General features: G+C 31.6%; 3 protein-coding genes and 1 long non-coding RNA gene across 5 annotated transcripts; 1 reads left to right on the forward strand and 3 right to left on the reverse strand.

Annotated features, from left to right (window-relative positions):
• Window positions 1-9633: 9633 nt before the first annotated feature.
• LOC131601234 (uncharacterized) lies at window positions 9634-10867 on the reverse strand. The gene is made up of 3 exons (XR_009283596.1): window positions 10792-10867; window positions 10498-10578; window positions 9634-9727 (listed from the first exon to the last, which is right to left on the reverse strand). It is a non-coding gene; the product is annotated as an uncharacterized LOC131601234 (long non-coding RNA).
• Window positions 10868-12100: 1233 nt separating this feature from the next.
• On the reverse strand, window positions 12101-41409 carry LOC131601232 (uncharacterized). Of its 2 annotated transcripts, XM_058873007.1 has the most exons (22): window positions 41275-41409; window positions 39954-40023; window positions 25561-28416; window positions 24818-25294; window positions 23768-24446; window positions 22078-22271; window positions 21911-21994; window positions 21639-21725; window positions 21337-21429; window positions 20903-20995; window positions 20584-20676; window positions 20289-20375; window positions 19577-19669; window positions 18739-18824; window positions 18475-18565; window positions 17606-17691; window positions 17401-17491; window positions 16261-16353; window positions 15211-15476; window positions 14042-14134; window positions 12956-13260; window positions 12101-12186 (listed from the first exon to the last, which is right to left on the reverse strand). In XM_058873007.1, the coding sequence occupies exons 3-19, from the start codon at window positions 28414-28416 to the stop codon at window positions 15375-15377; spliced, it is 5385 nt and encodes a 1794-aa protein (XP_058728990.1). In that variant the 5' UTR covers window positions 39954-40023; window positions 41275-41409; the 3' UTR covers window positions 12101-12186; window positions 12956-13260; window positions 14042-14134; window positions 15211-15374. The 2 variants fall into 2 exon arrangements, with proteins under 2 accessions (XP_058728990.1, XP_058728991.1); XM_058873008.1 differs by lacking the exon at window positions 16261-16353.
• Window positions 41410-45786: 4377 nt separating this feature from the next.
• Window positions 45787-46242, forward strand: LOC131604091 (protein MAIN-LIKE 1-like). Its single transcript, XM_058876582.1, has one exon. The coding sequence runs from the start codon at window positions 45787-45789 to the stop codon at window positions 46240-46242; it is 456 nt and encodes a 151-aa protein (XP_058732565.1).
• Window positions 46243-55712: 9470 nt separating this feature from the next.
• Window positions 55713-57080, reverse strand: LOC131606181 (F-box/kelch-repeat protein At3g23880-like). Its single transcript, XM_058878452.1, has one exon. It carries the CDS (start codon window positions 57061-57063, stop codon window positions 55786-55788), a length of 1278 nt encoding a protein of 425 aa, XP_058734435.1. The 5' UTR covers window positions 57064-57080; the 3' UTR covers window positions 55713-55785.
• Between the last annotated feature and the right edge of the window lie 15009 nt (window positions 57081-72089).

Genomic DNA, 72089 nt, shown 5'->3' on the forward strand with positions numbered 1-72089 from the left:
TATATTTGTTTTTTTTTTTTTTTAAAGATAAAACATAAAGAAGCACATAGTGGATGTAAATGGATTGATTCAAATATGCAATGCTCATTTCATTAAAATTAACATTTTGAAACAAACAACATTAAAGGCAGCACATAGTACCAACAAGTGAATTGCAAACAGTAAGGAAACATGGCCTAGTGAAATAATCAGTGACGAGGATGATCCATCATGACTGATATATTGGCTCTTCAATTGGATAAATTCCACTCTTAGCAAATCTTGGCCTCGTTGAAGTTCTTCCTTAGTCTTCAGATTCATGCCTCCAGTTCAATGTGTTGAGGAATCAACTTGACGGTAGACAGACCACTTGAGGGTGAAGACAGATGAAATGAGTCTTTTGTTGACAACTTGAATGCATGAATGCAGATGCATGAATGCAAATGCATGAAATTTTTTATTTTTTCATGTAGGAATGATGCAATGTCATATGATATGGAATACAACACAATGCTATACATATACTAAACTAAAATGATAAATGTAAATGGATAACAGAACTTACTGAGGAAAGCTTCTTATAATAAGACAGTTCTAGGTTCTTTTACCTAAGAATCCCCTCACAAGGTTAGCTCTATAGTTTTTGGATATAACATAACCTCTACAGATGGAACGGGTTCTAAAGGTCCTTGGAGTTAGCGACGAAATCAGATTTCGGTCATGCGATGGGTGAACCATCTTATGACAAATCTCATGACTAAGTCTCCTCCAAGTGGGGTTTTCGTATTAGTCATTCAAGGTGTTCACCTTGGGGACTAGCACTACACAACCACCTCCTAACTTATGTTTTTTCTCTTGTTTTTCAAAAGCTCGGGTTGAGAGCTTCACTCAAATATCATTCCCATACCCACAATTGAGTATATACAGAAATAAAATAAAAGCAATAAAGCAAGAGTAAAGAAACATAAATAATACAAGAATAAATATAAAGAACATAAGCATTAAAAACACAAGAATAAACAAACAAAAGCAAACACTCAAGCATAAAACAAACTAAACTAGGGTTGACCCTCTTAGAATCTACAGTCCCCAGCAGAGTCGCCACTTTCTGTAGCGGTAAAAATGTGACTCGACGCGCTTTCGCGCGCTCGAAATACAGCAGAGTCGCCACCGAACTTTATTCATTCCAAGGAGGAAAGGGAAAATATCGATAAAACCCACAGATAAAAAAGAAATGGATAAGATGGTCGTTGCAACCAAATTAGGGTTCGGGAGTCGGTTAAGCAAGGGGAAGGTATTAGCACCCCTCACCTCCATCGTACTCGATGGGACCCATTTAGTTAGTTTCGTGTTTGAGTGTTAGCGTAATGTTTGTGTTCTTTAGCTTATTAATCGAGAAAAGGTAAAAGAAAAGATTTTTAGGTTTTTTATTATTGTGAGGAAAAAGAAAAGGTTTTTTATTATTATGCTCGCCAAGACGTTTGTATCTTGTGCCTACGTATTCCCTAGTGCAATGGGAAAGTCAGAGCAATCGTAGTTCGGACAAAGAACCACGAAAAGTTTGTTGATTGATTTTAGCGAGAGGTACTCGATCGCTTTCAAATGGAAATACTATGCGCACATGGATATGACATCACTACAAGAATGGATAACTAAATCAAGATAAGACATGATTTTGGCCATCATCGCATTCGAGTGGAAGATATTCGATCTTCACATGTGGAAGTATGTTCGTATTGAAATTGAATAAGTGTCTCGTTTATGAAAAGAGATTTAAAAGCCATAAGGCAAAAATGTTTGAATGAAATTGAAGTTGTGTTTTAAATGGACATTTAGCAAAGGATTGAGCATAGGTGTTCACCTAGCGCGTCTTTACCCAAGGTATTGAACAGGAGCGAGCCCCATTGTCACTTGTTGTCCTTGTAAATTAATGTATTCAAAAGATCAAGGTATTCAAGAGGTGTGCACCCCTTGTCACTTAACCTCTTGGTTTGCTTAAAGTGTTTTAATTCAAAAGATCAAGGTATTCAAGAGGTGTGCACTTCTTGTCACATGATCTTTCGATTGATTAAAAAGTTTTGATTCAAAGGATCAAGGTATTCAAGAGGTGTGCACTTCTTGTCACTTGATCACTTTGATTTGATTAATGTGTTTTAGATTCAAAAGATCAAGGTATTCAAGAGGTGTACACTTCTTGTCACTCGAACTTTCAATTTAATTAGAAGAAAAGATTTTTGAAAAGAAAAACTCGACGTTGGATCGAGAGATTATTTGAAAACGACTTGGCGTTGGACCAAGGTTTATTTACTTTTTTGGATTTTTCAATATGAAAATAAAGTCTAAAATAAATAACATATTTTTTGTATATTTAAGATATGAGCCAAAATAAAATCTAAATAAACATATAGTAATGAACAAATGAAGAAACTATATCGAAATAAAAAAAATAAAAAAACAACAAGAAGACTTCATTGGGCTTATTAGTCAACCCACGCCCAAAAAATAAACTCAGGAGGGAGTATCAGCGCCTAAACAGGGTGCACCAGGGAGAAAATTTGGATTGGGCCTTCTAATCCACTTAAGCCCATTGAAGAAAACTAAACCCTAAACAAAAGAGGAGATGAGTCCGCCTCTCTCACTTCAAATCGTCGTTCTCCCCTGCTTCACTCTGTTTCCAAAATTCTCTCTATGCTCTCAGCATTTCCGAATCGGCCCTCTCTCTATCTCTTTCCGCGCTAAATCTCTCCTCAATCTCGTTTTCCTCTCACTCGCGATTTCACTCGGTTCCACTCTCTCGAAGAACACCGCAACAACAACAACAACAATCAGAAAGCAACTTTCCTTCTTATCTCTCACACTCAGTTTCAAACTCCCTCGGCAACAACCAAATTCAATCAAATGAATAATCAAGCAAGCATTCAAATGATTCACGGATTAGAAATATTCAAGCTACAACATCTAATATTCAGGAACGTTTAAACAGCAACATCAAAATCAAACGAAATAAAATCAGCGCCATAACAAGTTAAGATAGGAGAGGTTACCGCCCGGAAGTTACCAGGGGAGGAATTCCACGAGTTGAATCAATCCCTATTCACAGTTCGTGTTTCTCCGCGTTTTGATGTTGTTGTTGATGATTTGGTGCGATGGTGTTGATTGTTGCGTTTACGGCAAGGTTATGCTGAGGTTCTCACGGAATCAAGGTCACCGAACTCATGTTGTTGTGTTGTAGTTGTGTGTGTTTTCTGTAGAATGAGGTTTTGAAGGATGTTGAGGGGATTTGCAGAGGCTATGGTTTGTCTGGTGTGTGGTATGTTAGAGTCTGTGAGTGGGTGAAGAAGTTTGAAGGAATGGTTGTGTGAAAGTTAAAATGGTTAAAGTTTTATGACTTGGAGGAAGAGTTTTGACAGAGTCGAAATTTGTGCAGAGTTTTATTACTTGCTTCCTCCCCCCTTCTGTGTATGTTTTGTTCTCATTTTATAGATGGATAGAGGTGAGATTTGGGGGGAAAATTGGTTGGAATTTTGAACTATTGTGGTATCCTGATTTGTCACTTTTTGTATGCAGATTTTGTGTTGGACAAATTGGTGTATGAGTTGGTCTTTTGTATGCAGAAGACGAGCAGAGTATTTGGAGAGAGTATTTGGAGCAGCATGGATTTTGGACTGGTTTGGACAGCTATGCAGAAGCGTGGGATAGAGAAAGATGAAGGAGGGCTTTTTTGTTTGACTATTTTTTTGTGTGAAGTGGGCCTTTTCTGTTTTTATGGACCCTTAAAGCATCCTTTGGCCTTTTCTTTTTTCTCTTTGACATGAGTGACAATAGAACAAAAATAATAATAATAACAATAATGAAAACTGAAAATAATAATAATAATAACAAAAAAATATGTTAATAATAATAATAATAATAAATAAAAATGAAATAAAAATTAACCTTATTTAAATCATAGACTAAAAAATAGAAAAAGTATCAAAACTATCTAAGCTATTTTTGTTGACTTTAGTAAAAAAGTCGATTTTCAAGTTATGCAGAAAAAATGCGATGAATGAATGCACACTAAATGCGAATGCGATAATATCAAATGAATGAAATATGCAGGTCAAAAATTGGGGTGCGACAGATTCAATTTCAAAATTAGGAGTTGTTAGCAAGGTATATAGAAGTGCTAATATCAAAATTGTAGTCGGCTTTGAATTTGCTGCAATTAATTTACTTTCTTATAATATAAGAGGTGGTGGTATGTCTTCGAAGAAGAAGAGGATTAGTTTCTTAATCCAATCGAGTAAGGTTGATTTGTGTTTTATTCAAGAAACAAAGTTAACTTGTTTTGATGAGTCTTTGGGAAGATCTCTTTGGGGTAATACGGAAGTGGAATGGAAGGCTAGAAATTCTTGTGGTACTTCGGGTGGGATGGTTATTTTGTAGGGGGAAACACTTTAATTATAGCTTCAAAGGGCCTTGTTTTGTGGGCATCAATGTTAATGTGAAAGAGGAGGTGTACAACTTTGTGAATATCTATGCACCTTATTGTCCAGTGGCTAGAAGGGTTGTGTGGAGATGTCTTATTGATAGGAAGATTAATTATCTGAATGAGGTGTGGTGTCTAGGAGGAGAGTTTAATGAGGTGTATTCTAAAGAATAAATATTGGGAGAGGGGAGAAATATTAATAGTAGAAACATGGAGGAGTTTATAGGTTTTATCGAGGATATAGATTTGGTGGATATTCCTTGTGTTGGAGGTAAATTCACTTGGTTTAAAGGTAATGGGAAGGAGATGAGTAGGCTTGATAGATTTTTATTGTCAAGTAAGTTGATTGAGGTTTGGGAGGTGATAAATCAAAGAGTGGGAAATTAGGATATCTCAGATCATAGTTCAATTTGGCTTAATTCGGGAAAGATTGATTGGGGACAAAAGCCTTTTAGATTCAATAATGCTTGGTTCCAACACGATAGCTTTAGTTCCTATGTGAACGAAGAATAATCTAAGTTAAGGGTGGATGGAGGAGGAGATTTTGTTTCGTACGAAAATTTGAAAAGTTGAAAGTATCGGCTTAAGGAGTGGAATCAAGAAGTGTTCGGGTGGATTGACTTGAAGGTTAGAGAGGAGGTGAAAAATCTAAATGATTTAGATAATTTATTGGTAGACATTTTGGGGATAATATTGAAGACCTTGTCAAAAACAGAAGTAAAGTAACAGGTGAGTTGAGGAACTTGTTAAATCTTAAAGAAAGCATGCTTAGGTTGAAGTTTGGGCAACTTTGGTTGAAGGATGTAGACAAGAACACTCGCTATTTCCACAATTCTTTAAAGGAGAGAAATAGAAGAAATGCTATCACTTCTTTGGAAGGGGAGGATGGGAGGGTGGGAGGATGGTTTATATCAAGATGGCGGTTAAGGATTATTATGAAAGGGTTTTTGAATAGAACAATTTTTGTAGACCCTTGCCGGAAGGTCTTGACTTCAAAACTTTAAGTGAGCAAGATAGATTATGGATGGAGAGACCTTTTTCGGAGGAGGAAGTAAAGGGGGCGGTGTGGTTATGTAATGGCGATAAAAGTGCGGGTCCAGATGGTTACTTTCTTGAGTTTTTTAAACAAAATTGGGAGATTCTTAAGGAGGATGTCTTTAAGTTTGTAGTGGACTTCCATAATAGGGATAAATTAACCAAGGCGTGTACTTCTTGTTCCGAAACTAAGAATCCATAATCCTTATCCGAATATAGGCCTATATATCTAGTGGGTAGCTTGCACAAGGTGCTTTATAAACTCATGGCATATAGGTTAATAAATATTTTGGGGAAGTTGGTGTTGGATAATTAATCCGCGTTTATAGCCGGTAGAAACATTTTGGATGGTGTCCTTATGGTTAATGAGGTATTAGACATGGCTAATAGAGAGAAGAGGAGTTGTATGGTCCTAAAAGTAGATTTTGAAAAAGCCTATGATTGCATTTGTTGGAACTTCTTGAGGTTCATTCTAATGAAAATAGGGTTTGGAGAAAGGTGGTTAAATTGGATGGAAGGATGTGTGTTTTCTGAAGGATAGAAAAACACTTAGAAAGGGGGGGTTTGAATAAGTGTAGTCTAAAAACTTGAATGATAAAAACAATTTGCACAGTTATTTTTATCCTGGTTCGTTGTTAACTAAACTACTCCAGTCCACCCCCTTAGAGTGATTTACCTCACCTGAGGATTTAATCCACTAATCTCAACAGATTGTAATGGTTTTCCACTTAGCCCACGACTAAGTCTTCTAGAGTATCCTGATCACAACCTGATCACTCTAGGAACAACTGCTTAGATACAAGCTAAGACTTTCTAGAGTATCCCGACCACCACGTGATCACTCTAGTTACAACTGCTTAGACACAAGCTAAGACTTCCTAGAGTATCCTGATCACACTTGATCACTCTAGTTACCTACAAATTAATGTAATCAAATTCTAAGAGTATTACAATGCTTCTGAAAATCTATAATCACAACAGTGATATTTCTCTTAAAGTTTAAGCTTAATCTCACTAATATATTACAACAGCAATGTAGTGAGCTTTGATGAAGATGAAGTTTGTGAGCTTCGATTTGAACAGCGTTTCAGCAAGTTAGTATTCACAGAATTCGTCAGAATCGGTAACCTTGCTTCTCATCAGAACTTCATATTTATAGGCACTTGAGAAGATGACCGTTGGGAGCATTTAATGCTTTGCGTATTCCGTACAGCATTGCATTTAATGTTTCACTCTTTTGTCAACTACCTCGAGCCTTGTTTACGCTGTGTCTACTGACATTGCCTTTAATAGCTTCTAACGTTCCTTTTGTCAGTCAACGTAGCCTGCCATCTTGTACTTGATTCTGATCTGATGTTTGTGTATACAACGTTTGAATATCATCAGAGTCAAACAGCTTGGTGCAGAGCATCTTCTTGTCTTCTGACCTTGAAGTGCTTCTGAGCGTGATACCATGAGAACTTCAGTGCTTCTGCTTCTGAACTCAAGTTCTTCTGATGCTTCCATAGACCCATGTTCTGATTCTGCTTTGACCATCTTCTGATGTCTTGCCAGACCATGTTCTGATGTTGCATGCTGAACCTTCTGAGTCAAAGCTTCTGAGCGCTGATTTGTGCATACTCTTTATATATTTCCTGAAAGGGAAATTGCAGTGTATTAGAGTACCACATTATCTCATACAAAATTCATATCCTTGTTATCATCAAAACTAAGAATATTGATCAGAACAAATCTTGTTCTAACATTTTCTAGTAGCGTGTCTGTCATAGTAAATGGTAGCACTACAAAGGATTTTAAGGTTGAGAGAGGCCTTCGTCAAGGAGATCCTATTTCACCCTTCTTGTTTGTTTTAGTTATGAGGAAGGCTAGGGAGATTGGTGAGTTTCGTGGATTTAAGATAAATGAAGAGGAGAAAGTGAGTATACTTCAATTTGCGGATGATACTTTAATTGTGGTGGATGGAGGAAGTGAAAGCTTGTGGAGTATGAAAGATATCCTTAGAGGTTTTGAAATGATGTTGGGCTTGAAGATAAATTTCCATAAGAGTGAGCTTTATGAAATTAATGTGGGTGATTGCCTCTTAAACGCGGCCTCAGACATTCTATCTAGCAATATAGATTCTTTACCCTTCAAGTTCCTTGGTGTCAAATTGGATGATAGTCTTAGGAAAATCTCTATGTGAACAGATTTACTAATTCTTTTGAAGAGTAGGTTAGCCGTTTGGAAAGGCAGACACCTTTCTCTAGCGGATCGAGTTACCTTGATTAATACGGTTTTGAACGCAATTCCCATTTATTCCTTATCTTTCTACAAAGCGCCCTCTAAATTTATTAGTGAGATTCGTTCCATTCAAAGCAAATTTATTTGGGGTGGTGGTTAGAATAAGAGGACTATTCATTGGGTGAGTTGGGACTCCATTTGCAAACCTCGTGATAAGGGCAGTCTTGGAGTACAAAATATGGAGGTTATGAATTTAGCATTCTTGAATAAATGGAAATGGAGGATCTTGAAAGAACACAATTGGACTTGGAGTAGGATTTTAAAAGCTCGTTATGGAGACCCGGTGGCTAAGGTTCTTATTGGCGACAATAGTGTGTTACACAAGAGGGACTCAATTTGGTGGAGAGATCTCATTTCCTCCGATAATTATGTTTTTCTAATTTGTAACCGTTTTGTAGGAGTTGTAACTTGTAGAATTGGAAACGATGAGGGCACCTCGTTTTGGCACTCATGGTGGAATAGAAAGCAACCAATGAATGAGGCCTTCCCGGAACTGTTTCAGCTGGCGGCACACCATAGCAGTTCCGTGGCAGAAGCCGGTTTCTGGTCACAAGGAGGATGGGCCTGGAATCTTGCTTCTTTTGTCGAAGATGGTCATGTTCTGCAGCCTAGTTTACAGTTCAAGTTCGAGGACCTTGTGAAGGAGTTAGTTTTGGAGGAAAATTATGTGGATAGCTATGAGTGGACGAAGGGATCTAACGGAACCTTTACGGTAAAGTTTTGCTTTGACCTCTTAAATGTAAATTCCTCTGTTTTTTCTATTTCTCTGAATGTGTAGAAAACCATAAATTATCGATGGAAAATTAATGTCCTGTCAAAATTACAAATTTTTGGATGGAGATTATTGCTCAATAGGATGCCTACTAAGGATCAATTGTTCAAGAGGGGTATTTTGTTGAATACAAACGATTTATGTTGTGTGTTTTGTTTGGCGGAGGAGGAATATTTAGCACATCTCCGTGGTCTTTGTTCGTTAACGGGGAGAATTTGGAGGAAGGTGTATACTTGGATTGGAAACTTTGAGGAAATTACTTTGGGGGACTTTGAAGGTTTTTTCTTCTCTTGCGAAAAGGTTAAAACTTTAGATAGAAGGCTAACCATTGCAGATATTTGGTTGGATACGGTGTAGAGTGTTTGGTTGAAACGCAATGCCATCATTTTCAAGAGTGAGTCTTTTAACTTCGAGGAGTGTTTGTCAGAGATAATCCTTAATGCGTGGAAGTGGTTGTGCTCCTTTTGTAAGTTAATATTCTAGTAACTCTTATGTGTGAAATACCCTACCTCTCCTTTGTTTTATTAAGTAGGGGTTTTCCAATTTGTAAACGGGCGGAGTATCCCTTATACTCCTTTTAGTGGAACAATTGCCTATTAAAATAAATAAATATGGTCTCCAAATTAATTTTGAATTTGTTGGTAACATTGCTACTGATGTTGTCTCCAATAAAGAAGAATACAAATATTGATATTATCAATATTCTGAATATTAGTATTTGTAAGATTAACCTCATTAAATATAGAGATGTAGATTCTAGTTTGGAAGATCCTAACTTTTATTACAGATAGAATAAATAACAATAAACCAATGAATCAATGTTTGAAAGCATTTAAAGTTTGATTAGCTTCTAAAAACCCACACTGACATGTTATGAAATGGCTAACTCTCTAAATGAGTTGAGGCTGTTATTCTCTGGGCACTTTTTAATGGAGTTTCTTCTTCAACACCCTGCAGAAAATTAAAACATGTTTAAGTTAATTTTATAATTAAATTCCTACATTGAAAAGAGATATGTCTTTAATTTAGGAGTTAAGTTGCTGTAAAATTTTAAGCAGTTCTTGATGTAAAATCTAAATATTTTTAGTTTTACATGCCTGAGAGGATTTGTAGGTAGTATTGATTTCTCCAAGTGATTCTTGTTGGTTTATCAAACCTTTTTGACTCGTTGGTTGTTGCTTCTCCAACTCCTGTATTAATAATCATTACTAAGTTAGACCTTAAATTATTGAATGCGTATTATGTATTAGTGATATCAAACATAGATTCCACGTGATATACAAATTACTCTTGAATTTGTTGCTAATATTTCTATTGATGTTCTCTCCAAATCAAAAGCTTAAAATGGTATTATCAATATATCAAATATTAATATTTGTAATATTAGCGTCAACATATATATATATATATATATATATATATATATATATATATATATATATATATATATATATATATATATATATATATATATATATATATATATATATGGGACGTATCAAATGAGAACTTTGGTTATTATGAGAACTGAGAACTTTTAATAACAACCGTACGATTTAAAATCAATGCCTCAGATTTCACTCAAAATTTAAAATACAATAATTAATAGATAGATTCTGATTTAAATACATATCACATAAATGCATATCTGAGCATTGATTTTAAATCGTACGGTTGTTATTAAAATTTCTCATTTTTATAATAACCAAAGTTCTCATTTGATACGTCCCCACATATATATATATATATATATATATATATATATATATATATATATATATATATATATATATATATATAAAAGCACAAGAATCAATGTTTGAAAGCTTTAAAAGTTTGACTAGATTCTATGTTTGGATGACCCTGAGTTTTATTATAGTGAGAATAAAAAACAATAAAGAAAAAGAATCTATGTTTGAATGCATTAAAAGTTTGATTAGATTCTAAAAATCAAACTCACATGTGATGAGCTGGGTAATTCTAAAAGAGTTGGTGCTGTTATTGTCTGGAAATTTGTTAATGCAGTTCCTTCTTCAACACCCTGCATAATTAAATTGGTATTATAATTCAATTCCTCCATCTAGAAAAGTAAAATAGAAATCAAGAAATTCCAGAAAGATGCCTTTAGTTTAGGAGTTAAGTTGTAGTAAATTTTTAAAGACGCGCTTGAAGTAAAATCTATATTCTTTTAGTTTTACATGCTCAATTAGGTTATAATGTAATACATTATATATCTGAGAGGTATTTGTTATACTCTTGTTTTTTTCAAGTGGATCTTGTTGGTTTATCAAACCTTGCTGATTCGTTGATCGTTCCTTCTCAAACTCCTGTATTAAGAACTAATGCATTAGTTATATGAAACTAGTAATATTAGTATCTCGAATATTAGTATTTGTATGATTAACCTCACTATATATATATATATATATATATATATATATATATATATATATATATATATATATATATATATATATATATAAAAGATTACTTTCCTGAGAGGGTTTGACGATTTCTCCAAGTGGAACTTGTTGGTTTATGAAACCTTGTTGACTCAATTCCTATATTAAAAACAAATATATTTGTGATATAAAACAAATAATAATATCATTCATTACTAAGTAATATCTTAAATTATAAAACTCAACACCGTTTTTGGCCATTTTTCATTCTTCCAACGTAGGGATGGATTTTGACCATATTTGGCTAGAAATCTCCCCTCAACATCGTTTTTTTCTTCTCTTTTTATTTAAATAAGTGGTTATCCATATAAATTTTCTTCTTTTGTGTGTTTTTAGTTTTTATCGTCTTGTGCGGTGTTTGTTGGTTTTTTCGGCTTAGTACAACGTTTGTGGGTTTTCCCGTCTTAGTACGGTGTTTCTGGTTCAGATTGACACATTCACTTCAAATCATTGTAGATCTGAGGAAGACTTGAACGTCAATGTTGCAGATCCAAAAATATGAATATTCTTGTGCCTTTTATTTTGTCATATTTGTAGGCACTTTCATGTTGCCGTTGTATGCTATTAACCTAGGTGTTGCAAGATTGTTTGCAGATTCACCTTTTTTAGTTTTTAGCAAACATGAATTTGTAATGATCTATGTATTTTTTTAATTTGAATGAATGAATATCTTTTAATAAAAAAAATAATATCTTAAATTATTTAATGAGTATCATGCATAAGAATGTTTAAGGGAATTCAACAAAAAAAAAATCAAAGAAATGCCTTTAGTTTAGGAGTTAAGTTGTAGTAAAGTTTTAAAGACGCGCTTGAAGTAAAATCTATATTCTTTTTAGTTTTACATGCTCAATTAGGCTATAATGTAATACATGATATACCTGAGAGGTTTTTGTTATACTCTTATTTTTTTCAAGTGGATCTTGTTGGTTTATCAAACCTTGTTGATTCGTTGATCGTTCCTTCTCAAACTCCTGTATTAAGAACTAATGCATTAGTTATATTTGTATGATTAACCTCACTATATATATTGATATATATATATATATATATATATATATATATATATATATATATATATATATAATCTATATTAGATTACTTTCCTGAGAGGGTTTGACGATTTCTCCAAGTGAAACTTGTTGGTTTATAAAACTTTGTTGACTCGGTGGTTTTTCTTTTTCCAATTCCTATATTAAGAACAAATATATTTGTGATATAAAACTAAAAATAATATCATTCATTACTAAGTAATATCTTAAATTATAAAACTCAACACCGTTGTTGGCAATTTTTAGGGATGGTTTTTGACTATATTTGGCTAGAAATCACCCCTCAACATCATTTTTTTCTTCTCTTATTATTTAAATAAGTCGTTATCCATATAGATTTTCTTATTCTTTTGTGGGTTTATAGTTTTTATCGTCTTGTACGGCGTTTGTTGGTTTTCCCGTCTTAGTACAACGTTTGTTGGTCTTCCCGTCTTAGTACAGTATCTCTTATTCAGATTGACACATTCACTTCAAATCAGTGTAGATCTGAGGAAGACTTGAACGTCAATGTTGAAGATCCAGAAATATGAATATTCTTGTGCCTTTTATTTTGTCATATTTGTAGGCACTTTCATGTTGCCGTTGTATGCTATAAACCTAGGTGTTGCAAGATTGTTTGCAGATTCACCTTTTTTAGTTTTTAGCAATCTTGAATTTCTAATGATCTATGTATTTTTTCAATTTGATTAATCAATATCTTTTTAATAAAAAAAGTAATATCTTAAATTATTTAATGAGTATCATGCATAAGAATGTTTAAGGGAATTCAACACAAAAAAAAATCAAAGAAATGCCTTTAGTTTAGGAGTTAAGTTGTAGTAAAGTTCTAAAGACGCGCTTGAAGTAAAATCTATATTCTTTTTAGTTTTACATGCTCAATTAGGCTATAATGTAATACATTATATACCTGAGAGTTTTTTGTTATACTCTTGTTTTTTTCTAGTGGATCTTGTTGGTTTACCAATCCTTGTTGATTCGTTGATCGTTCCTTCTCAAACTCCTGTATTAAGAACTAATGCATTAGTTATATTTGTATGATTAACCTCAGTATAAATAGTGATATATATATATATATATATATATATATATATATATATATATATATATATACTATATTAGATTATTTTCCTGAGAGGGTTTGACGATTTCTCCAAGTGGAACTTGTTGGTTTATCAAACCTTGTTGACTCGTTGGTTGTTCTTTTTCCAATTCCTATATTAAGAACAAATATATTTGTGATATAAAACTAATAATAATATCATTCATTACTAAGTAATATCTTAAATTATAAAACTCAACACCGTTTTTGGCCATTTTTCATTCTTCCATCGTAGGGATGGTTTTTGACCATATTTGGGTAGAAATCACCCCTCAACATCATTTTTTTCTTCTCTTTTTATTTAAATAAGTGGTTATCCATATAGATTTTCTTCTTCTTTTGTGTGTTTATAGTTTTTATAGTCTTGTGCGGTGTTTGTTGGTTTTTCCGTCTTAGTACAACGTTTGTTAGTTTTCCCGTCTTAGTACAGTGTTTCTGGTTCAGATTGACACATTCACTTCAAATCATTGTAGATCTGAGGAAGACTTGAACGTCAATGTTGCAGATCCAGAAATATGAATATTCTTGTGCCTTTTATTTTGTCATATTTGTAGGCACTTTCATGTTGCCGTTGTATGCTATTAACCTAGGTGTTGCAAGATGGTTTGCAGATTCACCTTTTTTAGTTTTTAGCAATCTTGAATTTGTAATGATCTATGTATTTTTTAAATTTGAATGAATGAATATCTTTTTAATAAAAAAAGTAATATCTTAAATTATTTAATGAGTATCATGCATAAGAATGTTTAAGGGAATTCAACACAAAAAAAATCAAAGAAATGCCTTTAGTTTAGGAGTTAAGTTGTAGTAAAGTTTTAAAGACGCGCTTGAAGTAAAATCTATATTATTTTTAGTTTTACATGCTCAATTAGGCTATAATGTAATATTATATACCTGAGAGGTTTTTGTTATACTCTTATTTTTTTCAAGTGGATATTTTTGGTTTATTAAACCTTGTTGATCCGTTGATCGTTCCTTCTCAAACTCCTGTATTAAGAACTAATGCATTAGTTATATTTGTATGATTAACCTCACTATAAATAATGATATATATATATATATATATATATATATATATATATATATACATATATATATATATATATATATATACATATATATATATATATATATACATATATATATATATATATATATATATATATATATATATATATATATATTAGATTACTTTCCTGAGAGGGTTTGACAATTTCTCCAAGTAGAACTTGTTGGTTTATAAAACCTTGTTGACTCGTTGGTTTTTCTTTTTCCAATTCATATATTAAGAAAAAATATATTTGTGATATAAAACTAATAATAATATCATTCATTACTAAGTAATATCTTAAATTATAAAACTCAACACCGTTGTTGGCCATTTTTCATTCTTCCATCGTAAGGATGGTTTTTGACCATATTTGGCTAGAAATCACCCCTCAACATCGTTTTTTTCTTCTCTTTTTATTTAAATAAGTGGTTATCCATATAGATTTTCTTATTCTTTTCTGTGTTTATAGTTTTTATCGTCTTGTGCGGAGATTGTTGGTTTTCCCGTCTTAGTACTACGTTTGTTGGTTTTCCCGTCTTAGTACAGTGTTTCTGGTTCAAATTGACACATTCACTTCAAATCAGTGTAGATATGAGGAAGACTTGAACGTCAATGTTGAAGATCCAGAAATATGAATATTCTTGTGCCTTTTATTTTGTCATATTTGTAGGCACTTTCATGTTGCTGTTATATGCTATTAACCTAGGTATTGCAAGATTGTTTGCAGATTCACCTTTTTTAGTTTTTAGCAATCTTGAATTTGTAATGATCTATGTATTTTTTCAATTTGAATGAATGAATATCTTTTTAATAAAAAAAGTAATATCTTAAATTATTTAATGAGTATCATGCATAAGAATGTTTAAGGGAATTCAACACAAAAAAAATCAAAGAAATGCCTTTAGTTTAGGAGTTAAGTTGTAGTAAACTTTTAAAGACGCGTTTGAAGTAAAATCTATATTCTTTTTAGTTTTACATGCTCAATTAGGCTATAATGTAATACATGATATACCTGAGAGGTTTTTGTTATACTCTTGTTTTTTTCAAGTGGATCTTGTTGGTTTATCAAACCTTGTTGATTCGTTGATCGTTCCTTCTCAAACTCCTGTATTAAGAACTAATGCATTAGTTATATTTGTATGATTAACCTCATATATATATATATATATGTATATTCTATATTAGATTACTTTCCTGAGAGGGTGTGACGACTTCTCCAAGTGGAACTTGTTGGTTTATCAAACCTTGTTGACTCGTTGGTTGTTCTTTTTCCAATTCCTATATTAAGAACAAATATATTTGTGATATAAAACTAATAATAATATCATTCATTACTAAGTAATATCTTAAATTATAAAACTCAACACCGTTTTTGGCTATTTTTCATTCTTCCATCGTAGGGATGGATTTTGACCATATTTGGCTAGAAATCACCCCTCAACATCATTTTTTTCTTCCCTTTTTATTTAAATAAGTGGTTATCCATCTAGATTTTCTTCTTCTTTTGTGTGTTTATAGTTTTTATAGTCTTGTGCGGTGTTTGTTGGTTTTCCCGTCTTAGTACAACGCTTGTTAGTTTTCCCGTCTCAATACAGTGTTTCTGGTTCAGATTGACACATTCACTTCAAATCATTGTAGATCTGAGGAAGACTTGAACGTCAATGTTGCAGATCCAGAAATATGAATATTCTTGTGCCTTTTTTTGGTCATATTTGTAGGCACTTTCATGTTGCCATTATATGCTATTAACCTAGGTGCTGCAAGTTTGTTTGCAGGTTCACCTTTTTTTGTTTTTAGCAATCTTGAATTTGTAATGATCGATGTATTTTTTTCAATTTGAATGTATTAATATCTTTTTAATAAAAAAAATAATATCTTAAATTATTTAATAAGTATCATGCATAAGAATGTTTAAGGGAATTCAACACACAAAAAAAAATCAAAGAAATGCCTTTAGTTTAGGAGTTAAGTTGTAGTAAAGTTTTAAAGACGCGCTTGAAGTAAAATCTATATTCTTTTTAGTTTTACATGCTCAATTAGGCTATAATGTAATATTATATACCTGAGAGGTTTTTGTTATACTCTTATTTTTTTCAAGTGGATATTTTTGGTTTATTAAACCTTGTTGATCCGTTGATCGTTCCTTCTCAAACTCCTGTATTAAGAACTAATGCATTAGTTATATTTGTATGATTAACCTCACTATAAATAATGATATATATATATATATATATATATATATATATATATATATATATATATATATATATATATATATATATATATATATATATATATATATATATATATATATATATATATTAGATTACTTTAATGAGAGGGTTTGACAATTTCTCCAAGTAGAACTTGTTGGTTTATAAAACCTTGTTGACTCGTTGGTTTTTCTTTTTCCAATTCATATATTAAGAACAAATATATTTGTGATATAAAACTAATAATAATATCATTCATTACTAAGTAATATCTTAAATTATAAAACTCAACACCGTTGTTGGCCATTTTTCATTCTTCCATCGTAAGGATGGTTTTTGACCATATTTGCCTAGAAATCACCCCTCAACATCGTTTTTTTCTTCTCTTTTTATTTAAATAAGTGGTTATCCATATAGATTTTCTTATTCTTTTCCGTGTTTATAGTTTTTATCGTCTTGTGCGGTGTTTGTTGGTTTTCCCGTCTTAGTACTACGTTTGTTGGTTTTCCCGTCTTAGTACAGTGTTTCTGGTTCAGATTAACACATTCACTTCAAATCAGTGTAGATCGGAGGAAGACTTGAACGTCAATGTTGCAGATCCAAAAATATGAATATTCTTGTGCCTTATATTTTGTCATATTTGTAGGCACTTTCATGTTGCCGTTATATGCTATTAACCTAGGTGTTGCAAGATTGTTTACAGATTCACCTTTTTTAGTTTTTAGCAATCTTGAATTTGTAATTATCTATGTATTTTTTCAATTTGAATGAATGAATATCTTTTTAATAAAAAAAGTAATATCTTAAATTATTTAATGAGTATCATGCATAAGAATGTTTAAGGGAATTCAACACAAAAAAAAATCAAAGAAATGCCTTTAGTTTAGGAGTTAAGTTGTAGTAAAGTTTTAAAGACGCGCTTGAAGTAAAATCTATATTCTTTTTAGTTTTACATGCTCAATTAGGCTATAATGTAATACATGATATACCTGAGAGGTTTTTGTTATACTCTTGTTTTTTTCAAGTGGATCTTGTTGGTTTATCAAACCTTGTTGATTCGTTGATCGTTCCTTCTCAAACTCCTGTATTAAGAACTAATGCATTAGTTATATTTGTATGATTAACCTCAATATATATATATATATATATATATATATATATATATATTTATGTATATTCTATATTAGATTACTTTCCTGAGAGGGTTTGACGACTTCTCCAAGTGGAACTTGTTGGTTTATCAAACCTTGTTGACTCGTTGGTTGTTCTTTTTCCAATTCCTATATTAAGAACAAATATATTTGTGATATAAAACTAATAATAATATCATTCATTACTAAGTAATATCTTAAATTATAAAACTCAACACCGTTTTTGGCTATTTTTCAATCTTCCATCGTATGGATGGATTTTGACCATATTTGGCTAGAAATCACCCCTCAACATCATTTTTTTCTTCCCTTTTTATTTAAATAAGTGGTTATCCATATAGATTTTCTTCTTCTTTTGTGTGTTTATAGTTTTTATAGTCTTGTGCGGTGTTTGTTGGTTTTCACGTCTTAGTACAACGTTTGTTAGTTTTCCCGTCTCAATACAGTGTTTCTGGTTCAGATTGACACATTCACTTCAAATCATTGTAGATCTGAGGAAGACTTGAACGTCAATGTTGCAGATCCAGAAATATGAATATTCTTGTGCCTTTTTTTGGTCATATTTGTAGGCACTTTCATGTTGCCGTTGTATGCTATTAACCTAGGTGCTGCAAGTTTGTTTGCAGGTTCACCTTTTTTTGTTTTTAGCAATCTTGAATTTGTAATGATCGATGTATTTTTTTCAATTTGAATGTATAAATATCTTTATAATAAAAAAAATAATATCTTAAATTATTTAATGAGTATCATGCATAAGAATGTTTAAGGGAATTCAACACAAAAAAAAAATCAAAGAAATGCCTTTAGTTTAGGAGTTAAGTTGTAGTAAAGTTTTAAAGACACGCTTGAAGTAAAATCTATATTCTTTTTAGTTTTACATGCTCAATTAGGCTATAATATAATATTATATACCTGAGAGGTTTTTGTTATACTCTTATTTTTTTCTAGTGGATCTTTTTGGTTTATTAAACCTTGTTGATCCGTTGATCGTTCCTTCTCAAACTCCTGTATTAAGAACTAATGCATTAGTTATATTTGTATGATTAACCTCACTATAAATAATGATATATATATATATATATATATATATATATATATATATATATATATATATATATATATATATATATATATATATATATATATATATATATATATATCTATATTAGATTACTTTCCTGAGAGGGTTTGACAATTTCTCCAAGTGGAACTTGTTGGTTTATAAAACCTTGTTGACTCGTTGGTTTTTCTTTTTCCAATTCCTATATTAAGAACAAATATATTTGTGATATAAAACTAATAATAATATCATTCATTACTAAGTAATATCTTAAATTATAAAACTCAACACCGTTGTTGGCCATTTTTCATTCTTCCATCGTAAGGATGGTTTTTGACCATATTTGCCTAGAAAACACCCCTCAACATCGTTTTTTCTTCTCTTTTTATTTAAATAAGTGGTTATCCATATAGATTTTCTTATTCTTTTCTGTGTTTATAGTTTTTATCGTCTTGTGCTGTGTTTGTTGGTTTTCCCGTCTTAGTACAGTGTTTCTGGTTCAGATTGACACATTCACTTCAAATCAGTGTAGATCGGAGGAAGACTTGAACGTCAATGTTGCAGATCCAGAAATATGAATATTCTTGTGCCTTTTATTTTGTCATATTTGTAGGCACTTTCATGTTGCCGTTGTATGCTATTAACGTAGGTGTTGCAAGATTGTTTGCAGATTCACCTTTTTTAGTTTTTAGCAATCTTGAAATTGTAATTATCTATGTATTTTTTCAATTTGAATGAATGAATATCTTTTTAATAAAAAAAGTAATATCTTAAATTATTTAATGAGTATCATGCATAAGAATGTTTAAGGGAATTCAACACAAAAAAATCAAAGAAATGCCTTTAGTTTAGGAGTTAAGTTGTAGTAAAGTTTTAAAGACGCGCTTGAAGTAAAATCTATATTCTTTTTAGTTTTACATGCTCAATTAGGCTATAATGTAATACATGATATACCTGAGAGGTTTTTGTTATACTCTTGTTTTTTTCAAGTGGATCTTGTTGGTTTATCAAACCTTGTTGATTCGTTGATCGTTCCTTCTCAAACTCCTGTATTAAGAACTAATGCATTAGTTATATGAAACTAATAATATTAGTATCTCGAATATTAGTATTTGTATGATTAACCTCAAAATATATATATATATATATATATATATATATATATATATATATATATATATATATATATATATATATATATATATATATATATATATATATATATAAGGAGGGATATTCTTATTCCAAGAGTAAGTTATCAAGACTTACTCCTCATCATCACTATTGATTCTAATAAGTAATTAAATGTGGAGACAAAAAAATAATACTCATTAACTTTATTCATTAGACTGAGAAGAATCAATGGTCATGATGAGGAGTAAGTCTTGATAACTTACTCTTGGAGTAAGAATATCCCTCCTCTATATAGATCAGATTCATTCATATGTTCTCACATAAAAATGTCATTCTCATATGATATATATATATATATATATATATATATATATATATATATATATATATATATATATATATATATATATATATATATATATATATATATATAGTTTGGATGACCCTAAGTTTTATTTTAGTGAGAATAAAAAACAATAATCAAAAGAATCTATGTTTGAATGCATTAAAAGTTTAATTTCTGTAAACTCACACTCACATGCGATGATCTGGCTAACTCTAAATGAGTTGGGGCTGTTATTTTCTGGAAAATTGTTAATGTAGTTCCATCTCCAACACCCTGCATAAAATAAAAGCATGCTTAAGTTGGTAATATAATTCAATTCCTACATTTAAAAGAGTTAAATAGAAAATATAAAATTCTAGAGAGATGCCTTTAATTTACGAGTTCAGTTGTAATAAATTTTTAAAAATGCGCTTGAAGTAAAATTGATATATTTTTTTAGTTTAACATGCTCAAATAAGTCATAATGTAATACATTATATACCTGATAAGTTTTGGTTATAGTCTTGTTTTTTTCAAGTGGATCTTGTTGGTTTATCAATCCTTGTTGATTTGTTGGTTGTTCCTTTTCAAATTCCTGTATTAAGAACAAATGCATTAGTGATATGATACTAATAATTAATTATATTCTTTACTAAGTTAGACCTTTAACTATTAGCTGAGTATTACGCATAGGAATATTCAACAGAATTTAATATGGTCTTTAAATTACTTTTGAATTTGTTGGTAATATTGCTACTGATGTTGTTGGTATTTTTTAAAGATTAACTATATAAATATATATTCTATATTACATTACTTGCCTGAGAGGGTTTGACGATAGTAGTGATTTCTTCAAGTAGATCGTGTTGGTTTATCAAACCTTGTTGACTTGCTGGTTGTTCTTTTTCCAATTTCTGTATTAATAACAACTATATTTGTGATATAAAACTAATATTTAATAACATTTATTACTAAGTAATACCTTAAACTATTTGACGAGTATCATACATAAGAATGTTAGGAAATTTACAAATGATATTATTAATATTTCAAATATTAGTAGTTGTAAGAATAGCTCATTTTATATATATATATATATATATATATATATATATATATATATATATATATATATATATATATATATATATATATATATATATATATATATATATATATATATATATATATATATATATATAGAGAGAGAGAGAGAGGGAGAGAGGTGTGTGTTATACAATGTTATATTACTTGCCTGAGGGAATTTGACGGTAGTAGTGATTTCTATAAGTGCATTTTGTTGCGTTTTCAAACCATGTTGGCTCATTAGTTGTTTTTTTTTCAACTCCTGTATTAAGAACAAATACATTAATGATATAAAACTAATAATCAATAACATTCATTACTAAATAAGACTTTAACTTATTGAATGAGTATTATGCATAAAAATATTTAAGTGAATTCAACATTATTTGCAAATTATTTTTGAATGAAGCTTATTATCAATATCTAATTTCACACACACACATATAGAGAGTATAAAAACAATAAACTCACACCCACTTCGGATGCACTGGCTAACACTAAATGAGTTGAAACTGTTATTTTCTGAGTATTTGTTAATGCATGTCCTTCTTCAACACCCTGCATAAAATTAAAACATGTTTAAGTTGGTAGTATATTTCAATTCCTACATTGAAAAGAATAAAACAAATTGAGATGCCTTTCTTTAGGGGTTAAGTTGTAGTAAGTTTTTAAAGAACCATTTGAAGTTAAACCTGAGAGGGTTTAACATGCACAATTAGGAGATACTATTTTACATTATGAACCTGAGAGGGTTTATGAGTAGTATTGATTGTTCCATGTAGATCTTGTTGGTTTTCTTGTTGACTCGTTGGTTGTTCTTTCTCCAACTGTTGTATTAAAAACAAATGCATTATTGATATAAAACTAATAATTAATAACATCCATTTTGAATAAATAGGTTTATATTAACCTGTGAAGAAGTCGACTCGTGTCCTAATACTGCTCCATGTTCAGTCCCAATACCAACAGCAGTATCTTTTTTGGTTTCAGCTCTTGGATTTTCATTACCAATATCTTTTAATTGTTTCTGATCTTTGGTCTTACCTCTTAATTGTCTTGATTGCTCAAATGCTCTCGCAAATAAGTTTTTAAGATATGGATCAACTATTCAAAAATAGTATAGATTAAAATTACTAGATAATAAGTCATAAACATAACAATAAAATCAAAAATTGTTTTTATATTTTAAAATAGGCTTAATTGCACTTTTTATCTTTTTATTTTAATTTTTATAATACTTTAGTCTCCTTTAAAAAAATCAGTTTTTTGTCCTTTAGTTTCATATTTTCTTGAATTTTTTGTAATCTTCCTTATTTTTTTTCTAGTTGTCACATCATTTTATGACGTGACACTAACATAACAATGATCATGTGGCATCACGTTGTGGCGTAGTGCCACATGGTCATTATCCTGTCTGTGTCACGTCAAAAATTATAATGACAACTAGACAAAACTGAAGGGAGACCACAAAAATTTCAAGAAATACGAAACTGGATGATCAAAAAGCTGAATTTTTTTTAAAAGGAGATTAAAAGTGCATTTAAGTCTTTAAAATATTTGTAAAGAAAAAAATATTATTTATTAAACTGACTCTATCAATCATTTTACAACTATTTCAGAGGAGTTTTAAAACTGGTTCATTGAATTTCATGGACACAACTGCTTATCTGTCTATACCAAATAATTAAAATTTTACCACTTTTATAAAGCTATTTATGGTTTTAAATTGCGGACCGCATCACCTAATACGGTCGCAATATTGCGGTTCCGGTAGTGTGTGCATTTGCATTAGGCCGCAATTGCGGTGTGATTGTAAATCATAATAAAAACCGCATTATGACATCGCATCGTATCAAGCCGCATCAGACCGCAAGAGATTATGCAATATTCGCAAAAATCATTTGATCTATCTTCTTTTTAAATTATTTGGTAGATTTAAGATATATTTTAAAAGGATTAGTTATATTTAAAAGGTGACGGAATATTAATGATATATATATATATATATATATATATATATATATATATATATATATATATATATATATATATATATATATATATATATATATATATATATATATATATATATATGTATGAAAATTTAAAGAGGAAATGGAAGACGTGTGAATTCAAAAATAAATAATAAAATATCATATTTTATGTTCATAAATATGAATTCACGCCACAACGACCATATTCAGCATCGCAACAACCACAATAATCGCAATCACAATGACTGCAACCGCAACCGCATCCGCAGCCGCAACCGCAATTTAAAACCATAAAGCTATTATTAGTAAGGATATTCTCTGGTAGTTCTGGGGTAAGAAGTATAGGTAGAATAAGTTATGGAAAATTTTCTCAAAGGTTCTGAAGATGTATTTGGAAAGCCAACCATGAATCAAGTAAGATGAAAAAGTAATATTCAAATAGAGTGCGACATATACATGTGTGAATATTCTAGAGGATTTTTTTGGTAGTGTGAACATGAATTTCCTAAATCCACAGAAGAGTTACAAAAACTAAACACTGCATGATATGTAATTTATTAAAATCATCATGTAATGGTTTCAAAAAGTAATGGGTATAGTGTGTACCTATGCCAATTTCAATGAGTAAAAGCCAATATGAGAAATAATTAGTTGTGGCTGAAGTCAAAGAGAGATTTCTGCAATTTTCTACAACACGACTGCGTACTTCCTGAAATTGAGTTTCTTGGGTGCGGAAGAGGCTTGGTAGGTTTTCAAGTACTACCACTTGTAATATTGGTAACTTGACTTTTTGATCAGCTTCACTTTTAAATATTTCTTCTAACTCATGTGCTTCCCTTATCATCAAAGCTATTAACCGAGGAAGTAACTTGACCGAAAAGACACATTTTAATTTGTGACACTTTATTACAACAAGTATTCGTAGCTTTGGAAAGCATGTTATATTTTGAATCTGCCTGTCATCTTTGATGATGTACTTCAACTCATCGCAATTTTCGATTCTTAGATAAACCAATTGTGGTAAGCATATGGAAATAGAAGTAGAGAAAGCTATTTCCAATCTTTCACAACGCACAATTATCATTTGTTTAAGGTTTTGTAGGGAAAAAGAATTTTCAGGACCCACAAAAAGGCAAGTCATATTATGAAGATCTTGTAGCTCAGACTTTTGCAACCCCAAGTTCATTGGTTGTCTTTCTATTTCATTGTGACTAATAATATTTTCTGCTTTGGAGTTATGTACCACGAGACTTTTTAAAGGAATAAAATTTTCCAAGCTCAAATCCTACATGTACATAAAATTTGGTTTCATTATTTTTATGAAAATGATATAAAAGAATTGACTCTATTAGTAAAAGAAAATATCTTAAGTGCATTATAGCATACATTTTTTTGTAGTAATTCATACTTTTCATATTTTTTTCATTAATTTTGGAAATCACATAAACATCTACTTGATTCCACTTTATTTGGTTGGAATGTGGTAATAATGATAATAAGTACTTAATTTTGAAAACACTTTTATTTCATTTATAATACATGAAAATATTACTTTCACCAAGTAATTGTCATTTGCAATCCAATAACATTCTTTAAGTAAAATTGGAATAAATGATTATTTTGGCAAACAACAAAGATATAAAGAAACAGGGATACCTGTATGACTGTATTATCCGGAGAACATTCCACGAGTTCAAGTTCAATCAAAGGTGGAAATGTTGTGCGATATCGTTTAGGACATATAGCAACAAAATTTTCCAGATTGCAGAGTTGAAGACATTGTAAAACTGGAAGATGAAGGTGAATCTTGTTCTGGTTAGGATGGTCATCATTGTATTCGTAGTGTCCAAATATGTATTTCAATTTCTTGCAATCTTGAATGAAAAGCCTTTTTAATTTTGGGAAGACATTGCCCCAAGTAATGTCATCACTTTCATCTCCAACGTCTACTATTATGTACTGCAATTCATCACAGTTCTCAATTCTCAAAGTTTCCACCATCATTCGTTCACTAATAGAAAGCATAAACACAGAACTTAGCTTCGAAGAACCAGACAACGTCATCTCTTTAACATTGCACGTGATACTTGAATGTATTGGAAGGCATTGAGCACGTTTCCATATATAAAGGAACTGAAAATCAAATCAAACATTACCATACAACTTAGACTTACAAGTTATGGAAATGCAAGTCACTTTGATAAGTTAAAAGACTAATTTTAACTTTCAATATTATGTGTTTTATTTATGAAAACGTTTTTATTTTTATTTGTAAGATATTAAAACATTAATTACTTCAACTAATTGTCAGTTGCAATCTTACAATTTTTTTCAAGTAAAGGTGAAATAATTGATTGATTGTTTTGGCAAACAAGAAAAATATATGGAAACAGGAATACCTCCGCGAATGTATTATTCAGAGAGCAAAAAATGAGCTTAAGTTGTATCAAATTTGGAAATGTTGTGCGATATTGTTCAGGACATATGGAGACTAAACTTCGCAGATAGTCAAGATTGATGCATTGTAATTCTGGAAGAAGAAGGTGAACTGCATTGTGGTTTGGATGGTCATCGACGTAGTTCCCAAAAATGTATTTCAATTCCGTGCAATTTTTAACAGAAAGTGTTTTCAATTTTGGGAATATCCAACGCAGTATATGTTTTAGTGAACCGAGTTCAACATGTTGATATTTCCCAAATATATATTTGAGCTTATCACATCCGCTTACTGTTATAGCTTCTAGTACTGGAAGGTCTTGAGAGGAAAGCAAAGGAAGTATTGATTCTAATTGGCAACATCTGTCAACTTCAAGAACTTTTAGTTTTGGAAACATTGGAACATAACGCTTGTTATATTTATAATCGTCATCTATTTCTTCTCTTAATTCCTTTTCTCCTCTTTCATCTTTTATTATCTTTGTCAAATTCTCACAACCAACTATTTCCAATTTCTCTAGCAGCATCAGGTTCTGAGAAGTTAACAATGAAGAGAGGTTAAACAACATTGCGCATTTTTGAAGAATCACGGTCTTTAGATTGCAGTGATTTAGCTGGAAAGTAGACAATCTTTGAAGCTTTTTACAGTAACGTATTGATAGCGTCTCCAATTTCTTCAAAGAATCAAAAGAAAGAGAACCATTGAATAGTACTTCCAAACTTTCCATTTCATCTAGTTCTAGTACAACTAACTTGGACAATATTACTCTTGGAACTTGAATACCATTTGTGTCAATGAGACACTTTAATTGTGAAAGATTGCTCATACGAAGCTCAACGAGATCATTCATACCTTGATCTACATCAACAATATCAGGCACGAGGTTTCTCCATTCCTCCTTAATTGAAGTTCCATTTAGTTGAAAACTATCTGATTTTTGCATGCAATACTTGATTGTTTCTTTTGAAAGAATACGATCATGACCTATAAAAGCCATACATTTTGATAGTAAATAATTGCTCCTACTCCACACCCACCTTGTACCGATACGATACCTTTTCAACTCGGGTATGGTTATTTCATGGCAAGAAGCATTAAAACTATCAATGAAGTATAACTCCTCAAGTTTTGAGCATTTTTTGATAACCTCAAATGGATCATTCGTTGTAATTTCACATTCTTCCAAGTTTAACAATTTAAATCTCCACAACTCTGCAATTTCTTGTGGCAATTCATTGATTTTGCATTTAACCAAATCAAGAGTCTCGAGACGTTTTAGATTTCCAAAAACAGAGATGTCACCTAAATCAACTCCATCAACCAATATAGATCGAATATTTGTCAATGATGGAATTGAACGTGTAAATGATATCGATCTTTTGTCATGACCAATAAAGTACAAAACTTGAAGCTTGCCAATATTTTTAAAAAAAGAATCTGAAACTTCAATACGTTTACAGTCTTCATCTCTTTCCATGTCGAGAACTAGAATCTCAAGTTCGGAACCATACTTATAGGAAAACAAATCTGTGTCCTTCCCTTTACAAAATAAATATTTAATATTTATTTTCCTTTGAACAGATGATTCTTTACCTTTGTTCGACAAATTTACACTTCCAATCTCTTTGTTTTCAATCTCTTGAGCCACTTCACGAACCAACTCATGCACTTTTACATATTCTTCATTGACCTCCATCAATAAACATGAGTCTATGAGTTTGTTTTTGGCTTTAACTACTTGGTCTCGAACATCATTGTAGCTATCATAATCTTCAAAAAAGCCCGATCCAATTCCAAGTCTAGTTAAAATTTCAATAGGAATTTCTTTATCTTCTGGAAATATAGAAGATAAGAGAAATAACCCCTTGGCTTTTTCATCCTTCATATAATCATAGCTAAACTTCAAACATTTATAAATTTCAACCATTTCAGCATCAACATTGTCCTTGGGCACAATCTTCGTCAAGGATTTTAAGGTAGCATCCAACTCCTGCATACGATGTTGTTGGCCCTTTAAACTTCCAGCGAGAACAACAATTGCAACCGGTAATTGTTTGCATTCCTTGGCAATTTTAAATCCTTTAGTGATCAAATTTTTTGAAAGACTATTGCTTATACCGGCATACATTTTGAACATGGTCCATGATTCTTCTTCAGATAAGAGCTCCAATTCAATCTTCTTATCACATTTCATTTTACTGGATATTTGTTTATTCCGTGTAATTATAAGAAATTTACAACCATCGTATTTTCCAGGTTTTGGAATTCCTATTAGATGTAAATCAACAGGTAACTCTTGATCCCATACATTATCCATTATTAGAAGAATTTTCTCACTATTTTCACCATTTTTTATTCGGCTCAATAGTTTCGTCGATCTGTCTGAGTCCCATTCCTTCCATTCCATTCCTAAACTTCGAGCAATAGCATCTTGAACTTTTTTTATATCAGGAGTAAACGACACCGTTGTCTCAATGACGTGAGTGAATTGTGCAGATTCTTTTAGTTCTTCACTAACTTTTTTGGCAAAGGTAGTTTTTCCGATGCCACCCCTCCCTTGCAATACGATTATATGGTTGTTATCATCTTTGAGTGCATGGAGCAGCTGTTTATATTTTGTCTCTCTACTTGGAAAAGAAATGTAATATTTAGACAGAAAACTCTCATGTGCTTTTATTTCTCCTTCGAGCCAAACCTTTTCTTCTTTGATTTCATTAGAAATGCATGTGAAGCAAAATACATCACGTAATTTTGCTAATGTCCCATTTATCGATTTCTCTACACATGTCTTCCCCAAATGAGTTAAACAACTTTCCATCTAAATCAATTTCAACAGATCAAAGTTAGCTATAAATTTTCAAGAAACCTTCAAATAAAGATTTTATAGCGTAGAGTTTGCAAGCAATAAATATAAAATGAAATGTAACATGGTCAAAATAAAATAGAATAAAAAGTTCAGCTATATATAGATGTCGTCGCTTATGTTGGTTTTTTATATTTTGGTAGTTTTACGGTTAGTTTAGTATCTAGTTAATTAGCTTTATCTCAATTGCACATATATATTGTAACATTTAACGCATGGGAGAAAGTTAAACTCTTTTCAACAAATTTACAATTGTCACGTCATCATTGAAAACAATTTAGGTTCTATTCTATCTTTGTTTTCTCAATATTACAGATTCTCTAAACAATGATCCTTTTTTTTGGACCTCTTTCCAAAAATAACAAGGTAAAGAAATTTGTTTAAGATAAAGTATAAACAAATGTTGGAAATATGTATCACTTGAAAGAACTTTTAATATTATATGTATCAGTTAAAATAAATCAAGCATATTCATCTAATTCTCAAACAGTTTAGCAAACATCAGTTTTCTTATCCTGAAGATTGAAGTTTTTGGTTCCTACTTGCATCATGCAGCCCTCTCTTTTATTTCCTTCTCACATTCAATTCTTCGTGCATGAAGCTTTACAAATTACACTCTATTCCTAAAGCTTCTTTTTTCTTCGTATAGTATTGAGTTCACCTACTCAATCTATATCATTCTAGTTGCATTTCTACAGTGTTCTTTACTTCTAGTGGTCGTGCCACTGGTTTTTCTCCATTTCTTTTTCTTGGTAACCGTGGCTTCTGGTGCTGTGTGTTCTTACCAATGGCTTCTATGGCTCGAATATTCCAGACCATACATCGATTGGTTCTTTTCGTAGATGTTTCTATTGTTTTAGATTGGTTATAGAAGTGTTCATTCCTTCTAAGCGTTCAAAGTTTGGGAAATGTTTCGGTTTTGATAGATTTTTCGAGGTCAAGAATGTCTGCAAACTTGAAATAAGATTAAGTCGACATATGGATCAACTCGTTCAAGCTGAGGATTAACATTACAAAGTTTTCTACATGCTTACAGCCCAGCTTTTATAACCCACAAGCTATAAATCTCCACCTTGGAACAAATTTTAAACCTTGAAACAAACTAGCTTTTATTATGCAGCTTTATCAGTTGCATACAGTGGAAAAACTTTCAACTTGGCAATATCTTGGGGATCATATCAGCAACATTGTCATCAATCAAAACCTTCAACATGTGGACTTCTTCACGCTCGACTATATTGACGAAATGCAACCTCACATCAAAGTGTTTGATTCACTCATGATATGCTAAATTTTTTGATAGGTGTATTGCATTTTGACTATCACATTTAATAGTGATTGCTTGACCTTGAAGTTTAAACTTGTTAGTAAAACCTTCAAGTCACAATGCTTCTTTGAGAGTCTCAGTGAGGGCAATGTATTATGCTTCAGTGGTTGATAGAGCAATAACCTTATAAAGTGTTGCTTTTCAACTGATTATTGTCCCAAACATAGTGAAAACATATCAAAAAAGAGATTTTTTGGAATCCATACAACCTTTATAGTTAGGGTCGACAAATCCTTTGATTTCTGCTTTTCTATCATCACCTCTAACTCCACCATAAATCAGGACTCTTCCCAGAGATTCTTTTATGTACCTAAGAATTCACTTTAATACTTTCCAGTGCGCCTTTCCAGGATTGATAATCATATACCTGCTTACAAGGCTCACTGCATATGCTATGTCTAGCCTAGTACATACCATAGCTTACATCAAAGAACCTACTGTGTTAGCATATGGTATGTTATTCATATATGCTCTTTCGTACTCAGTATTAGGACACTTATTTATACTCAGGTTAAATTGATGATTTGTCGGAGATACAACATGCTTTGAAATCGACATATCAAACTTGTCGAGAATCTTCCGTAGGTATGTCTCTTAAGATTAGCATAACCTTGATTGGTTTTTATCTCTCCGGATGCCAGTCCCAAGGATTATGGTGCTAGTACCAAGATCCTTCATCACGAACTCTTGTCCGATTTCAGCCTTTACCCTTAATACATCTTCGACATTGTCGTTGTCTATGAAGATATCATCCGTATAAAGTAACATAATCACAAGTGAACTTCTAGGTCAAAATCTAAAGTACACACAATAGTCGAACTGACTTCAAGTGAAACCTGCGTGTGCCATGAACCTATCGAACCTTCTATTCCATTGTCTGGGAGATTGCTTCAGGCTATAAAATAACCTATTTAGCTTGCACATGTAATCCTCCTTACCCTTTTCTTCATACCTTTCAAGTTGTTTTATGAGGATTGTTTCATCTATATCATCATACAAGAAAGTATTACTCACATTCATTTGTTCCAACTCTAAGTAGAACTTTTCCACCATAGCAAATAGCATTCGAATGGATTTGTGCTTCACGACAAGAGATAGCACATCATTGAAGTCGGCTATTTACTTTTGAGTGAACCACCTAGCGATCAGCCTTGCCTTGTATCTCTTTGACATCACTCACTCGATTCCTTTTTCACCTTGAAGATTGACTAATAGCTGACTAATTTGGCCTCTGTGGGTCTCTTAATCATCTCTGAAGTGTTGTTATCATGAAGAGATTTGATCTCATCTCCATGGCTCTTAGCCATTCAGTATTATCTCGATCCTCATAACTTCCTTACAGTCTCTAGGTTCTTCATCCAGATCCTCACTTATGGAGATTAAGGAAAGAGATGATATATGCATAACCATGTCTCTAAGGTGGTTAGTTGATTCTCCTGGGTCTGTCTAGCTAACAGATACTCATTATCATCCTCCTCATTCGTTTCAACACCTTGTGCTTCTTCTTCGACTTCATCTGGGTTTTGCACTTCAGTATCTACATGCTCCATCTCAATAGGAAACTCCCTTTGTTCCAAGTCTTCTACAGAGATCTTCGAACTTTGACTAATATCCTAAATTTTCTTGAGTCATCTCAGCTTCATTGAAAATTACATCTCAACTTGTGATACACCTCTTGTGACCTCACTCTAGGCACCGTAACCTATAAGCTTTGACTCCTTCAGGGTATCCAAGAAACATGCATATTAGATCTCTACGTTAACGTTTGACCTTGTCTTGCTAATGTGAGCATATGATATGCAACCAAATACTCTAGGTTTGTCAAGGTCTGGTGAATGATCTGATCAAACTTATTCAGGTGTCTTCATTCCCTAGGCAGTTGAAGGACACCTATTTATCACGTAAGTTGCAGTCATGATTGCCTTAGCCCAAAATATTTCTTTAAGCCCATATTAACCAACATGCACCTCACTCTTTTTAGAATGGTTCAATTAAAACTTTTAGCTAAACCATTTTGTTGGGGAGTACCTGCAGTAGTTTTATGCCGTGCAATACCAGACACAACATAATAACTTTCGAAAGCTTCATTGCAAAATTATAGACCATTGTCATTCCTCAACCTCTTGAATTTTCAAAAGTTTCATCCTTAGATTTATGACTGAATACCCATAACTTTCGTGAGTAATAATCAAATATAGATAGAAAATATATTGCACCTGAGTGTGAGGGATTTATTACAAGCCCATAAAGATCAGCATGGAAATAGTCAAGGGATCCATGTGTTCTTTGTTTACCTTTGTTAAACTTCACCCTGCAAGATTTACCAGATGCACAAAGTTCAAAAACTCCAAATTTTCAACCTCGTTAGCACCTAACAGATTTCGCTTTCCCAATTTAACTATGCCCCTTTCACTGACATGACATAGTCTCATGTGCCATAACTCAGTCTTCGACATAGGTTTTTTTGATGCCACATATGTTGAACCACTTACAACCTCATCCTCAAGGGTATATAGGTCTTTCCTCTTGATGCCTCTTAATACTTCCTTCGACCCCCTTATTACGCTTAGGATACTTTGCTCTTCTTTGAAAACATTTCCTTTCTTGTCGAATTCACCAAAATTTCTCTTAAGACTAGGTACGAACCCGACATTAGTCAACAACTTTATTGACTCATCATGAAGCTTGAATTTGACAGATCCATTTCCTGTAATTTTGTAGGCTTTGTTGTTTCCTAACAACACTGATCCATCATTTTGATCACATAATTCCTCAAATACATCACTGTTTGGAAGTCACCACCATAAAAAATATGTGGACCTTTACTCTTCTGCTCCTAAAAATTATCCTTTTACGAGAATTATCCTTTTACGGATAATCTTTCACCAACAGATGATGGAATGTGCTCCTTTCTTTCGTTCAAATCTTTTGAGTACAAGGCTGATTGAACTTCTTCAAAGGTCATGGACTCTCTTCCATAAAAGATGATTTCTTTAAAGTGAGCATGAGATCTTGGTAAATAACACAACATTAGCAACGCTTGATCTTCATCGCTGATGGTAACCTCAATATTCTCTAGATCAAGAATTTGCTTATTGAACATATACAGTTGTTTAGTCAAGATATTGTCATCACTCATTTTGAATGAATACAAAGCTTGCTTCAGGGAGATGTGATTGACTAACGATTTGGTCATGTACAAACCTTCGAGTATTTCCAAAACACCCGCTACCGTCTTCTCCTTCAAAACTTGTCGAAGAACTTTATCACCATGGCTTAAAACGATGTTGTTGTGGGCTTTCTTTATCATTTTTGTCTTCTCCTTCGTTTAAGGGTAGCATCCCTCTTCTCCGTTCCTTTCGACGCTTATAGTAAGCCCTATTGAACAAGGAGGGATTACATCTTAGAGCGCCTTAGGCTGAAATCATTCACTCTAGTGAGTTTCTCAATATTAGACTTTGTTGATAGCATCTCCTCCTCCACACTCACCACACCAATTTGTTGTGAAATCGATGCATAGAAAATAGATTATGATCGATTTCTTTATCAACAAGCTAACCAATAATTGGGAAATAGATAAGAGAGAAAAACGATTCATGTGGTATAAAACCCTGGATCGTTGATTTAATTGCACATTAGGGAACAATGTTTACAATTGAATCTCAACCACACAACTTTCTCCCGTAATTAGAATTCTTTGGAGAAGTAATGACTAGTACACTATTTAAAAAACTAAACTTTAGCTTTCAACTAACATACTAAACAATTGGGATAATAGACTGACCCAATTCAACATGCTAACAACCTAAAATATTTCGACAACTACACTGGCTATTTGAATTCGATAGAGTTTTCTACAACACTAGCTTATAACCCATAAGATACAAAAACCTTAAGGAAATATGTGTGGCATTCCTACAGAGGTATTTCCATACATTATTGGATGATGATGATTTCCCAAAGACTGGTGTTCTCTTTGGGAGAGTTATTCAAGTGAGTCAAGAGTGTGTATCGGGCAAGTTTTTTATTGTAGGAATGGTTTTGGTGTCTATGAAGTTGGGAGCTCTCCTTATGTGGAAGTTAAAGTCATGGTTGATTTTAAGATTTTTTTCGGTTTGGGTAGTTTAAGAAGGTTTCATTCCTTGCTCTTGTTTCTCCTCTTTTTATCAACCTGATGAAGTTGTGGAGTATAATGCAAGTTTAGTACTCAGTGTTCTTGATAATTTTCAAGAAAATTGTGACTTATCAAGCTCATATGATGCTTTTTTGGGTAGTCTAGATGGGAAGAAATATTAAGATAGTAATGGTTTTTCATGTGCTAATTGCCTACTTTGTGTATGATTGGTGTGGATATGGTTGGTAGTGAGGGTGAGGGATTCGATGAAGACAAACAACGAGTAGTTTCTCTTTCTGTTGTTGGGGTCAGGTTTGGATGATTATTTTGCATCCGTCAAAAACTAAAATCAACCAAACTTAATTAATATTTATTTTATTTATTTTTATTACTATGGGGATGACTCATAATAACAATGAGGTTCATAATATTGACGTGTTATTATCCTTTCTATAATTTTAATGGTGGTATTGTGAACTCACAAGAATAGAAGACACACAATATAAAATTTTGAGTATTATTTTTAGTTTGTGATTTAAAATATGATAATGATTATATTAATATCAAATGATATTGGAAATATTATCACGTAATAATAATTTTTTTTCAATAATACAAAATAGTTATTCTTTAGGCTGTTCTAAAATTTTGATATTTTGTTTAAAAAAATTAAAAATAAGTGCATGTGAAATAAGGCCATCCCAATAAATATAAAACCGACTACATCGAACCAACTTATCTCCCAAAACAATTTAATTGAATCCACCAAATATTGAAACTTTATCGGTCAAAATTGGGCTGTAAAAATGAAATTATGATTTGCGTCATATTTAAGTTTTAGACCCAAAACCGATCTAAACCGAGCGCTAGTCCAGCCCTTCTTCAAAGTATCACCTAACACTTTTGTAGATCCTATTAATAATAGAAAATTAGAAGTAAAATCTCATTTATCCTCAAACCATGTTGTGAGACATCATGGCTTCTCAATAACTTTAAATTTAGAGCTGAACCAATTAAATGTCAATATTTGTGATGTTGGGGAAAAGGAGTCTCATTGGGAAATAGTTTTTTTTATCTCTTCCTTGGGAGCTCATGATAGAGAGAGTGGGATAAGTATGTGGAGTGTAGTCTTTCAATTGTTGATGTGCACGTGTCACATTCATTTTTTGGAAGGAAATTTCATGTTCTCTCCTCTTTTGGGTAGTGTGTCCTTCTAGTGGGAATATAGGTTGGGCTTTGACCATGGCCCACTCCTAAATATTTATGAATTGCTAATACCTTTAGTTGGGTTGTCTCAACATCTTCTGTCTCTTTTACACACCCCATCATGGTTGTTACTGACACCTCCCAAAAACGTATCTTTAATAATAGTTTTTTTGTGGATTATATATTCCTCTCACTCGGCTTCGAGTAAGTAGAAGATTTTATTTAGGGAGGGAAATCTTGAGCAACCTCTAACTGTGCTTTATTCACCACTTAGGAGTGTGGATTTAGAGATTAAGGAGCTTAGTTCAAAGCATTTTTTAAAAGATCGTTCAAAGGTGGTTGTCTCTCCCAGTGAATTGTTTTTGAAGCCTTCGTCTCTTAGAGTCCCCACATATTTTGCGGCCTCAGATGCTTCATATTCTCTAGATTGTAGCAAGGCTTCATATTTGTGCGGATTTTACTAATATTGGACGGGCACCAGACTCTCTTTATTTATTGGCTCCACTGCACCAACCTCTCAGACTCTCCACTCCTTTGCTGGATCCAGGTATTGTTAGTCCTCTAACTTTAAATGGTTTTTGTATGCAAGGTAGTGTTCCCATGGTTATACCTAAGGAAGGCTTGAGTTCACAATGACTTAACTTATCCATAAGCCTTAATTGTCCTCCTCATCCACGTGATTTGAGTCACTTACAACCTACTCCTATGCAGGAGCGGCCCAAGGACCAAGCTGTTAAAGCTAGGGCTTTAAGCCTCAAAAGTTTAGGCTTAAAAAATGCCTCAAATTTTTTATTTAGATATAAATATATATAATGAAATTTGAATTACATATATTATTGTAGTTGAATTGTTAATATCTAGGCCTCTTTTCCTGTTGGTATTTAGTTCAACTATTAACAACCACAAAATTAATATTTTGAAATATATTTTAAAGACCTCACTTTAAAATTTATTTTAGGCCTCTAAACGGGTTGGGTCGGCCTTGCTCCTCTATTTTCCAATTTTTTGGATTCTTTAGATAGTAAGAAAGCGACCAACATTTTTAAAGAAGCCAAATATTTAGGTTGTTCTTTTGTGCATAGTTCTCAAGATGTTATTGAGCACCTAGTGGGTATGGAAAAAAGGGATAGATAATTAAGGCCAACTAGAATGTATAGGAGTTGTGTCTGATATTGATTGGATATTTAAATAATCGTGGGTTGGAAGGTAGGATTAAACAGAGCAACGTGAGAGAGCTCATTATTTCTAAGTTATTGACTTCTTAGAGATTCGGGAAACTAAGATAGGTGAAGTATTTGAATCATTTGTCCATGCTTTGTAAGTTAAATCCTTTTGTGATTACAACTATTATGGGTCATTCCGTAATAGCGGTGGTCTACTCTCTATTTGGTGTAGTTCAAAGGGATCATCTCTCTCTTTTATTTTTGTTAATCTTGGGTACCTAGGTGTTTGTCTAGTGTGGGGGATGGCTAAATCTATTTGTTTTGTTGTTAATATCTATTATAAATGTAGCCCTAGAGAAAAAAGGGATTTGCGGAGGGATCTCATATTAAGGAGAGAAAATCTTGGAGGGGAGGTGTGGTGATTTTTAAGTTATTTCAATTCTACCTCTTCTTTTTCAGAAAGAGTTATATAGGGTGGCTCTGTTCATAATTTTAGTAAAATTGATTTCCTTGGTTTTAGTAACTTCATCGGTGAGATGGATTTTCTTGATCTTTCCCTTCATGGTAGGAGTATCCACCTTATGGTGCAGCTGTCAGTCATATGGATAAGATTCTTATATCTTGTGGTTGGTGGGAGTTGTGGGAACAACTACTCATTAGGATATGTCTAGAGATGTGTTAAATCGATGTCATATTATTCTTAGTTATTCCAATAAATTATGGGGTCTGAAGCCTTTCTGTTTGAATAACCATTGGCTTTCTTATCCTCGTCTCCATGAGGTCGTGCTTAGTAGTTGGACTAACTTCCATTTCTATGGTTCAAAAACGTTTGTCATGAAATTGAATCTTAAAGCCCTTAAAGGTGCTTTGAAATCTTGGAATCATCATATTTTTGGTAATCTTGATACTCATATTGCTTTTTTGAGGGAAGAAGTTGATTCTTTAGATGATAGAGTTGAGCAAGAGGGCTTTCTATGGAGGACATTGACTCTAGGAAGAATGTGGTGTTAGATCTATAGTCTCTTCTTCAAATTAAATATGCTAAGCTTTTTCATATAGCAAGAGTTAAATGGCTTTAGGAGGGTGATTCTAATACTAGTTATTTTCATGCTTGCATTAAGAGCAGGTCTAAGAGGAATGCAATTTTATCTCTTAAGGCAGGTGATGCTTGGGTGGAAGGAGTCTCGGAGTTTCTCCAAGAGGTGGTTAATTTTATCTCTAATCACTTTAGATAACATCTCCTTTACTGGCCCAGGTTGAATGGGGGTCCCTTTTCCATCTATCTTAGAGGGTGATTATGATAGTCTCACGACCCCCTTTCTCCTTGTCGAGATTGCTTGAGTGGTGTCTCTGTGTGATGGTAACAAGATTCTTGGTCCTAATGGGTTCAATCTCTCCTTTTTTACGAGGTTATGGCCCCTTCTTGGGGATGACATTAGGAATATGTTTGAGCAATTCCACCTGTTTACTTCTCTCCCTTATGACTTCATATCATTCTTTGTGACCTTGATTTCTAAGGTCAATTCCCCATCTAAGATGAGATATTTTCAGTCTATTTCCTTGGTATGGTCTCCCTATATACTCTTGAATAAAGTTTTTATGGGTAGGCTCGAGGGTGTTATGGATAAACTTATTTCTTCTAACAAATCGGCTTTCCTAAAAGGTATATTCCTAGAGGATAAGGTGTAGCCGTTAATGATTCGCTGGATCTAGCCAAGAAGAGTATAAAGTCTTGCTTCATTTTTTAAGTTAATTTTGAGAAAGCTTATGACTCGACTTATTGGTCTTTTCTAGATTATGTGCACTCTAGATTTAGTTTTAGTGTTATGTGGATAAGTTGGATCCATGCATGTGTTTTTTTTTGTAATCTTGCAGTCTTGGTAAATGGCTGCCTGACCCAAAAAATCAGTATCTAAAGGGGGTTGAAGCAAGGAGACCCTATGGCTCCATTCGTCTTTCTCGTAGTAGCTTAAGATCTTAGTGGGTTGTTTACTAGGATTGTGGACCAGTATTCTTTCTCAAGTATTCGTGTGGGTTCCTCAGACTTGAGGGTCTCTCATCTTCAGTATGGGGATGATATGATTATTATGACAGAGTTCTCTTAAAGAAATCTCTAGTCTATCAACACTATTCTCAACATTTTAGAGTTAGGGTCCCAGGCCTTGGGGTGGACTAAGTTTTGGAGTGATCCTTGGATGGATTTGATCCTTCTCAAGTTCATATTTCAGGGGCTTTTTTCAGTCTCTGATCTAGTGGCCTTAACATATTCCTTTCTTTGTGCCCGCGATTTTCTTACTGAATGGTCCCGTTAATGGATTTGTTCCTTCCTAGTAGTTAGAATAATTGGGCCCCCTCTAAAGTTATCATTTTCTCCTAGCAACTCCTATATGATAGGATTCCTACCAGAGATAATTTACTTAAAAAAGAGGTCTTTCTTAGTTTTGAGGATATCTCTTGTCTTTTGTGTTCTATATTCCTAGAATTTGTTCCTTCCTAGTATTTGGAATTGTTTGACTCATCTTTTTTGTGGCATGTGACATAATGGTGTCTTTTTGGTATAGGAATTTTAATTTGTTAGGTCGTCATACCTAGAGATCATGTCACTCTTTTGAAAATCTATTTCCCAATTGGTGGTCCTTATTGGATTAAGGGATGATGCTTTAGGAATTGACATACTGTGAGCTGGTCGTTCTGGAAATCTTGGAATGAGATTAAGTTATTAGGTTATTTAGTGACTGGGAAGGACGTGAAAGACAAGTGTGTCCTTTTAGCTTGAAAATGGTATCTTGGTAGGTTTATAAAGAACTCATGTACTTTCTCGACATGGCTCGACACTACAAAAAAGTGCTCTATAGTGACGTGATTTCCATGCCACAAAGTGGAAAATCACGTCACAACCTAAAATTAGCGACGTGGTCATTTATGTCGCTTGAGAGTGCGCGACAACTTTTTGTGACATGGTTTTCATGTCACTTATTAGTGACATGGAGAACACGTCGCTAAATCCTGCACAGAGGCCAACAACTTTTTATTTTGGCATGGACATGTTACAGAAAAAGCAGAAAGGGACAGAACAGTACAAATGAATAAATTTAACTAATCTACATTATATGCTACAAATGAATAAAATATTTTTTGAATACAAATATTACAGATAATAAATATAATAATATTATGTGTTTGTTTTAAATACATATTTAATAAAATATTTTAATCCATAACTATTAATTTTTAATTAAAAAACTATAATAAAAATCTAACATAAAATAGTAACTATGTATTCTATTTTTTAACTTGTGTTTTATTCAAATATATTAAAAAAACATATATACAACATATTTATTATAGTTTGCTTATATTTCTGTTTTTAAAAAATATAATTTTTTTTATTATATACTTAATATAATTCTGTTTTTAAAAAAATTATTTTTACATAAAAATATTCCGTTTTTAATAATCTATTTTTATAATATAAACTCTACTTTTAATATTAATAAAATAATCTATTTTCATAATATAAATATATTCTATTTTTAAAAACAACAATATATAATATATTCTTTTAATATTAATATATAACAGTTTTAATAATATTAATATATACAAATTTAAAAAAATACATAATATCTACAAATCAACCAACAATCCAAATAATATATCAAATTTAAAATTGCAAAAATACCTCTTCTTCAATCTCCTTCAATCTTCTTCTAAACCTCTTCAATATTCTTCAATCCTCTTCACTTCAATATCTAACAGAAAAAAATTAATGTAAATTAAATTCCTAAATCAGTATAAATTTTACTTAAATAAATATATAAAACACAATTGAAAAAAATTATGAAAATATGATACTTTTAGAGAAATAGAAGAATGGCAATGGAACTTGGAATGAGAAATAAGAGTGGAAAATGAGAATGAGTAATGACAATGGGAGAAGAAGAAAGAAATGGGTAAAGCAAGTAAAATGGTACTCTGAAGCATGAACTTATAAAAGAATCAACGTGGGAACAATGCCATTGATTTCCCACGTGATTTCCAGGTCGCTATATGCCATCGGTCAAAAGCAATAATTATGCTTTCGACGTGTTAAACACGTCGCTAACTTCCCACGTGGTGAACAAATCGCAACATCAAACGGTACTCTGCATTTACTGCACTGTCTGCACCTAGTCCATTCAACTTTACAACTTTTGATTTTTGAATTTCATAAATACATTTTGCGACGTGGTATCTATGACTCTAGTCAAAATTTGAAAATTTCAAGATTCCCCCCATGTGACCTTCTGAGTTTTTTAGCTTTTGATTTTTTTATTTTGATTTATGTATTGCGACGTGGTTAACACGACAGAACAAACTTTTTATTAAAAAAATTATGACTTCCCATGTGCTTATGTTCCTTTTATTATTTTATTATTAAAAACATGTACTAACGTTATAACCACGTCGCTACTGTCCTTTTTTTGCCACATTTTTACCACGTCACTAAATAACTTTGCTGGATAGCATTTTTCTTGTAGTGCGAGAACCCTAATATTTGAGTCAATCATGATTTTTTTTTTAATAAAAAAACTACAATGCCAGTGGATTGAGAAAAATAGGATGAGGATGAATCAAAACTAGCCGTAAATGCAATTAAAAAAACTTATGTTAAATTTAAAGGGTTTCTCCATGAGTTAAAAATTTTAATTTGAAAAATAACACTATTATGTAGGAGGAAAAAGTTCATAAAAGATAGAACATGATTTATTATTAGCACACAAGTCAATTTCTCTAAACTATTTTTGTACAAAAATATAAATCAAATCAACTAGAGATATTAAATGAAGATTAGCTAGTTGGCTACCTGCTGCTTAGGTTATAGCTTTTAAACTAACCATGTTATTAATTAGTTTTAGCTACATAGCGACATATCTCTCACACATCATACCAAAAATTGAAATCATTAAGAGACAGAAAAACTGAAAAAATAAACACAATAAAGGCAAGGTAATGACTTTTACCTTGTTTTTCACTACCAGTGCTTGCTTAAGTCTGGTAATCTTCTTTTTTTTTTTTTTTCGAGTCTGCAGAGAGAACAAATCAATGTTCAATGCAATTGAAGTTCGGCAGTAAACATTTAATTATTGAAAGAATACTTTGTGCACACTAGCTCAAGGACCCTTTGTTTTTTATACCTAGCTTTGATACTTTTCTTCTTTCTCTCTCATCTAAATCTATTTTCAAAATGCACTTCAAGTATTGATGCAATAAAGAGATTAAGGTAGCGTTCACTTCAATTCAAGTATTGATGCAATTCAAGTGGCCAGCATAAAGAGAAAGAGTAAGCGTTCAATGCAATTCAAGTATTGATACAATATTTCAGAAACTTTACATATTACAGTGACTAGACTAGTGCTCTCACCAATTGATCCCTTTTGTACCATTCAAAATCACTTTTAGATTTGAGAAAATCAATTACTATAAAAAATAAAATATTGTCTTGATTTGTTAATCTTACTGTTCCACACACCCTTTGGAACAAGGAATCTACGTGCCACCCTTTATTTATACATGGCATGTTCCCACATTTTAATATTTCAAAATTACCTTTGAACAAGTTAGTGGTGTGAAGAATAAAATTTCAAGTATATTTTTTTGTACTATAAAAAATTTCAAATTTAAAGTAGTCCAAAAAATATTTTATTTTATTTTTTGCAAAAAATATTAGAAATTTTCAAATTTCCCGTATATTTTTTAAATTTCCAATAAAAACTCACGGAAATTTTTTAAAATCTGAAATTTATTTAAAATTTTTGATAAAAATATATATTTTTTGAAATTTCATAACTTTAGACAAGAGTATAATGATAAAAGTAATTCACATGGGGTGCCATGTAGAATTCTTTCTTTCACTCATTGCTATTAGAGTTTATTAAAAAAAATTCTACACCACATGTAACAATCTCTATATAGAAATTAGAGAATTAATTATCATTAAAATTCCAAAAAATTAGAGAAACTTTGCATATTATAGTGACTAGACTAGTGCTCTCACCGATTGATCCCTTTTGTACCATTCAAAATCTCATTTAGAATTGAGAAAATTAATTACTATCAAACATAAAATATTGTCTATTTGATTTGTTAATCTTACTGTTCCACATACCTATGGATAGAGGAACCTATATGCCAAAATTTTTTTAATACATGACATCCTCACATATTTACCCATAAACAAGTTAATGTGGTGAAGAATAAAATTTCTGGAATATTTATTGAAAATTTTTTTTATATACTATCGGAAATTTTAAATTTACGATAATCCAAAAAAAAAATTTTTGGCAAAAAATACCAAAAATTTCTCTAATATTTTTCTAAAATTCCAATATATATTTTTAATTTTCCAAAAAAATCTCATGAAAGTTTTTAAAAATCTGGTATTTTTTTAAAATTTTCAGTAAAAATGTATATTTTTTGAAAACTAGTGACTTTAAACAAAAGTATAATGATAAAAGCATACCCCATAGGGTGGCATGTATATTCCTTCTTCGAGAGGTGCTTATGGATTTTTTTTCTTTCTTTCACTCATACATTGAAATAATTTAATATTACATTAGAGTTTATTAAAAAAATCACTACACCACATGTAACAATCTCTATATAGAAATTAGAGAATTAATTATCATCAAAATTCCAAAAAAATTCTTATATATATATTGACTTTATTCTAAGACAAGTGGCCTTTTCTAGGGTAAATTTATAATTTTTTATAAAACAATAATATACGTCTTCAGTATGTGTCTTTTTCTTATAAGAAAATATCTTATCACACTCATGGGTTTCTTATGCACCATGTGAGTTGTCTAAAATGTCCTCCTACTTCTGTAGATATACTTTCGAAAACATTTTTTCTTGTTTAAATTTTGTTATGTTCCGCAGATGCACATACAGAAGTATTTTATGTTTTATTCGTGCCAGACTCTTCTCCTCCCCCATTCTTCACATTTCTCATTTTCAACCTAAAAAATAAAACTTTCACCGAAGTTATGCTTTTCTATCGCGTTTGGCGGTTAACGTCAACATCAACGATCAACACATTCCAACAACTTCAAAACTCAATTTAATCGGTAAGTTTTTGGGTTTTCTAGTTATTTTAGAGTATTTTGCGTAATAAAGTTTTAATCGATTTTTAGGTGTAGAAATCATTTGTTACTTTTAGAAGCATAGTTTAGAGACAATGTGGGTATTGTTTGATGCGTTAAATGGACGATCAAATCGCCAAGATGAGGTTTTTAACCCTCTGCAACAGTGATCAGACACCATTGTTATGTTTTAGAGGTTTCAGAATATTCCGTAGATGCATCTACGGAACATATGAAATATTTGATCTTTCGATAGATGCATCTACAGAAGAATTTCAGTTTTTTTGAAATGCAAGGTATTTTTGTAGATGCATCTACCGAAAAGTTCCACAAGTGCACATACGGAAGTAAATTTGTTTTTTTACTTTTGTTGTTATAGCTAAATTGTATCTAAATCGATTTTATTTATAATGCAAACATTATGGCCGACCATCCAGACTGACTTATACGTGAGAGGGTTGCACAACATGCCTCTGTGCGGCGTGAACGGATGCATGTACTGTCACAAGCAAAGTTGTTAAACTCGCTAGTCTACTTAGACTCGTAAAGGGTCGTAAACTCGACTCGTAGACTCGACTCGCAAACTCGTACGAGTCTATCAAAAAATTAAAAATGACTTTCAGAAACATGTAAGTGACATATATATGGCACACACATTATTTTTGAACATGTATATGCCTCATATATGACACAAATGTATTATAGAACATCAATACATCAAAATTTAAATCTCATATTCCATAACAAATTTCTTAGCCAAAAAAATTGATAATGAAAAAAACAAAATAGCAAAGTATATCCTTAAAGACTTAAAGTACTAACTTCTTCTTAATTGGTTGATGGCTACAACATAAAGCAAAAAAAAAAAAAAATCATAAAACAGATATTCTAATGGCTTCAAACATCCAAAGCTCCAGTTAAACTATCACCACTAATATCATCATCATCATCATCATCATCACCTTCATCGGTATCTTGAGATGCTTTAAAGCTCCAAACTATGTATTTACAACCGCAACCACCCTCGCGACCGCAATTTAAAATTATGCCTCTACTCAAACTATTCTAGCCTTATGTCAAAATAGATTCTGAATTGAACTGTTTTCATGTCTCTATCATCAAGGTCATCCACTCACCCGAGCTTTCCTTACAACATTTGTACGTAGGTTCCTTATAATTATCATTAATAATTAATTCATTATTAAAACTAGTAGAAATTTTTCATGTGAGAAGTGCATTATTTTAAAAAAAGACTATAATATTTTCTTTAATAAATCATAAATCTTCTAAACCATTTTGTCATATGAAAATTGATACATGGGGATCAAGATTAATGGACCTGATTGAAAAATTGTGCATCATTTTTATACAAAAGAACATACAAGGAAACATCCAAGTGAAACATACAAGAAAATACTTACACAACAAAGGATTGAATTATAAAAACGAATCAAAAGACATAACAAAATGCGGCGACACTGTCAATGAAGAGAGGAAATTTTTTTGCTGAAACAAGAAACTAGGAGAGAGACTTTCTAATTCTCGTAGAAGCAAAAAAAATTTTTTTTTTATAAATAAAATAAATTATTTTGGGGAATTTTGGGCGTTTTTAGGATTAAAAAAACAAAATTCAGAAAAACTTATAGACTCGTAAACTCACAATAGACTCGCGAGTCTATACGAGTTTGAGCGAGTTTATCCGAGTCTACTCGAGTCTATCAAAAAGAGATTCTATGCACAAGTCTACTCGTTTTTACTTCCTAGACTCGTAAACTCGTATGAGTTTACGAGTCTACCCGCGAGTTGACAACCATGGTCACAAGTGACTGATAGCGTTGTCGTTCAAACAGATGTACCTGCTACAACCATTCTATCTAGGCCTTCTCCATCCGTTTCAACTGAGGGGCCTTCCACATCTAATACCTCATTCCGGAGGCTTTGGTATGATGGTGAGGGTTCCTCACAAACACCCTCCGCCCACACACGTCTCCGGGCCACTTCTTTTACTCTTGTGCCAGTGACGGCCGATGCTGGTTCTCTAGTGCCACTTCTTGAGTTGCAGGAGGAGACCGATGCAGTTGAGGGACATGTCTTCTACCCGGGGAGTCATATCCCTGTTGACATGGTATGCTGATCATTCAGTCATTCATATATGGGACGGGGAGGTAAAAATTCATAGACTTTCCTAATTAATTATTTCTAACGTTTCTTTATTATTAAGAGTTCTTTTTTTAAATTTCAGGATAGGGATACCAAAGATTTCTACAACCATGGCCGGAAGATTTCAGCTCTAGTGCAGTTGATGAGGTGTGGTTCTAGGATGTCCTCTCAGCTTTCAGGATAAAGGACCATTGTAAGGTCGGGTTCCACACGATACATAAAGGGATGTTGATGGCCTTTGCAGAGAGGTGGAATCCAGAGACTTCGTCATTCCATCTTTCTCGTGGCGAGGTTACCATCACTCTTGACGACGTTGCATGCCTCCTGCGTATAACTATTAGGGGTACCCTTCTAGGTCACAGTAGGCTGACGGAGGAGGAAGTGAGTGAGTTATTGATTAAGGAGCTCGGGGCTAATCCAGAGGACGCACTTGAGGAGGTGGAGAGGTTCCGCGGGGCGCATGTGAGGTTTCACTTCTTAGCGCGACATTACATGGTCGAGCTCACTGCGGTACTGCAGGCTGCTGGTGACCCATTAGAGGTGGAGATACAAAGGGAGCGGGTGCCGAGATGTTACTTCCTATTTTTGTTAGGCACTCAACTGTTTATGGTCACGAGCTCGTCGTACACACACGACGTTTACCTTATGTATTTATTGGATACCGCACATGTCCATGAATACAACTAGGGAGCGACTACAGTGGCGTACATCTATCATAGACTCGGAGTGGGATTCCTGTAGAAGGCAAGGACTGTGTTGGAAGTTGTACCCTCTTAGTGGTAAAAATCTTATCTCATTCTACTTTTTCTCAAATTTTATTATATATTTGTGATAATATGTTTGATCCGCGATCTTTTCTTCTCAGGGTTGGATATTACACCTCTTCCCTAACATTATTGGTAAGGGAGAGGTGTCAAACTACAGTGAGGTCATAGCGCGTGCCAGAGCCTTCGTTCCCCTTAGAGGGAACCAGGTGTCGGATCCTTACAAGCACTATCTTGATCGGATGAATTGAGAGGATATTCAATATGACTGCTATACTGCTCACTATGAGACGGTTGCGTGGGATGATGTTGCCTTATAATCTAGATGGTTGGTTGCCAGTTCGACCATCATTGTTCGTTATCTTCCGGAGTGTGTTATGCGGCAATTCAGCTACCAACAGACAATACCTCGCCATCTTTCTGTCTCCGCTCCTATCACCATGACCCGTCGTTAGCTAGATGACGTCTTTGTAGACTTTGAGCATCACATGGTTCCTACAAGGTTCGGGCGACCAGATCAGAGGTAGACTGGAGCTGTGTCGACGGGTACATCACCTGGTACTACAAGGTGTCACACCCATACATGATTCCCACTGCACCGAGATCACCACCCATACAAGCCCACGAGGAAATTTTGCGGACTCGTCGGTCTGAGTTGGACCATATTGATGATGTTCTTCCTTGTTGTCGTGAGATACTTGACATGGTGCAGGCAGGCATTTCCCCTGGTTTCTGCCCTGAGGGGTCTGATCACAAGTGTGTATTGGATGGTATCATGGAGGTGGAAGAGAGGGAATTTTTGTACAATCGTAAATGTGCCAAGACAGGTGAGGCACTTTAAAACAGAGGCATAGTAGCCAACAAAGGATGTGTGAAAATTCTACCAACTCACACGCGATGTCTTACTGGACGTTATGACATCCACAATAACACAGAATAATGCTTTAAAACAGAAAACCATAAAACAGTAAAGAACACAAAGAATTGTTCACCCGGTTCGGTATACAACAATACCTAATCTGGGGACTACCAAGCCAGGGAGGGAATCCAATATAAGCAATAATAATTCAGAGCTAAACTCCCCCGTTTACAACTCCTCACTTAAGACTTACCCAATGCAATTCCAATATAGTCCTATACCTGAGTATCTCCACTCACTCCCCCTCAATCACAGCAGTGATTACAAACAGACTTTTAATCATAAAGAGAAGACACACTTCAAAAAACACGCCTTGATCTTGCTTAAAAGCTTCAATCAAGAGACACACACTCGTGCTTAAAAGCTTAGAGTGACAAAGTACAACAACAACCTATTCCAATACAATCATTAAAAGACAATTGCTTGGAGTACAAGAGACTAAACACACGGACACAGAACTATGGTTCTTCACAATAAAAAATCTTTGCGTTCCAAATTAGGATTGCAGTCTTCTTACATGCAGCTCTTGGGCCTCGGGCTTTCCAAGAAACAAATTAGGGTTAACCAAGTTAACCTAATTCACACGTCATTAGGCTGTTCAGAATATGCTGTATACGAAATCTTCAAGGAGAAATATTCAGTACATAATAAAATGCTTCCTAAATTGTAGATTGAGAGAAATTAGGAAACATAATAGTAAAACATAACAGCTCCTGCTGTCAAACATGGATGTCATGACATCAATCATGACATTCACTAAAAACATGTATTAGCTTAAACATATGCAACCTGCATAACACCATATAAAGCATGTCAAGACATTAATCACTCAGGTATGTTTTACCACAAATGCAGCCAACATGAAAACATCTACAATGTGGACCCAGAGGCGGGGCGAGAGGCAGGATAGAGGCGAAGAATATTGTCCGGAACACACAGTAGTAGTGATGCCTGTGATTTTTTTATATATATATTTTGATTTTATTTATGTACGTTACTTTGATTATGTATTTGACATTATGGTCGATGATTTATACGATATATTTTTTTTTGGTGTACTATATTTTGTTGCCTTTAAATTGTATTACTTTAATTTACTATAATTTTATGTTCCAGTTTTATTATAAAAATTGACTTTGCATTATTTTATTTGGTGTACTATATTCTGGTGCATTTAAATTGCATTACTTTAATTTACTATAATTTTATGTTCCATTTTTGTTATAAAAATTGACTTTGCATTATTTTATTTGGTGTACTATATTCTGGTGCATTTAAATTGCATTACTTTAATTTACTATAATTTGATGTTCCATTTTTATTCTATTTTTTGGTGTACTACGGAAAAAGTCAAAATTTTTTTTAAAAAAGTATTTCCGAATATGTATCTACGAAAGTTGGAAGCATTATTGAAATTTTGCCAGATACCTAAGAGATTCAAGAGGTGTAATGTGATATTGTCTCTTATAATATCTAATTTATTCATGCAATAATAATTTTATTTAATTCTTTATCAAATGTCCGGTTTTTTAAAAAAATCTCGTATACTTTTTATTTATTTGAGAAAGGATAATTCCCAACATTATCATTTTTTAGTGTGTTGCTATATATTATTTTAATTAATTTTTATAAATTAATCACTAAAAATATTTTAGTGATAAAATATTATTTTTCAATTCATATTTAGATTAAGATAAAATAATATTAAAGTTTATAACAAAATAAAACTCATGCTTTTTTTTTTTTAGTATCCACTCTTACTTTTTTCATAAAAATATTTAAAATATAGAAATTATCAAGTTATTTAAATGAATTTTAAAATATAAAAATTGTTATGTTTTTGAAGAAAATTTTAGATAAAGTTAAGATTAATTTAGTAGATTCTAATATTCATTTCATTTTCTATTTATTTAATAAAATTTAACCTTTTTTCATTAACTAATTAAGAAATCTAACATTTTTTTCATTAACATCACATTTTCCCATTTCTTTTTATCGATTTTCTTTATTTAAAAATTATATAAAAGTTTCTAACAAGATAAAATTTACATTTTCTTTTTATAATGGCTCTCTTTATTTTTTTTAATAATATTTTCTTATACTTTTTTCCTACCAAAATTTGATTAGAAAAAAAAACTTTTCACCAAATAAAACCCATCTTTTTTCTTGTGTAAATTTTTTACTTTTTCTTAACAATATCTTATATATAGGAAAGTTGTTAAACAGTTGTCGCATCTCGAATTTTCACTCGAAGGAACGAAAGTGGATTAAAAAAGAGTAAAACTAAAACTCTAAAGCCTGGTGCTAAAAGAGAATGTATGCAAAAGAAATAGAGAAAATATGGGGAAAAGAAGGAAGTTTTACAAAATTGTGCTCATTTAGGTCCCGCGACCTAATGCCTACTTATTTCCATTGAGGAATCAGAGCGTCGTAGTTCGGCTCAAGGATTTTGATATGTTTGTGTTTTTTATGGAACGATGTTAACTTTTCATTTCACTGTAGCTCGGCCTTTAGAGACTCACGCAATTGCCGTAGAAAGGAATCAACATGTTCTTTAAAAGCAAAAGAAACTTGAAATGATTGGTGTTTTTTTTTTTTGATGTAGACAAATGATAAATGGATCCCAATGTTAGGACACTTATCACCCCAACCTTTTTTATGATTTGAAACTTGAATCACACAAAAGACTACGAATGAAAGAAGAATAAGTTAGGGAATGCACCCGCTCACTCCTTTCCATTGCTTAAGGTTCGTGTTAGTATGATTCTTGTCAATATTTATTAAGTGGTTTGAGAAACACTTTGTTGTGTGTTTTTTAGGAGAAGAGTTTGTGATTTGAACCATACAAAAAGACTATAAATGAAAGAAGAATAAGTTAGGGAATGCACCCACTCACTCCTTTCCATTACTTAAGGCTCATGGTAGTGTGATTCATATATATCGTTATTTATTAGGCATGTTGAAAATTGAAAAGAAAAAGAAGCACGGATGCAAAAGACTAAACAAAAGGGGAAATCCATCATACTTGTTGACATGCTTATGGACCTAAAGTTAAGATAGGAGGGACATATACATAATATTAACATGCATGGATAAACATCCTAAGGTTTATATCATTTATCTTGTACAAGATAAAATCACAATCCTAAGGGAACATGGAATCAACACAAACCAGGGAAGTGAACGCTTCCAACAAGAGATAATCATCTTGCATGTAAGAAAACAATTACTTGAATAAGTAATAAAAACAAAGAAGTAGCCATTTCAAAGGCAAACAAGAATCCAAGATGGATTGCGACATACGAGTCGACAGACTCTTTTCCACTAGAATTGGATCAAGTATAAAGTGAGCAAGTCGAGTAAAGACTCGAAGCGTCAGTGTCTAAAAGACGCAAGGTAAGTATCGTAAAGCCACTGATAAATTGTGGGGGCCGATTATGAGCCCTTCCCACTTTATTTACTCAATTGACAACATGAGGAGTATTTATTCAAAGCATCGACATGTAATGGGAGCTAAGAAAGACCGATGGACTTAAAAGGTGGGGGCGATTGCAAGCTCTTCCCACTTCATTGACTCGATTGCAAGCACAAAATAAATTTCCTACAAGGCTGGACTTCTAGCAAACAATGCCTACTAGTTAGGCCTTCCAGCTATGTGAGAATGAGATAAACAGAAAAAATACCAAACAGAGAAAGTCTGTTGTTTTTGCCTGACAAGTTTGCAAGAAACCCAGAGATATTCGCAAATAGCTTCACCATTCATGAAGTTATTGCAAATCATGAAGCTGTAACTGAAGAGGACAAAGAAAGACAAGAAGAAGATTTCTACAAGATGTAACTCAACAGCAAATCAAATACATCTTTGTAGAATATTGTAAAAACAATCAGTTGTTGCTCGTATCTTGCTTAACACTTTTGTGTTGTTTGTACTAATTAAACATTTGTGTAATATGCTTTTAAGAAGAATTCTTGTAAACATAATTTTCTAATCAATTTCTATTGATTGTTCCTTGAGTGACTAGTCTTGTTCTATATACTCATGAAGACGGTGAATGGTTGTCATTGTGAGAAATATTCTTTAGGGGACCAGACGGGTCAGAATTCTTAAAGGAGTCGTTGATCATTATATATCTTAGGGGACCGAATGGGTCATAACTCTCAAGGAATCATTAACATAATTAATCAATTTTTTGTTGTTAGTCACCGACAGTTGGCCCATGCAATTGTAATCATTTTTGTGATTAGTGGATTAAGTCCTTTTCATGTACTGATGAACAACATTGCTGAGTCTTTTAATGCCACCATTCTAATTTCCATAATTAAACCTATATTGTCAATGTGTGAATGGATTAGGAAATATCTGATGCATAGGCGTAGTAATTCTACTTTAAAACTTGAAAAGTGGCCACACAAGGTTATGCCAGTTCCTAGAAAAAAATATTATATATTGAGGTAGCTATGAGTGATCATTGGTTGTCAACTTGGGATATGGAAGAAAAGTTTCAGGTCACTCATTCTTATAACAGACAAGAATTCATAGTTGATACTGGAAAAAGGTCTTGCACTTGTAATTTTTGGGAGTTAATTGGTATTCCATGCAGGCATGTTGCTGCAGTCTTAGGATTTAGGCAGCAGAATCCAGAATTGTTTGTTGATGAATGTTACATTAGGGATAAGTATGTCCTTTACTATGGATTTTCTATTAGCCCAAATAATGGACATGATATGTGGCCTAAGGTTAAAAGTGAAGAGCTTCTACCTCCTTACTACAAAAAAGGACATGGCAGACCAGGGAATTGAGAATTATGGAGACTGGAGAGGAAGGTGCTAGAAGAAGGTTACATGGTTTATATTATAGATGCACTAAGTGTGATAAAATTGGACACAATATTAAGTCATGCAAGAGCAAGAAACAAGATCCTATTACCTTGAAAAGAAAGGTATTGTTGTTAGTCTCTTGATACTGTTGGTAATTGTTGTTTTGCTGTTATTGTTACTAATATGTTTTATGTATTATTTTTTTTTCAGAAAAGGATGAGGGAGAGTGATCCAAATTCTGGTACAAATGTAGCAAGTGATCCAACTTATGGTGCAAATGTGGCAGCTGATAATATGGAAAGCGATCCAAATTCTGGTGCAAATGTAGCAAGTGATCCACTTCTGGTGCAAATGTGGTAATTGATAATGTGGAAAGTGATCCAAGTGGTAGTGTGAATTTGGCATCACAAAATACAGGCACTGCTCAGCAATATCAACCATATGCTACAACTCAAAGTGATGCTTCATTCTTTGAGGATATTAATGATGATATGATGGCAAGCATAGATGACAAAATTCCAAGTGTGCAATCAACAAGTACCATAAGGAAAGATAAGGGTAAGGTCAAACAAGACTACCAATGAGAAAGAGGTCAAGCGAGAAAATTAAAATGAATTAGTTTGAAAACCCAAAATCATTCACAAGTCATAGTTCTAACCCAGACTAACCAATGTACTTGACTGAAGAAGAAGAAGAAGAAGGCAACGGCTCTCAAAAAAGAAGGAAGGCTCCAAAGAAGGCTCACAAGAAGAAATCGGTTTATGACCTTTAGTGTATACTATAATAACAGTTAATATGTTTTAGCGCTATTTTGTAAGGCTTGATGCAAACTTTTGTGGATATGTTATAATTAATGTGTGATGCACACTTTTGGTGCTCTTTTGTAATGTAAGAATGATGCACACTTTTGGTGCTATTTTGTAATGACTGACTTATCCACACTTTAGGTACTATTATCAAATGAAGTAATGAGGCACACTTTTGGTGCTATTATCAAATGTTTGCTGCAGTGTTGCTTCTCTTATCAAATGATGAACACAAATTGTTTGAGAGAAACATAAACATTTTCATTAATACAATGAAGTTTCAAATACATGATAACGCTAACATTTTTCAACAACCAGGAAAGTTCAATAATTCAACCTACTAAAAATTACATTAACTTGTACAATAAAGCAATAATCAAACAACACGTAATAAGGGCCATATTCAACTTCATATTAATCTTTCTCGGAACTTCAAGCTTCAGCTTCGATTTTTCCAACTTCTTCGTTACGGTTTCAAATTTCCCTTCTATAATCTCACACTTTGTACAGAATTATTGAATATCACATTTCCTTTTCATAGATTCTCCAATTTTATCATCCCATAAGAATAAGTCACACTTATTTCCAATCTACAAAATACAATTCACATATATGTTAACATGAAGAAAAATCAAATTTTGCTTTAAAACACCTACAATCATACCCCAACATTGCAACATTTTTAGAACTTCTGATTACGGTTTTGAACTGTGTTGGATACCCACATCTCCATTTCCTGATCACAACCACGTCTAGCTAAACCTATAAATCCAATGGAATTTTCGTTGCTTCTAAAAGAATTGTTTCAGCCATGCTTCGAATTGAGAGGATGAATTGTAACGTGTTGATTTGAGAAGGAATGCAAAAAAAGCACACAAATGGAATAATGGAAGTATGAACAGCCCTGGACCTAAAGGGGATTTGAGAATAAAGAGAATTTTATGCAATTGATACAAAGTGATAATCCAAGTCAGCAAGTCCAGAATGCCACCTTGCAAGATTTCTCACAGCCAATCAGTCAAACATAGAACAGGGACTTTTGAAAACAGTATCTTTATTTTATAAGGGTGTAATCACAAAAAAAAAAAAACTTTTGGGAGAAATCAAAACTCACCCTAATGGTAGGGGAGGTTGTATATTTAACTCTATAATATATAAATATGTGTGATTTAACCTCACATATATTATTGATTAAAAAATATGAGTAAATCAATAAAAACTAATGAATTTTTTTACTCTAAAAAACAATAAACATAACATATTGTTTTTTACTTCAATAAACAAGAAAATAAATACTTTTGAAAACGTTGAATTCATGTATAAATAATTGCCAGAAAGTAATGTCGAAAACAATTATCATAATATCTAAAAAAATATATGGTCTAAAAAAGTATAATGTTTTAATTAATATATTAAATAAATTTATATTATTTATTAAAAATAAATAAATTAAATATAAACAACACTTATTAAATAATTGGAGTGTTTAATCACTATCTCATACTATATACCGAAGAACAAATAAGAAACACAAATTTAATAAAAAAATATTATTAATAATGATCTTACCTGATCTGGTGGATCCTCAAGGCCTGCAAAGTAATGGATCTTCTTTAAACTGGGGGGTGCACCTGCAAGGTACTTCGATGCTAAAGTGAGAAGCAAGAGCAATCAGAGTGCAAGTACTAGGTAAGGAGAGAATGATGTTACTTGACCCTCTAGTAGAAGAGGGTACTTATAGCCCCCAACGCTTGTCCAAGGTCTCCCTATTGTACTGGATATTCAGGCCCAATTCGGAGACTGCCAGGAGGACGCGTGGATATCGGAGGTCAGTGCGTGATCTTTGTCCTGGGTTAACCAATCCGAAGATTATGGGAGACGCTGTCTTTTAGGAACGCGTGAAGCCCGTTTAATTCGGATGGTTGGGACACAAAGAAACCCTACGAGGAGGAAGGTCCTCGGTGGGATATGCACTTGTCGGGAACAAGCTCGGGCGCGCGCCCATACCGGATTGTGTCTGATAAGAACCAGAGCTAGTGAAGTCGGACACGAGAGACTTGCACGCTCATGTTACAGGGGATAAACTACTATTAACCCTATTTTAAATTTCTGACATACCTTTTGACTGTTTTATCCGCTTTCTTGGTTGCTGGTGGAAGAAATTGTCAAGAATCACTTTAGATGTTTCATTCATGGGCAGAATACAAAAACCAATATTCTCCTTCATCTAAAGTTGGTTCAGCCGCAGCCAAGGGTTAATTCTTGTCAGTTGTGGTTCTAAGCACTCGCCCACAATAGCGTCATGGTGAAGACGTTTTCGAAGAATTTTTGTATTTCTGTTTCATTTTGATTGAAATTATCATGATAAAATTAGACCCTAATATTTACTGTAGTTTTACAATTTCACTTTCATTTTCGTGAGTTTCATTTTCAAGCTGTTCATCTTGTTTGATTGTGAATTCTCCTCATTAAAATAGGAGGGGGATTATTTATTTATGGATATTTTAGTATCATAGGTAGAGAGGGATTGGCCTTAGACTCTAGCCTTGTTTTGTGTTCTTGATATTTTTAATAAATTATATTTTGTAATTGTCAACAACTCTAAAATATTTGATTTGTATGATATATCAATCAACACTTAAAACAGAATCAGCATAAATGTACTTGAGAAAGTGTAAACAAAATCAGAACAGCAATATTCAATACCCTATATTAAAACAAAAACAATTCTGAAAAATGCCAAACCTTTTGGTTCATATAAAATAAAAACAAAAACAAATTCAGTACATCAAAGAGAATTCTTAGTTCATTAAATTTAAAAAACACGATCAACCTAAGCAATCATAAAACGGATATTCACACTGTCTATTACTATGAATTTACATAAATTCAAACAAGGAAACCATGGATTATGAACTTACTTTCAACAAATCGAAATTAAGCTTTCAACATAACCTTGAGCCAAGTGCAAGTATAAAACATTGCAACTTTCATCATCAGTAATAGTTTTTTTCACATTAACTACTATTCGCTGCACACTATTATCTTTCGAGTTATAAATAATTTCTTCCCCACCACCAGTAGTAGTGCACAATATCAATGAATCACCATCCTTAGACAGAAGCAATGGCAATAATCGGGGATGATTGTAACTAAAGTTATAGTATAATTGAAGAACGTGGTAGCTAATTTTAAGAAATTGAAACCAAGACTCTTCGACCCCAAATTTCTTCATCTGCCATATAACCATATCCGTTTCCAGTTGAAAATAAGAAAAACAAAGGCATTCCCCCAACACACTGACGGTTGGCTCTACCGGCGGCAGCTTATCAAAACCCTGAGGCAATAGATACTGATTGTATGTCTCCGTCCTCAGATCAAGTGAAACAATAGCAAGGTCCTCGATAGTATAATCCCTTATAAAAGTAGCCCAAATGTCGTAGTAGTACTGGGCGAACTCGTCGTGGAGGTAGTTCTGGATGTCCTTGTGAATAGCCAACCAGTTAAGAGAGCTATTTAAAAACACACAATCATCCTGCCTATGGTTTATACCAAAAGGAACTACGGGGAAACTTTCAATATTTCTCCAAACATTATCACCAACTGTTAAAACTTTCACCTCGCTTGTATATTCATCACGAGTGTAGCAGGATGCAACCACTTTAAAAGTGCATGTGGAATCATCACAACCAAAATTGAAGACAAAGGCTAATCTTGGATGATGAGAATATCCAATTCTTTTAGATATTTTTCTAGTGGCGGGGTTCCATAATCGGAACCAGTACTCTTCATGGGTGGAAGTCAAATCATGATGAGCCAAACAGATTAATCCGTTGCAGGAACCAACAATACGAGAGTGATGGTAATCTTTTTCGTTTAAAAAATAACGAGAATAACCGTCAAACGTAGTTGGCGGGTTTTCAAATAAACTACTTATAGGATATGGAACAACACTCCAATCACTGTAGTAACATTTTTTTCCCTCGACAGGTGTGAAGTGATTAGTGATGAGTGTAAATAGCTGATTTGGTGATGCTTTTGATCTTTTGAGATGGAATTTCACAAAAGAAGGATCAGAAATGAGAGTGTTCCAAGAATTACTTACACATTGGAATCGAAGAAGAGGCTTAACTGGAAGTAACGAAATAATCTCAGTGATGATATCGTCGGGGAAGAATGTCGGGGACGGAATCTTTGACATGGCTGATTTTGTATTCATTATTTTTTTATAGATATACTATTCTCTACTCTATAAATTTCTAACTTATTTATAATATATAAGAAAATTTGTTGTTCTGAAAATTATAAAAATATATTTTTATTATATTAGTCTAAATTAATAATTTAAAGGCAGATAATGTTTTCTTTTTAGTTTTTTCCAACTCATTTTCTCACTTTTCACTTTTTCACTTTCACTTTTTTTTTTCATTTTTACTTTTTTTTTATTTTAAATTATTAATCAAAATATTTCAATAAATTAATCTTTAATAAAAAAGATTATTATGATCATTATAAATAATTATTAATTTACATTTAAAATAATATTTAATTTTTAAAAATTAACTTTAATAATTGAACATTAATAAGGAAGAAATATAATTTGAAATAATTTTTATTTTAAGATACAATATTTTTTAACAAAATAATAATAATTTTAGTTTAAATAAAAATTATTTCAATTAAAATGAATTTAAAGATATAGTTGAAAAAGTGTGTTATTGGATAAAATATAAAAAGTGTGTCACTTATTATTAATTTTAATTTATAAGATTTAAAATATTATTATATTAATATATGTCATTATTGAAGTTTATACAACTAAAATAATGTTTGCACAATTAAATATTAGAAAACTTATTTGTTATTGATGTCATTTCACAATTAAATATGCAAAAAAAATGTATTACTTATTCGATTGTAACATACTATTATTATTTATAGTCAAATTCTATTATAATCAAATTCTATTGATTCAGATATTTTTGTAAATGATACCTAAACAAAAATAATATTCAGTATACGGAAAAAAAAACTATTATTGATCTAAATAATTTTATATTAGAATAAGAGTATTTATAATTAAAAAAAAATTTATTCAGAAAAGGTATATGGCAAAAAATATTATTAATCTAAATATTTTTATTAAATGATACCTAAATATAAATAATATTTGTATATGAGAAAAATCTATTAATGATATAAATATTTTTATATATAAAAAATGGTATTTATGATCCCAAAAAAATTTGTTCCAAAAAGCTAAACAGAAAAAAACTATTATTGATCTAAATATTTTTATATACGAAAATTTACGATTGATTAGATATTTTTGTAAACGATACCTAAACATAAATAATATTTGTATATGGGAAAAATCTATTAATGATCTAAATATTTTTATATATGAAAAATGATATTTGGGATCCAAAAAATTTTGATTCGTAAATGGTATACGGGAAAAAATCTATTATTAATTTAAATATTTTTATATACGAAATCTTACTATTGATTCAGATATTTTACTAACTGATACATAAACATAAATAATATTTGTATACGGGAAAAAATATTATTATTGATCTAAATATTTTTATATACAAAAAATAGTATTTATGATAAAAAACTTATGATTCAAATTTTGATTTTGATTTAAAATAAAATTTATTATAGAAATTAATGCGCGTACCAAATCAGAACCCCTGCGTATGCACGGGTTTGTTACTAGTTGAAAAGAAATGTAAGGAAAAAAGTTTGAGTTAATTTAATATTTAAATTTTTGAATTTTTTTTACACTAAAGTGTATAGGAATTAATCTCTTAACTATTTATATCTTTTTTTTTCCTTTAAACTCATTTCTTCTTCTTTTTTTAATTGATTTTCTTTCTTTAAAGTTATATGAAGTTTTTAACAAAAAGAAATTTACAATTTTTTTTCTTTTTTGATTATTTTTTTTAATAAAACATTTTTGTTTTGTATTTGTAGGATCAAGTGCATATACACCAACAATATTGATATATTTTATATATCGATATATCATTACTCTCAGATCTAAGATGATATTTGAATTTATTTTTGTTATTTCTAAAATAAGTATAAATTATAATAATGAAGTGTTCGTAGAATTTTTTTTACAATAATAGTGCGTGAAGATTAATCTTATTTTTTATTTATAATTTAATTAAGATAAATATTATTAAAGTTTTTAACAACAAAATAAAACTTATTTTATTTTTTTATTGACTCCTTTTACTTTTTTAACAATATCTTATATATAAAAATAACTATGTTATTGAAAAGAATTTTGAATAGATATAAAAGTTATTAAATTGAAGAAAAAAATTATATTTTGATTAAAATAAAATAATATTAAAGTTTAAAAACAATAAAACTCATGTTTTTAAATTTTTTTATTGACTCCTCTTACCTTTTTTTCCTAACAATATCTTATACATAAAAGTTATTAAGTTATTTAAAAAACTTTAAAAAGAGAAGAGAAATATTTGTTTATTAGTTCTTGATCACATCAATTATTTCTTAATCTTTTTTACAAAAAAGATGAATATACAAAACAAAAGGGTTTCAAGGATTTGTCATTTATGATGTCCTCTTTATAAGAGGGATTTGTTGTAGTATGGTAGATACGAAATGTGTTTTTTTTTAGGAATTCACATTATTCCAACATGTAATCAAACACAGAAAAAATGGCCTTGTTTATGGATTTACATTTTCCATCATGTGTAATAACTCCCACATCATGTTCTTTTCTTCAGCCCAAGAATGAAGCATCTCAAGTGATACTTGACAATTTCTTCCACAAGCAACCAAGAAAACTGATAAAACAATCAAAAAGTATGTCAAGATTTGATAATGAAAATTCAGTCAAGCAATCGTAAAGCAGTTGTAATAAAACAATAACATAACAAATTTCAAACAAACAAACGAACACAAATGCAAAGCTAAGAAGATATAAATAATTGAATAGCTGCAAAAAAACAATTAACAATATATTCCTCCAATAAAAGTGATGCAGCTCCTTTTCTTTGATAGCACAGGAAAAAAATTATCCCCCCTCCACATACATCACTCCTTCAATAGTAGAGTATATTAACTCTTCCTCACCAAAATTTGATAAGATGATATATTTCATAGTACTTTCATTTTATTTAAAACTTTCTAAAGACAAACCAAATAAAAAAATCTAGGTTGATTTTTTTTTAAGGAGAATTTTAATTCATATAATTAACACACACTTATGAACAAAAGCAAACCTTTTGATTATAATAATATAAAAACAACAAACAGAATTGAAAGAGGCAAAAAGAGGATGGGATATAAGGGCGAAAAGAGGATGGGATATAAGGGGAGAGGGCGGCCACGCCGGAAGGTGCCTTCACTGCTGTTGACATTGGTTTCTATTATTGTTTCTAACCAGAATTCTGGTGAGGGAAGAGATAAGGATAAACAATCTGTTGCTGACAAGAACATTGAGACGCTAATGAGTGAAGGAAAAGGGACGTGACTCGAAACCCTAGTGGAAGAAGACGAGCTTGATGGAGAGAGAAAGGAGGGGAAGAAGCTCTGGGTGGACGTTATCAATGAGATTCGGAACGCAGTAAAAGTTATGGCCATATATTTTGTCCCCCCGTTGTTGTGACAATTGAAGAATCAGATGTAGAATTGGAAGTGAAATATTGAGTATCTGTTCTTATCAAGTATGTGCTTGGTGGAGAATCTGGAGATCTAAGTATCAACGCTGTTAAGAAATACATGACAAGGTTCTGGAACTTCGTGACACTATCAGATATGTTTTACAATGATTAAAGGTACTTCATTCTCAAATTCAAGACGTTCAAAGAAAAACATGAAGTCCTTATGAAAGATCCTTACACACTCCACAACATGTCAATGTTGCTGAGGGAGTGGAAACCTAACTTCAATTTGAAATGTGAGATGCTGCGCACTGTTCCTATTTGGGTGAAATTTCCTCAGCTTCCACTTTACCTATAAGGAGATAGTAGTTTGGGGAAGATTGGGAGTGTGATGGGAACTCCAATAGTTAGTGAAGAATGCATTGCTAACAAGTTATGTGTGTCCTATGCATGTACTGTTGTAGAGGTTGATATTAAGCAGGAGCTTGTCAAGCAGATAACAATCGAAGATACTGAAGGGAATATCATGAAGAAAGTTGTGAACTATGAGTGGAGGGGATTGTTAGACCAGATATAGTTGTCACTTATATTGTTCATCTCAGAAAGGTTTGTTTTCTACTTATATACATCAGATTTATGATGTATGAATTATTAAAAGCCTAGCACGACCTCACTAATATTTCAAATGGAGTAAAATGATAATCTCATGAATTAAAAAATGATAACACACAAGAAATGTCCCAGAATGGTATTGATGTCTCAGTTATGAGAAATGTCCCTCAGGTATCTAATAATCATAGGCTGGACCTTGAGGCTCATGTGGCAGGGGTAGAGATTGCAGAGGCTCTGAAGAGAATAGGAGACCTTAAGGCCCTTGGGATTAATGGATTTAGAGAAAAAGTTTTCAAATCTTCTTGGAGTGTTGTAAAGCGGGATGTCATTGCAGCTGTTATGGAATTCTTCATTCAGAAAAAAGATGTACATGATCTAAATTATAGGGTTAAATAAGTTTTTGGTCCCTATAAATATTGCAGTTACATTTTTAGTCCCTCATGGGTTTTGACAACGGTTTTAGCTGGTTTTGACAACGATTTTTATGTAAAAACCGTTGCCTAAAGGCAGGGAGGGACTAAAAACTTATTTAACCCTAAATTATACTTTGGTGAGTCTTATCCCTAAAGGTAATACTGCTAAAATTATTAAAGACTACAAGCCTATTGCATGTTGTACAACAATTTATAAAGTGATTTCTAAGATCTTGACTAGAAGATTAGGCTGCATCATGAGTCGGCATCATCAATCCTAGTCAAACTGCTTTTGTGGCTGACCAAAGAGTATATGATCACATCATGCTTTCTTATGAATTAATTATAGGGTAGAGTAGGAAGAAATTCACTCCTAGATGCAAGCTCTATGCTGATATTCAGAAGGCCTATGACACATTGGACTGACTGACTTTGGATAAAATTTTGCAAGAGATAGGCATACCAAACATGTTTAGAAGGTGGATAATGATTATTTTGACAATTGTTTCCTATTGATTTAACATAGGTGGTGAAGTTACTTCTATCATGAAGGCTAAGAGAGGGATAAGACAAGGGGACCCTATATCTCCTTTACTTTTTGTCATTATGATGAAGTACTTGAATAGGTGCCTGAAGCAGCTTTAGAAAACCCGTGATTTCAACTTCCATGCTAAGTGGGAAAGACTCCAAATCATGAACCTTAACTTTGCAGATGACCTCCTGATGTTCACCAGGGGTGATACCATCTTTGTCAAACTTGTTATGGAGAAAATGAAGGGTGTCTCTCAGGCTACTGGTTTAAATGTGAGTCCTACAAAGTGTAGAGTGTTCTTTGGGAGAGTGAATGATACTACAAAGCAGGAAATCATGAAGATTTCATCCTTCCCTGAGGGCGACCTTCCTTTTATATACCTTGGTATCCCCCTTTCCAGCAAGAGATTGTCCATTCACCATTACATGGGTCTTATTGATAGAATTGTGGCTAGATTGCACCACTAGAGCTCCAAGTTACTAAGTTAAGCTGGAAGACTACAACTTATCAATAGTGTCATCAGAACCATGACTCAATACTGGATTCAATTCCTATATATGTCTAAGGAATTTATGTAGAAAACGTATTCTATCTGCAGATCCTTCTTTTGTAGTGGTAGTAAAGGTGCCTCAAAGAAGTCTTTTGTGGCATAGTCATAGGTTTATGATGCCAAAGAAAATGGGGATTTAAATGTTATAACTTTGGATGATTGGAACAAGGAAAATATTGCTAAGTTACTCTGAAATTTGGGTGGGAAAGCTGACACCTTATGGATAAAATGGATTCATGTCTACTATATCAAAAACTATCAGTTGATGCAGTTGCAGGAAAATAATACCTTCTCATGGATGTTCAAAGTCATTCTTAAGCTGATGGAGACAATGATGGGCATGCATGACTGAAGCCTTATAGAAAAAAAGTTTGACAACGAGAAGGTCTACAACTATCTAAAGAAGAAGCATCCTAAACTGAATTGAAGGCATCTGATGAATAGGAATTTTACAACGTCTCGAGTAATGTTTATGTTATGGTTAGCCTGTCATAACAAGATAGTCACAAAGGAAAGGATGAACCAATTTGGTTTTCTGGATACAAACATGTGTTCATTTTGTAATCAAGTGGAAATACTTGATCATTTGTTTTTTATGTGCACAGGATTGAGAAATATTTGAATCAAAGTCTTGCAGTGGATGAATATAACTCATTATCTTAGAGATTGGAGAGAGGAGCTACAGTGGATTATCAGCAAAGGTAAAGGGAAATGTTAGAGGGCTATATTGTTTCGAAGTGCAGTGGTAGAAATAGTGTATGAAGCTTGGAATTACAAGAACAAAATTTGTTTTGGCATTCATGTGGATAATAAAGATATAGTGAATATAGTGATAGATACTTAGGTATATAGAGGGTGGTGCATCCCTAAAATTAGAAATCCCCTTGTTGGGCTTATGGAAATCTAGTGCTTAGGGTTGAGTTTCTTTGCCTTTATGGGGATTGGATCGAGATATCACCTTGTATTTAACATGTTTTTGGTTCAATATAAGTTTATATTCTTCCAAAAAATAATATAACAACAAAATATGATTGAATATAACAAATAATAAAACGTAATCAACCTAAGCATCATTAAAGGAATATTCACAACATCTGTTACTATTAAAACAACACATATGAATTTAGTATTAATATAAATTCAAAAAAGTAAACCATGAATAATGAACTTACTTTCAATAAATTGAAATTAAGCTTTCAACATAACCTTGGGCCAGGGTTAAGCATAAAGATTTGTGAGTTTCATCATCAATAATAGTTTTATGCACTTTAATTTCTATTCGTTGCATAGTATTATCTCTCAAATTATAAAGAATTGTTTCTTCATTATAAGAACTGCAAAATACCAATGTATCACCATCCTTAGAAAGAAACAATGGCAAGAATGAAAAATGATAGCCTAATTGAAGATTATGATAATTAATTTTAAGAAACTGAATTCAAGACTTTTAAACAATAATACAAGAGTATAATGTGTTTCTTAATAAGCTATAATCACCGAGTGATTTTTCTCTCAAGATTAAGTTCTAACACTCACTAAGATATTATTAGTTGTGAGGTTGAAGATGAAGTTTCTTTGCTATTTTTGTGTGATAACGTCAAGAGATAATTTGGCAGCGTAATGTTACTTAGAGCGAGTGTTGTTACAACTTCAGGAGGTTAACATATTAATATAACATTATCATTATTTACCTTATGTATTAGGACGGATCACTCATAAATGGACATATCTTAATAGGCTTACTTGGTAGGGCTTTCTTATCACCATTACCATTGTTCAACAGAAACTTAACTTATTCACGATTATACGTTATTTGATCATGATTAACAAGCAAATTCAAGTTAAGGCATACTCCTATTACATCACCTATAATTGACCTTTATATTATGATACCTCAAAACTGTAGGCTCGACATTAGTGTTTCGACACCTCAAAATCCTAGGCATGGCATCTATATCATAACACCTCAAGTCATTTGATTTGACATTTGTTTTAAATCACCTCAAAATATTAGGAATAACATTTGTGTCAAAGCACCTCAGAACCTTAGGCATGTCATTTGTGTTAGAGCACCTCAAATCTTTGAAACCATTTAAAATCCATAACTGGGAAAGCTCGATCTCTACATGACATACTCCCTAAACTCTCTCCGCTATAGTAGTTCTCATGACTTGGATTAGTGAATTGTACTTAAATTGTTTCGAAGAGTAATCACTTATATGCCTACTTGCTTATGGTTATCAAGATACCTAAGTTTACTCGCTCACCAAGTATCGATTAATTCATAATTTGTTACTTTCAATCAAGTTTTGATTATAGGGTTTTCTCATGACGTTCGAATTAAATAACTTTCATGTATGATCATCAACCAATAAGGGTTCTCGATGATTCGACCAAATTACGGTTTGATAAGTTCTTTCCAATTCAAGTGGAAACCACCTAAAATCTTCTCGCGAATGATTAGGCTCATTAAATGTGGGAAACGAGGAGTTAGAATAAAGAAAAATCAAGTTTCATAATAAAATAGGGTCTCTGAATCGATTAAGAAGAAGCCCTAAATTGAGTTGAGCAAACATAACCAAAATACACTTTCCAAGACACTTCATTAATTGAGTCATGAAAGCAAAAATCAAATTTTCTATGTTTTAACACTTTCTGAATCAATTTGTAAGGTGCCTGAATAGATTCATGGGCCTGGAACTCGAAAAATTTTCCATTCTAACACCCCAATATCATCATCTAAACATACTAATCCATCCCTAAATACATTCTAACATGAACTAGGGTTCAACACACCAGAAATTATTCACATGCAATTGGGATTTTTCACTTATCGCATGCATTTTACAATCATGAACACTACACACACAACTCATTTAGTTTCATCATGATTAACACACGTTTATAGCATTGAAAGAACAAGTTTCACAGATACATGATCTCATATAGCATAACAAGAATACATTTCTTATACACATGATCACATATAAAATTCTCTTGGATCCTAACCCTTATTCCTCACATGTAATCATTTCCAAACACCAATTACCATTTCCCATATTTACAAAGTGCAAGAACACAATTATAGACTCACGTGCATTTCACCAATAAACTGAGATTGTAAAAGTGGAAGAATAAGCTAAAGTAAAGCCTTAATATCTAGATACTAAAAATTCCAACACTAAACACTTACATATATTTCATTAAGCACGCATCTTCTCCAAATATTGCACAACAGTCCCGGTTCATTCAAATAAGCCAACCTCATCATATCTTCGACTCCACCATGTTCATCTTCATCCGCATCCCTAGGAAACAATTTCTCCATAGAAGCCACAACAACCTGCTACAACGACCATTACAAAACCATCATTCAAACGAATTAGTATAAGATAGACGCAAATGCAATCATAGTAGAAAAGGCACAAACATAATAATCACCTTGTTGCCGGAACAGTTTCAATGCGAACTTGCTTTTCGGAAGATTCGAGTACTTCAGCAGGTAGCCAGGCAAAGTCCCTGTCAGGAACCCAAATCTTGGAGCCCTTGCGCAAACTCATGATAAATAAATGACAAATTTTTTACTAAACAACTAAATAAAGAAAGTGATTAACTTGCTCTAAACGTCTCATGTGGATGATGGGACATTAAAAAAACTATGAAACGAAGTTCACAAAGTATAGCATTTCATTGCTTAATGACATACTACACTTACAACTATTCAAACATTAAACAAATATGCATCATTGGTTCATCATAAGGCACAGTTTGTTGTTTTTGGATCCATACCCCAAAAGAATGAACTTTCATATCCCTTTTTGTTTACTTTCTCACTTCATGGACAATATAGACAAATGTAACCCTATCGCCACGAACCCTAATAAAGCCAGACTAACTAGGCATAGAAATCAGCAACACACACCCACACACCATGAGAAAATATTCATGAATACCTATACCAGAGTGGCCCAAGGTCCAACATTTGAAAAAAGGAATACTCTAAAGATATGCATCATTTACTATACTATCAACTTGAAATGAATGTGATGTTACCTGTCAAAATGCCAAGATCCTTTGAGCACTGATACCAATATAGAGATTGTAACGAAATTTGGAAATCCAAAGTATTGTTGGTGAAAGAATATGGGTTAGGGTTTCAATTGATTTATGGGAACAAATCAATCGATTTTATAATTCTGGTTTCAATCAATTTTTTTGTTTGAATCAAATTTAAGGATTTTTGAGTTATGGATTCCATTAAAGTTCTAGGGTTTTTAAGTTTGTGAAGGGAAGTTGAGTTTTAGGGAGTGAGAAAAGTGTATGAGTTTGATGGAGAGAAGAATAATTTTAGGGTTTTAAGGTGAACTCGTTAGAGTTGAAGAGGGATTTTGAGTCTTGGGGAAGAAGAACCTGTTCGAAGATGGAAGAAGCATTAGAGTAAGATGAGAAGGTGTGTTTGATGAAATATACAAAATTTTTGAGGCTGAAAGTGAGAGCTCGTGAAGTGGTGTTTCTAAAATTTGGGAGTTCGACGAGGGACTCGGAGCATGGAAATAGTTGTGATTTTAATTTTATTTTATTATAGACCCTTACGATAGCGCTTTCTCAAAAATGATATTAAAAGAGTACATCTATAATAGCGCTTTCGCATAAAATGCTATTAAACACTTTAAAATTTTTAATTTTTTTGTTGGCATCTTATAATAGCGCCCGAAAAATAAATTCTATTATAAGTGTCTGTTTCATATTTTTAATAGTGCTTTTTTAAAAAACGCTATTAAATTAATGCTATTATATGTTAAAATTGTAGTAGTGACTCAAGGGAAGCTAACTATGGAACCCACGTTTAATGAGTCAAAATCTCAAATTGGGAGTTGATGAACATTAAAGGTTGATGATTTAAGCTTGATTTGATGCTTCTTTTTCAAGAATCCCCCAAACACTCACACATGCAAGAAGGGATATTTTGTTGATTCAAGAATTCTTCTCATTTCTTCATTCCTTTCTTCCTTCCTATATCGATCCCTCTCTCTCACTCTAACTCTCTGTTTTCTCTAAAAATTCTGCTTGTTAGTAAAATAAATGCAAGAAAGAAATGAACTCTCATTATAAATAAGGGTCTATAAGACCTCTACGCAAAATTCCAATTTTTCCCTGCTAACTAATAGGACTCACCACAATACCTCTCTCTTAAAGAATAATTTCTTAATCAATATACTTATCACTAATCATTAAATAGAATGAAAGATAATATGAATAGTTGATTTGGGTTATTACATAAGAGTTGTTAAACTGTTGATAAAATATTTTTCAATTCATAGTTAGATTAAGATAAAATAATATTAAAGTTTTTAACAAAATAAAACTCATATTTTTTAATTTTTAGTATCCACTTTTACCTTTTCCTAACAATATTTAAAATATAAAAATTATCAAGTTAATAAAATGAATTTTGAAATATAAAAGTGTTATTGAAAATTTTTTTAGATAAAGTTAAGACTAATTTAGTAAATTCTAATATTCATTTCATTTTCTATTTATTTAATAAAATTTTAACCTTTCTTTCATTAAATGAGTAAGAAATCTAATTTTTTTCATTAACATCACAGTTTCCCTTTTCTTTTTATCGATTTCCTTCATTTAAAATCATATAAAAATTTCTAACAAAATAAAATTTACATTTTCTTTTTATACTGTCTCTCTTTATTTTTCTAATAATATATTTTTATATTTTTTTATTAACAAATTTTGATTAGAAAAAAAAATATAAAAGCTTTTAACAAAATAAAACCAATACTTTTTCTTGTGTAAATTTTTTACTTTTCCTTAACAATATCTTATATATAGAAAAGTTGTTAAACAGATCTGGGTGGATTTAAGAGGTATTTTTCACAAAAATTGATGCTCGTTTTGATGAAGGGATTTTGATTAAATCATAATCACAATTTAAACAATAAGTATGGATTATATTGATAGTTCTTGAAGTATGCTAATGAGGATGATTAAGAAAAAGTTAGTCTATCATGATTATATGAAAATACATTGATTTTGGATCATATAGACATGAAAAACATATTGAAACATAACATTACAAAAACATTTTAAATTTATTATTTATAAAAGTAAAATTCTTTTGTAAAATTATTCCATTTAATGTTAAGTGTTATTTTGATGAACTATAAAAATTTACGGCTCAAATAGAAAAGCTTAAGCATTTTTTTTTTTTTTTATAAAGGTCAGGTGGATAAAATCCACCACAAAATATATTAAAGAAAAAAGAGGTTACAGAGAAGAACATAAAGAGAGGGGGGGACCAAACCGAAACCCCTTAGCGAATGATTCTATAATAAGGAAGCCCAATCGAGTTCCTAGCAAGGTCAAGGTCAAATTAGATACAAGTATAGGAGTAAAGATATTTTGTATTGTTCTAATTAATAAAGTTTAATTTAAAATAACTAACAATATTGCAAAATTTAATGATATAAACATTATTTTTGAAGTGTCTCTACCAATAATCAAACAACCTTGACAACAGATATTAGATACTATGTTTTAAGATCATAAAAGAGGTTATCATGGTAAATAAAAAACTAATATCTATAAATATACACAATTTAATTTAATTTTGTTATTTATAATTATAGATATTTAGCAATATTAAATCCTAATTGTAATTTTATGTTATATTTTTGTTTTTTCGATTTAAGCGAATAAATTATTTATTTTTAAGTCTAAACAATATAATCTATACAATTATATTCTTCAAAGAACAGTAAGAAATCATGACAATATTATTTAATTTCATTAAAATTTTTATTTTTCAACTTATTTTGCTGTTGTTGAAATTATAATAATTGTGGTGTTTGTATTTACACTTATACAAACACTCTAGAAAGTAGAATCATAAAACATGAAACTATTTTTTTGTAAAGCAGCAACAGTTATTTCTTTCACACCATGCATCGTACTTTGCATCTGTATATCTCTTACAATCTTCTTTACATTGGTCGAGATCACAAATATACCCTTTCGTGTCTGGCATCCAACAACAATAACCGTTACATTGATCAGGAGGACTTGTAAAACTTGGAAAGATTGTAGAACTAGTGACACCTGATGCCAATACTACAATAATGCATAGAATGGCAAAGGTATAAGTGTTAATGCGAGTAGCCATTTGTTTCTAAGTTGAAAGAAAGAAGATGACACAATTTAATGTAAGATTTTTGTTATGTAAGCTATTTCCTGTGGTTCTATTTATAAGAAAAAAAATTTGTTTTTTAATTTATTAAATAATTGATATATCGGTATCATTAAAATATAATTGTTTAAATATATTGATTATTTAATAAAATTTTCTTATAATGGATGGTGTATTTTTTTTAATATTTAATTATTTGGTAAACATTTATTTATATTTATAAAATATTAAAATATATTTCTTATATTATAAACAAATTTTGTCTTTTTAGATTTATTAAAAAATTAATTAATTTGATTTATATATATAGATAGGTATATTAATTATTCAATTAATTAAAAATATCAAAATGTGATTATAATATAGAACGGAAGTATTACTACTCTCTATATAATAATAGTTATATTTACAAATAAAATAAAGAGTTAAGTTTCATTTTAGTTCATAGAAAAAATTATAAAATTCAATTTATCTTGTGAAAAATATTAAATCGGAATAACTTAGGGCTTGTTTGAATAAGTTTTACTTTTAAATTTTTAAAATATATTTATTAAATTGTTTTAGAAAAGTGTTTTTAAGAAGAGAACAAATAAAAAAAATTTGGTGTTTTGAAAATGAGAAAATAAAAAAAAATTATTTGATTATTTAATTTTCCAAAATAGTTTTACTGATGAGAGAATAAAAAATTTATTTGGTAGTTTAATTTTTAAAAATATTTTTATTAACTAATATATATTGAAAAATATTTTATTAATTAATAATTAAATTTTTATTTATTGATCCGTGCTGGCTACTTTACAGTATCGGAGTATCTTACTTTTGACATTCTTGAAATTGGTATTATACTCTTGTTGAATTTTCTCTCTCTCTTAAGGAATAATTATGAATGGTTTAAACTTCCTTTATCCCAATCAAACACTATTTAGTGTTGTGTTTTTGTAAGGAGTGCGAGCTTTGTCAATCAATTTCCTATTAAAAAAAATATATATCTCCTTATCACTAATCATTAAATAGAATGAAAGGTAATATGAATAGTTGATTTGGGTTATTACATAAGAGCTGTTAAACTGTTGATAAAATATTTTTCAATTCATAGTTAGATTAAGATACAATAATATTAAAGTTTTTTAAAAAAAAAAAACTCATGCTTTTTTAATTTTTAGTATCCACTTTTACTTTTTCCTAACAATATTTAAAATATAAGAATTATCAAGTTATTAAAATGAATTTCAAAATATAAAAATGTTATTGAAGAAAATTTTAGATAAAGTTAAGACTAATTTAGTAAATTCTAATATTCATTTCATTTTCTATTTATTTAATAAAATTTTAACCTTTCTTTCATTAACTAATTAAGAAATCTAATTTTTTTTCATTAACATCACATTTTCCCTTTTCTTTTTATCTATCTCCTTTATTTAAAATTATATAAAAATTTCTAACAAAATAAAATTTACATTTACTTTTTATACTGACTCTCTATTTTTTTTAATGATATATTTTTATACTTTTTTATTATCAAATTTTTATTAGAAAAAAATATATAAAAACTTTTAACAAAATAAAACCAATACTTTTTCTTGCGTAAATTTTTTACTTTTCCTTAACAATATCTTATATATAGAAAAGTTGTTAAACAGACCTAGGTAAAAGAAGAAGGGATTTAAGAGGTATTTTTCACAAAAATTTATGCTCGTTTTGATGAATGGATTTTGATTAAATCATAATCACAATTTAAACAATAAGTATGGATTATACTAATAGTTCTTGAAGTATGCTTTAACTTTGTAAATGAACGAGAATAATACCATCATCTCTATGAATTCTACGTGAGTGTATAGTAGAATACCGTGCTACCCTTTTTAAGAAAATATTACCATTAGCACTACAAGGGAAAAATCTTGTCTATTTATAAAGAGCTACTAAATTCCTAATGGTCTTATTTTAACTTTTCTATGATAAGCCCAATCCTATTTAATTAAACTATTTTAATTAAATAAAATATTATCTATATTAAAATAAACTCTTTTAATAATATAAAATATTAATGAAATTAAACCACATTTAATTTAATTAACTATCAATTATCATTTATTTAATTAAATTATATTTAATCAAATAAATCATGAATGCATTAATATAATAAATAATTTAAATATTATTAATACATAATTAAATTAAATCTTATTTTACTTGATAATTCATTCCACTAGTACTATATGTATATGACCCCTTGAGTTCGAGTAACATTGACAATAATTTTAAATCAT

The sequence above is a fragment of the Vicia villosa genome, linkage group LG5, assembly GCF_029867415.1.
Source record: "Vicia villosa cultivar HV-30 ecotype Madison, WI linkage group LG5, Vvil1.0, whole genome shotgun sequence".
Taxonomy (NCBI): Eukaryota; Viridiplantae; Streptophyta; class Magnoliopsida; order Fabales; family Fabaceae; genus Vicia; species Vicia villosa.

Excerpts from the sequence above, each read along its gene's own strand:
- LOC131601232 (XM_058873007.1), bottom strand. The coding sequence starts at position 28,416 with ATGGAAAGTTGTTTAACTCATTTGGGGAAGACATGTGTAGAGAAATCG. Across the intron at positions 22,272-23,767 it reads ACTCATTGAAATTGGCATAG|TTGATCCATATCTTAAAAAC; the intron begins GTACACACTATA and ends ATTTTTGAATAG. Across the intron at positions 17,692-18,474 it reads GTATAACAAAAACCTCTCAG|GAATTGGAAAAAGAACAACC; the intron begins GTATATAATATT and ends TTCTTAATATAG.
- LOC131604091 (XM_058876582.1), top strand. The coding sequence starts at position 45,787 with ATGGCCTTTGCAGAGAGGTGGAATCCAGAGACTTCGTCATTCCATCTT.
- LOC131606181 (XM_058878452.1), bottom strand. The coding sequence starts at position 57,063 with ATGTCAAAGATTCCGTCCCCGACATTCTTCCCCGACGATATCATCACT.